This window comes from Mus caroli, chromosome 10 (assembly GCF_900094665.2).
Source record: "Mus caroli chromosome 10, CAROLI_EIJ_v1.1, whole genome shotgun sequence".
NCBI classification, from domain to species: domain Eukaryota; kingdom Metazoa; phylum Chordata; class Mammalia; order Rodentia; family Muridae; genus Mus; species Mus caroli.
The window spans coordinates 65,578,645-65,630,932 of NC_034579.1; the positions used below are offsets into that span (position 1 = coordinate 65,578,645).

At 43.8% G+C, this 52,288-nt stretch overlaps 1 pseudogene; it reads left to right on the forward strand.

Annotated features, from left to right (window-relative positions):
* Positions 1-10,935: 10,935 nt before the first annotated feature.
* LOC110302701 lies at positions 10,936-29,829 on the forward strand (annotated as a pseudogene).
* Positions 29,830-52,288: the final 22,459 nt, after the last annotated feature.

Here is a 52,288-nt window from a genome sequence, read left to right on the forward strand (position 1 = left end):
CACCTATAGGGTTGCAGATCCCTTTAGCTCCTTGGGTATTTTCTCTAGCTCCTCCATTGGGGGCCCTGTGATCCATCCAATAGCTGACTGTGACTGATGCCCTCTTCTTGTGTGTCTGAAGACAGCTATAGTGTGCTCGTATAAATAAATTAGAAAAAAAAAAGTGGGCCTGGGTTATACATCCCCAAGTCCCATAACCTCTCAAAGCAACACCACCCACTGAAGAGCAAAGGATCAAACTGGAACCTGAGGGGACTATTAACATACAAACCCCACTAGCTATAATCCTCAGTTCCTAGGCAGCATCAGGACCAACTGCCCTCCAGGACTCTCTGCTATCTTATCCCGGTATCCATGTGTTCTCCTGTTCTCTCCCACTCTCTAACACCCGTTCTGATTGCTGTTGGCGACATTCTCAAATGAATCCGGCATAGGAGTTCTCGTCTCTGAGACCCGATTTAAGACCTCATCATTATTGATCAGGGAGAGAAAAAAAAAGTCCTTAGCCACACAGGAAGATGAAAGCTGCACTTGTCCCACGGAGGGTCTACACTGGCCGTCTCAAACTCTGGACAAATGCCTTTAACCATCTGCATAGAATAGCAAAACAAATACGATGGATCAAACTCTTGCCCTGTGGGTTCATGCTCACTGGACTGATGCTCAGGCAGAACAGAAACCTTCTGTGCGCACGGTGTGTGTTGTTAACTCTCACTGGGTGCTGGGCTCGCTCCCCACAGACTTACACCTACATTTGTGACATTTGCTTTGCCTCTGGAGTCTGCTTACACTGTTGAATAAATACAATGTGGTGAGTTAGGTAGCTCTCAGACAAGACAGAACAGTTCAGTTGCGCTTTCTAGCCTTATTTCATCAAGAGCAACAGACCCAGCATCTATACGAGTTTCATGAAGCTCCTGAAATACTGCCCTGCTCCAACCCCATCCGGAGCTGTCTGTGTCCAGGCATCCACATAATGGAATGTTTTCACAGCAGAGTCCTGTACGGTTTGAGCGATGTCGCCGTTGGCTGGCGTTCTCGGTGTACGGCTCTTCCACCCGGTTGCACCCAATTTCACTGATCAGCAGCTCTGGCTCAGCTACACCCCCACATATTCAATAATGCACTTGGCAGGTACGGAGAGGAGATGCGCATTCACAAAGGACCGCAGCCTCCTGGAGCATCAGGCAAGTAGGTGCTCACTGTTTGCTCTCTTGGACCCAGCACTGAACTTGGGTGTGAGGAAGCTCGCCAGCCTGGAGTATTTTGGCAGCAGAGATATTTATTAATTGCTTGAAAGGATGAGTTAGATTTTTCCCCTCTTTTTCTCCCCCAAATGTGGTTTCCATCAGCCGTTTTTTTCTGATATATCGGTAGGTTGTTCATATGTGACCAGACACTAGGATGGGGAGTTGGGCTTGGTCAAGCAGAGGCAGAGATTAAATTTAAAACCCAGCAAACTTTCCCCATAGAAGTGTCTGCCTCACATTGTAATCGTTTTTATGGCTGTGACTGTGCAGAATCTTACAGTAATTCAAGTGATTTAAATGTATAGAAAAGTTCTAAAGATAGGATAGAGGTTCCCCTCTGGCCCCAGCCTATGTTTCCTAGGTGGGGAGCCTATACAACTATGGGAGCCATATGGATACAGTACTCATCAATTTCACAAAAGCAGACTTTAGTCGGATCTTGTTTCCCGTGACTTCTTCCGTTCCAATTCAAGATCCCATCATGCACTTGGGAACCCCCGTTCATCAGTTCATGTGAGTTTGTCCCAACTCCCTGGGCTGGGGAGGTGGCTCAGTCAGGAAATCACCTGCCATGGAGGCATTAAGGACTTTTCTTTGGATCTCTAGAACCTACAGAAAAAGCCAGGCATGGTGGTGTGTTTTGTAACCCCAGAGCTTGGGAAAGGAGGATCCCGGAGGCTCATTAGTCAGTCAGTCAGACAGAGTAGTTGATGGAGTTTCAGGTTCAGTAAGAGTCCCTGTCTCAAAAAATACAGGTACCTGACATCAACTTCTGGTTTCCACACAGGTGCACACACATGTGCACACACATGTGTACAACAGGTGCATACATACCCAAATGCACATATGCATGCACCCCTGCAACCAAGTATATTTACACACACACACACACACACACACACACACACACACACACACACACACACCATGTACTATATTCATAGATCTGTATACTTGCAGAGTGAGAGAGCCCGAGTCCCAGTCAGGGTTCTGTTGAGGATGTGCTAGGTAAATGAACACCTTATTAACCCTTGTCCTTCCCTCTTTATAACCTGGGCGTACAAATTCAACCTTATCTGTGTCAAGCAAGCTACCATACTATCCTCACAGGGTATGGTGAGGAGTTCACATGGTAAAGCTTAAAGCATGTGATCTTAGCCCCATGCAGTTAGCCCTGAGCTGTCTTGCCGCCCCATGAAAGTACCTAGCTAGCCAATATTGGTTTCTTTGCTGCATGGCTATGGGTCACTCCTTTTAAAGTAAATTATTTTCTAGAATAGATCATAGGCACTCAGTGAAGGGTACCAAAGAAGGCTTAGTGCTGTTCTCATCCCTGCTTACCTGTCTTTGGGTCCCACCACCCTGCCAAAGGCTACTGTCTTTGTTTTTTATCTTAGACACTTTCATGTAAAATTCAGTTGTTTAAATATGCTGTCCTTCTGGAACTTTTGGCAATGTAGCCACTGCTAAGGAAGAATATTACTGGGCTGGTACAGGTAGTCTTGCTCGGTTTGTGTTGTGAATAATGAGATTACCTGTGCATCACAGAGCATTTGTTATACACGGTGATCAGAATATCCATTCTGCTGATTTCTTTTTGGTGGTGCTGGGGTTAGACCCCAGGGCCTTGAGCATACTAGGCAAGTACTCTGCCTTAGAGCTATATCCCCAGCCTACTTTTTCTCTGCCCCCTCTTGTTTTGGCAATAGTTTTTCATGTGGCACAGCCTGTCTCGACAAACCACCAGTTAAATCTAGCTTAGATCTCCTGATCATCCTATCCCAGCCCTCTGAGAGTCAGGAAGTCAGGGGTGAGCCACCATACTTGCTCCATTATGCTTTAAATCTCTTCCAGTCTAACCTCATCTAATATGACGGCTTGTGGGTTAGGGACTATTAGCATTCCCACTTTACAGATAAAAACACTGAGGGCCAGAGAAGTCCCAAGGTCACCTAGGAGCATAGAAGTAAAACAGAGATCAAAACTCCTAGACTTGGGCACCCAGATGTGGTTGTTTCCAGTTCAGCGAGTGCCAACCCTGTTGTCTGTGGTTCCAGTGAGGACCCCCCACACAGGTTCCACCTCAGTTTACTCCTCATGTCTGTACAATTTGCCAGGATCACACCTCCCATGATCTTCTCTGTTGCTGAGGCCGATCCATTAGGTCTTCATCGGCAAGTGAGACTCAAGTGCAAACAGCGCTCCCATGATTCCTTGCGCCGGCCAGTCTCATTGGAACGAGCAGTTGTCTTTTCTTGCTAGGAGCCTAACAGATTGACTCACAGACAGCCAGTTGTTGCAGAGTCCATTTATTGATAGACTTGACTGATGATAGCCAAGGGCTTATTTCCTTCATAATAAAGAAACGAGGAAGCCAAGGATCTCTAAAGCATTTTCCTGCATAGACAAGGGGGCTTTTAAGAGTTGCAGTGCTGGTTAGTATAGGACCCCTTTTCTGTGACTTACAGTAGTTCACAAGTAGTGGCCTACAAATTAAGCATTGATACAGAATTAGAGAGGACGAACAGGGTGTTGGACATCTTTACTCCATCTCCTGGGGACCCAGAGTTTGAATGACCGTGGCATTCCATGGCAGATGCTGCCAAACCCCAGAGCTTTTGCTCAGCCTGGAGCAGATCCACTGTGTAGGCTGGTCTGGCCTTTCATGAAAGGGCCTGGCTCAAAGAAACAAAGTATTTTAGAGTTTGCAGAAGGGAAGCTTGCCATCACAGAGCTATCTGCAGGACTCATAATGAGCTTCCTCCCTGCAGAGAGTCATTCAAATATTGCCGGGATTCCGAGGAGCCTCAGCATGGCCTGGCAATGGTCTTCCCCACTGAGATTTTGGCGATGGATATTAACACCATTTGGCACAGTTCAGAGAGCGGTTGGAAGAGCAGATTGCCTTGGTCTAGTGAAGGATTTTCTTTCCAACCAGTCTAGAGTGCTCTGCTCCATAGCGCTGGGTCCCATCCGTCCCTTTTCCATGACAACCTTTGAAACCCTAGAAAGCAGGCCCTGTGTCTTGTTTATCTCTTTGTTCTCAGTGCCAACCAGATTTGCTGGCACAAAGTCGGCACTGAGGTAATGTTTGTTTGGAAAAAAAAAGTGCAAACATAGTTTTACCACGGAGGAGGCTCGAGACATCAGATTTTCTTAATCTCAATGGATTTGGCCAAGGGACTGGGCACATTTCCTGGGTTTAGACTAAATATAAAATGTAAAAATAGGAGTTTTTCTGGCTCAAAAAGCTCCTTAAAAACATCCAGGGGCCTACTTGATTTGAGATAATAATATGGTATCCTGCTGATGGCAGTTGGAGGTGTCTTGGAGCATCTGCTACTCTGGCAGATCCTGGGTCGGTCCTCAGAACTGGGATTCAGGGCAGATAGATAAGCTGATCGCAGGCTACTTTCATCTCACAGCGGGCGTTTTCTTTGATCTCCCCAGCTGGTTGGAGAAACTGAGACAGTGTGGCAACTTCTGAGAAACATCTTGTTTACTCACGGAGAGATTTTGATATTCACAGTAGAGGAATAGAGGTGGGCTCTGCCACAGGCTAGGTGGGGTATTGAGGTCCAATTGTAGATACAATGTCTGTTCTCAAGTCTCCCAGCCTCAGTGGTACTGCAGCGGCACACTGTCATTCCTTCCCAGAGGAGACTCCCAGTGATGGTGGGGACAGAAGCCAGGTCCCTGTCCCCACTGAGACAGTTCTGAAGGCCTGTCTACTCTGGAGCTTCCTAAAGAAACTTGTTTCTCTGTCACAAGTGTACTTCAGGCCAGAGTTAGTCTGCCCTGTCTTGCTCCCCTTCCTCTTCCTCTTTAAAGCAATGCTTGCCATCCTGGAGGAGTCAGGACCGCAGGGGCTACTTCAGCAGGGGTGAGCAGGGATGACAGCCTCCTTCCCATTTCGTGATTGATTATTCATAGACATGGTTTTGGGAGGCTCGACTGTAGACAGTCAACAGCTGCTATGAGCACACGGCTGTGCCATGCCCGGAAGCCAGCGTTTCCAAGCCTCTCTCCCGATCTTTCCGTTCCCACATCGGCTCTTCTCTTTATCTATGTGGTGGTATAAAGCGGTGGGGCTCAGCCCTCGCTTGTTTGTGGCACCTGAGTAGCTGCGTGGCTTCTGCACCCAGCGTCGCGCATTGCAAAGAAAAGCTTTTCTGATTAAGGTTGTGAGAACCACTCATCTGTGGGGATGGACATTAACTATTCAGACAACATCTCGGCACCACAAGTCAGCTAAATGACAGCGTTAAGTTCACTCCTGGGGCCTCCTGGGCTATAGGCTTTTGATAAGGTTGGTTTCACAGATTTCTATCACATCATAAAATCTGTCTTCCTTGTCTTCCATTTCTCTGGCTACCAAGCTGGTTTGGTTTCCGTCCCTCCCCCCACCTCCCATCCCCCACCTTGTGAGCTCTGTGATGACTTTACTTTGAAATATGGCGTCTATTGCCTTCAAGTAGCAACCAAAAACTGGATGGTTATTCAGTGTGGTAAAGGTGGACCTCGGATTGGCATGCGTTAACCTTTCTAAATATAGAACATTTACAGATCAAGAAACAAAGCCTAAGGAAGTTAGGCTTGCCAGATGCACTCAGGCAGCGAGTGGCAGAGCTACACCAGGCAATTTAGACGTGCAGCCCCGTGCTGTTAAGTACTGACTGCTCTGTCACCCTTTGCAAATGAGCAGGCACCCTTGAGCAATGTGGAGTCTGGGGGTGGGGAGCGGGGAGGAGAAGCTAATTAAGTAACTGAAAGGTGAGATAAGAAGACCTGCATATCAAGAGAAGTCTACATTGAATAAAAAGAGAAAAATACTACATGAGCTCTGGGGAATAAAAGACACTGTCATGGAAGAAACACATTTTGGAGATTGGATAGAAAGCTGGGTGACTCTGGCTTGTCTGTAACATCAGCATGCTGGAGGCCGAGACAGGAGGATTTAGAATTTGGTTCTAGCTACATAATGAGACTCTGGGCTACATAGTGAGACTCTGTCTCAGAAATGAAACTAAACCAAACAGGGAGAGAATGGCAGGAGAGGATCCCTGGCCATGGCATGCAGATGACATTGGGAGCTTGGGTGTCTCTGTGGACTCAGTGGGAGAGATGGGGGGTTGGGGTTGGGGTGGCAGGGAGCAGGGGCGGTGGGCCATGGGAACGGGAAGGTGTCAGCTTTACTGTGATCTTGGGTGTCAGGACGACCATTCTCTCTCACTTGAAGGGTCACGGGAGGGGGGGCGTTAATGATGGGGGCAGGGTTCAGAAGAGACACAGTTGATACTGTCGAGACAGTGATAGCATTAGGCTGCCAGAAAGAAGCAGGAGCTACAGGAGAAGAAGATTGGACCCTGTGGATGACCAGGAGACAGAGTCATTGGGATGGGACAGATGTGATCCTCTTTCTTCTTCCCTTTTAACATGATGGTAAGATATGTGCAACTGGGACTCCCTTTTGGATGAAGCTGATATTTACTGAGCACTTATGGTCTAAGTAGAACATAAACGATATGCTATTCTATATAACTTAGTTGTATAATTATATAACATTAATAATATGATATATTATATAAATTATATAATATATAAAATTATATTATTATATTATGGATGAAGCTGATATTAATTGAGCACTTATGCTCTAAGTAGAGCATAAAGCATGTACTTACGCTCTAACTAAAACATAAAGCATATACTATATAATTTAATTATATTATATGACATTATATAGTTATATTATCTCTGTATATAAATTATATTGTTATATTATGGATGACCCTGATACTTATTGAGCCCTTATGCTCTAACTAGAACGTAAAGCATATGCTTTAATTATATAATTACATAAATTTAACAGTTGTTTTGCAGTGTGCTCTCTCCTGTTACCTAGCCTGGTCTTGAGCTCCTAGGCTTCAGCCATCTTCCCGTCTCATCTCCTGGAGTCCCTGGAGAGTTGGCTTTCCTCCAGCAGGTTCTTTGGCATTGTCTGAGTCAAGATTTAACCTGAAAAATCTAATTTTCAGAATGAGTAGTATAAGCCTGGGGAGCTGCAGCTGGCCTGGATTATGTTCTAGGTCAGTGGTTCTCAACCTTCCTAACGCTGCGACCCTTTGATACAGTTCCTCATGTTGTGGTGACCCCCAACCAAAAAAAATTATATCATTGTTAGTTCATAACTGTAATTTTCATGAACTGTAATGTAAATATTTGATATGCAGTATATCTGACATGGGATTCTTGCAAAAGGGTCGGTCATTCAACTCACCAAGGGTCTCGACCTACAGATTGAGAACCACTGGTCCCGCTAAATTTTTTATTTTTATTTTTTGGCGCAGGGTGAGCCTTCACAGGATTCGTGTATTTTTATGAGTGCTGTGCTAAGGTTGCGGAGAAAATCTTTGCATATTATGATCTTGCTCCACGAGCTTCTTTTGACCCAATTGCACAGTTGCAGATTTTCTCTGCAACTGTCAGGGAGAACTACCTGGAAACTGACCAAGCTGTCCAAATCATGAAAACAGGACTTTATTCAGCCAGTCTCCTAGTTTGCTCTCTGTTGCTGTGCTAAAACACTTACCAAAACCAATTTGAGGAAGGAGCGGCTTAGTTCATCCTATACTTCCAGGTAACAGTCCATCACTGAGGGAAGTCAGGGCGGGGACTCCGACAGGAACTGAAGGGACGATTGGAGGAATGCTGCTTATGAGCTTGCTCCCCAGGGATCGCTCAGCTACCACCCAGGACCACCGACCCAGGGGTGTGCTCACCGCCCACCCTGGGCTGGGCCCTCCCTCATCAATCATTAATTGTGAAAATGTTCAACAGACTTGTCCACAGGCCTATTGCTACTCTCTTTTCCCGGGTGCCTCTTGTTTTTGTCAGTCGACAAGAACTAACCATCACAGCCAGTGTCGGATTTCTAAGACTCACTAGTTTGGCCGGACACATTTACATGGCAACACAATCCTTAGCTAAAATCGGACTACAGACTTGGAGGTTGTTCTCGATTCCTTGTCCACTTCCGCCTTACCCAAAGCCCTGAGTCCCATCGGCTCTCTATGCAAACAAAAACATCTCACGTCTGGTACCCTAAGCAGGGGACTTTCAGCTTCCTTCTGCTGTATGGACAGCTTCTCACACACCGAGAGGGATTTCAAGCTATTCTATTTTTCCATCCTAAATTCCCAAGAAATCCCCAACTGTTTAAGTTCACCATGCCTGCAGATGCTTTAACCGCCTAATTGCCCGCTTTGCTCAAGGGAAAGAACACCTGGCTGGTTTTTCAGCTAAACTAAGCCCAGCGGACTGGAGACTGTCATTTCCACTTCCAGACACTAGGTGGCACTCTGGATGCATGCAACGTTTTTCCCGTCTCGCCCGTCTCTCAGGCTGAAACTTTGGGAGAAAGCTGGATACTAAAATGGGTTGAGATGACCAGATTCTGCTTAAAACACTTCAAATGTGTATTTTTTTGGGGGGGTGGTGGTGGTGGTGGTGGTGGGGTGGGGTTGGAAACAAATTATAGCTCGGAAAAATAAATTGGAAAGATTTCTGGATTTTTCTAATAAAAACTGCTCCAGCGTTTCTGATGTTCGAGAATGGAGAACCAGTCGGCTGGCACAAGCTTGCCATCCCAGCTACAGGAGGCAAGAGGACAGAAATCTCAAGGCCCACCTGGTCTGCAGAGCCAGTTGAAGGGCACCTTGAGCAGCTAGCTCAATGAGACTCTTGTCTCAAAACGTGAAGTGAAAAAGGGGCTCAGCGTTGGGGACCTTGCCTAGCACACGGGCGGTCCTAGGGGCATCCCTAGAAACAAAATGAGTGCAGTAAACAAAATCAATGATAGGTGAAAAAATTGCCGAGGTGTAGATGAGGTGGTGGCCTTTGGGTGAAGGTTTTTGACGTTTGGGAATAGAGTTCTGAATTAGAAGGGTTCATTTAAAACTAGCTCAGATTCGCGCTGTTGGCCCTTTCTGCTGCAGGAGAGAGGCAGGCTCATCTCCAGGCTCAGGAGAGCAAACTGTGAGGTTTTCCCCAGGGTAGAGTGAGAAGACACTCCTGTGGGTGACAAAGACCCTACCCAGTGCATGGACTCGCCACCTACTGCGTGTCTGTACTCTCCTTAAATTCTTTGTATCCCAAGACTCCCGGAGACAGCGATTTGAGATGTAGGCTTGCCTCTCTTTTCTTTAAGACCTGACTTGGAGATAAACTTATTTCATTTTCTTGGGCTTCTGATTGAATGGTGAGCAAGAGAGTTCTTAGACTCTGGCAACATTAATAATTTCATTCAAATTCATGTGAACTTTCTAGAAAAGCAATACCTTGTTAAAGATTCAGTAAAGCAGATTTACTGATTAGAAAGAACCTCATGATTCTAGAAAGGTAGAATATTGTAGATCTAGAGCCAAATTATCTTGGGCTGGTACTAGACCACGGTCTAAGAACAGAGTAACTTGAAGGGAATTCTGAGCATCTGCATGGACATTCCAAGAAAATAAGACAAGAATCCTGTGTGCCCAGTTTCTTTAAAACACAGAAATGTTCTTGGAATGTGCTCTAGTGCCCCTCCCTGGTGTGGCAGATAGGAGTGAGATTGCTTTAAGATTGTTCATTACAGCTGGATATTATTTGTTTGTATCCCTCTGTGGAAAAACTCCCCCCTCCCTACCATGTACAGCTTGTCCTTGTGACTGTATACAGCTGGTACCCATGAGAACCTCACTGGGGCAATTCTTTTCTTCTTCTTCTTCTTCTTCTTCTTCTTCTTCTTCTTCTTCTTCTTCTTCTTCTTCTTCTTCTTCTTCTTCCTCTTCCTCTTCTTCCTCTTCTTCTTCCTCCTCCTCCTCTTGATTTATTTATTTATTTTATGTATACAAGTACACTGTAGTTGTCTTCAGACACACCAGAAGAGGGCATCGGATCCCATTACAGATGGTTGTGAGCCACCATGTGGTTGCTGGGAATTGAACTCAGGACCTCTGGAAGAGCAGTCAGTGCTCTTAACTGCTGAGCCATCTCTCCAGCACCCCCCTCCCCAGTGATTCTTAACCCTTGGAATATAAATTATCTGATGATCTGAATAAAGTTGGCTATTGCCTTGTTTATTGGCTCCATTTTCCCAGGTTCCCCAACTCAAGAACAGTAAACCTGCTAGCATTTGTTTCCTCCTTAGCCACTCAATGCCCACCTTTACGTCTAACCTAACACCCCTTCAACTATGAGTAGATCAATGCCTTTGGAAGGTCTGAATGGACCTCTGTTTTCCACCAGTTCACCTTTTGCCAACCCCACATGTCAGCGGACAGCATGTCAAGCTGTCCAGACAGCATGAGAAGGCAGCACCTTCTCCAGTATGCTATTCTCTGCCTGCCATTTCTTCTGGTCTACATGAAAAAAAAAATGCCTTGACTTAGGGATTCGGCTTTTGTTCAGTAAGTGGAAAAGCTTCGTGGAACTGCTTCCATGCCAGAACACGGAATTCAGCGCAACCCAATCAATGTTCCTGGGCTACCATGGCTCCTACTTGGCTCAACAATAAACAATCTTTCAGTTCCATTAAGACGTGAGCCTTGGTCAGATGGCAGGACAGACAGCTGGGTGTGCAGCAGCCTTCAACCTGTGAGCCAGAAAGCAGAACTTCTGCATCTCAGGGACTCCAGGACACACTATGGCAGACTCTGAGTGCCTCTCAATCCCTGGCTGCAGGTTAGCCTGCAGCAACTTCTTGAACACCAACAAGGGACTTCTGTTTGCCGCAATTATACTGTGGCTTGGTGATTTTGATTTGCTTCAGTGTGCTTACATTAGCCTACTCCTCGCTGTTGGTGATTGAGATGGTCTTTTCTGCTGTCTTATTCATCTTCTATGTGTGACCTGCACCCCAAGATACCAACCATCACCTGGTCTTGGACTGGCTTCTTCCGATCCCTCTTAGCAGTCGTTGTCTACGGATTACCTCCGTTGTCCTTACAGAAGAAGAGGCAGCTCCAAAGTTCTGGCTGGGATATTGGGCCTCCTCGTACACTGCTCTTTGGCTATGATGTGTACCTCATCTTCCCTCTAGAGCAGCAAAGGCATACGGCAGCCCGCTCCAACACCACAGATGGCTGGAGATCCTCATTCACTCGACTCTGCTACCTGTCAATAGCTCCTTCATCAAACATGTCCTCTTCTTGCTGGGTGTGGTGGTACAAGCCTTTGATCCAAGCACTTGAGAGGCAGAAGCAGGTGGATCTCTGTGAGTTTGAGGCCATGGCTACACAGTGAGATTCTGCCTCAAACAACAACAAAACAAAATAAAACAAACAAACAAACAATAAAAAAAACTCCTCCTGTTTCCAAAGTACTCATAGCCAATTCTCTTACCTCACTGAAAGTGCTTATGGTATAAGAGATTGAACCTAGAGTCTCGTGCAAACTAGGCAAGCACATCCTTATAAATGCCTTTATTGGGCGTTTGTCTTCCAGCCTGCCAATCAACCCTCCTGGGCGTGGTCACTTTTATAAGTGTGCTTAGGTCTCCCTTTGCTCCTCAGTACCAGCAGCTGACGCCAGCTCTGCTTCACTCATATACCCACACAGGCTACAGAAGTACAAATAACCATTTTCTCTGTGTGGGCTGAGCTGCGAAGGGCTAAATAAATAATAAAAATATTGTTAAAGTCTAAAAGGAAAAAAAAGACGGGAGCTTTGTTTTATGCTAAGACTGGTCATATCTACAGGATGACTCATTCTTCCTCGGGGGCAGGTGTGTGTCAGGGAGCTGAGGATTAGAATTCATTACTAAAGACTCAAGTCCTGGCGACTCCAGGTGTGTGGGTGGTCACAGCTCTGGAAGAAATTGTCTCTTTCCTTCAAAGTGGTTGTGAGAATTAAAGGCCTGAAAGGATGTGAATGGGGGAGGGGGAAGGCAAGGTCTTGGAGAGGAAATGAAGAGAGAGGAGAGAGAGAGAGGAGGGGGCAGACAGAGAGACAGAGACAGAGCTACAGAGGAGAGAGAAGAGAGGGGTGTCATGGTGTTGAGGGAAGGGTGGCCCCTCCCACGTGGTCACCTCTGAGGGTCAGCTATCTTGCAGAAGATTCCTCTGGTCTTTTCTGCTGACCATTTATCTATGGACTAGATCTGAGGCCCCGGCAGTCACCTTAAATCTCTAAGTCCTCCCCAGAAGGAAGATCAGGATCCTGTGTCCTGCTCAGTTACCACCTCTGAGCCCCTGCCGCCACCATTAAGTCTACCTGTATCCTCTTGTCACATGGGAGCATCCGAGGGCACATGACTTCTTTCTGGCATTCACCTGCAGTTGAGGGTGGAGAGGCCATTCTATCTCCAGGGCAGTCTGGACAGAGGCAGCTATCCCTTGCCACATCTCCCTGGTTTTCTTTCTCCTATAGAGGGTGGAGGACTCGTGCTGAGCACCAGCTGCCTGGCACCTTGGACGTTAGTATCTAGATCTCAGCGAAGCCTATGATGATATTGTCACCGTGGGACACACGGCTCCCTCTTTCTGATTCTTGTTCGTGGAGATAAGATAATCTATCTCTGACAAAAATTTAAAAATGAACGTAGAGAGTGTTGTAGTGGAACTTTCCCTCCAGGCCTGACATGACCACTAGCTAGCTGAAGTAGAGACGACTTTGGTTTGGTAGTCATGGCAACAAATCAGCACACCAATACAAAGAGCTAAGTTCCAAGTTCCATAAAGGCTGATGGCGGCAGCTCTGAGAGTGCTTCCCACCAGAAGGAGGTGAACGGACCTTCACCAGAGCGTGCGGCCATTAACTTATCCTTCCTGCTGCTGCACATTGTCTCTTTTGTAATTAAAGATATTTTTATATAATATATTCTGATCGCAGTTTCCCACCCAGACTGCTTTCAGGTCCTCCTCACCCCCACAGGCTTCCAAGTCCATGCCTGCTTTCTCTCTTTAGAAAACAAACCAGAGTTGAAAAAACAAAAAGAACAAAAAAAGCACAGGAATCACAGACAGACAGACTGACAAACACACACACTGACACATATATACACACAGACACACTGACAGACATACATACAGACAGACACACACTGACAAACACAGACACATGCACACACACACACACACACAGACACACACAGACAGACACTGACAGACACACACAGAGGCGCACACACTCATGGATAGACACACAGACACACACACACCGACACACTCACAGATAGACACTCAGACATGCACACATGGACATACACACACAGACAAAAACACACAGAGGCACACACACACACACACACACACCTAGAGGCACATACACATACAGAGACACACAAAACTCATAAGAACACAAAATTGGAAGTCACTATATACAAGTAAAATTAAAAAGAAAAGGTCAAACACGGTAATTTGAGAAAAAAATATCTACATGAAATACCATTGAGTTGGTTTGGTGTCAGCCATCTGGTTAGCAGGGCGGTGTGGAAAGCACTGGATACTCTTGGCTCCTTAGAGGACCACGTGCAATTTATAGGATAAAACACAAACTGCTCACTTGTTTTAAAATTACTATTATACATCTAAATAAAACATTGCACATACATACTGGGGATAAAGAACTAGAGGCTATCTCTGGATGTAACCAACCATACAACACACATTTTCTGAGGTGTTTAAAATAATTTCTGCTTTTCTGTGTTCAGACTTTCATAGTAGTAACACTGGTTGCCTTTTATTTATGTCTGATTGGTTAAGTTTGGTCAAGACACAGGAAATAATGAAGTTGGTATCACAACTCTGGGCTTTGCATGACTCAAGGCTGTAAGTATTGAGTGTATCCATACAGTCCCGTTCCTTCTAAAACTATAAAGTATTTTAGTATTTTGGTTTATTTTTTGAGAATTTCATACATGTATATATATGTATATATATAAATATAGAAAAGATTTATTTAATTTATGTATATGAGTACACTGTCGCGGTCTTCAGACACACCAGAAGAGGGCATCAGACCCCATTACAGGGCTGTGAGCCACCATGTGGTTGCTGGGAATTGAACTCAGGACCTCTGTAAGGAGCAGTCAGTGCTCTTAACAACTGAGCCGTCTCTCCAGCCCTGTATACAATATATTTTGATCATTTCTGTCCCCTTTCTCTTCCAACTCCTCTTAGACCCTACTTCTCTCTTTCGACTTCATGTCTTTTAGTTTTTGCTAACTCATATAGTTGGTAAATTCTTTATTTAGTGATGCTGGTGGACTCACAGACATGGGTCCATGCACTGATTAATTTATTTAGTGATGTCAGTGGACTCACAGACATGGGTCCGTGCACTGATTAGTTTATTGAGTGATGCTGGAGGACTCACTGGAGCTTGCTCAGCCTATCAGGAGACAGATGCCTGAAGAAAATGGATCAACTCTCCTCTAGCAACCGTGTGCCAATAGCTCCTCAGCCAGGACTGGGGGCTTGTGTGTCCCCTCCTCCCCGAATGCTGCAGTCTTGACCAGCTTGATCTTGTGCAGGTATTCTGCGAGCAACCATACCTGCCATGAGTTCATGAGTGTGACTGTCTTGTCACATGAGACACTGCTTCCGTCTGGTCGTCCACAGCCTATAAGAACTTTCTCATCTCATTTCTACCTTAAGACAGCCACTCTTTCCTTTGGCAAAAGCTGTTGAATAAAAATAGTGTTCCCACCTCCTTCCTGCCACTGAAAGAGACCCCGGGGGAATTCATGTGTGCCTTGCTATCTTTCAAAGTGGCTTTCTTGGGATCAGGTGTTCCAGGAGCTGGGGTACAACTTTGTGGGTTGTCCTAAAACACATTCTAAGGCAGGAAACTGTTAGGTGCAGGCGTGGCTGAGAGATCCCGGGTGAACTCCGTGCAGGAAAGGGCTCTGAAGTGTCCCCCAAATGACTTAGCTTTAGATGCCGCTTTGTGGACACTTACGGCGGAGAAAGCGCTAGGTTTAAAAATACTTATGTCTAAATTCTTCTGATTTATCATCTCCTTCCTTTGAACTAAATCTATCTTACTTAAAAAAAAACACTCTATTGTAATGAGTTCATATGTAAAAATGTCACACAGTTGGTTTAAAGAAGCCACTCAAACGCTTGCCCGTCAGCATCTCAGCTAGCTTCTATACATTTAGGACGGCTATTCTGAAGGTATGGAGATCTGCTTAGGGTTTTACAATTTCCCTATCAATTACAGTTTATTTACTTATCTACCAGCAAAAAAAAAAAAAAAGAAAAAAAATATGATGCGGTTGAAACTAGTAGAAACTTAACTTTGTCTCTTTTGTGGCTCTCCCCAGGAGCTGTCTCGCTGTCTATCACAAATCCAAATAACCGATACAATGTGCTTATCCTGCTTTAATTCAGGAGGACCAAACAAATGTGACTGCCTTAGCATTCCCCAGGGCTCGCACTATTTCCCCAGAAAGACACCCCAGCAGTCCCTTTCAGAGTGCTGCAGAGGCTGCTCCTTTGTTCGTGATTGGATTTCAGGCCCAGTAGGTCTCCCCGCTTACATCTCCATGCTTGCTATGGTACTTAAAATGTCTGGTGGATGGCACAGACGTTCAACCATTAATTCTCCAATTAGTAGCTGGAGGTGATCTCATAGCTAACATAAATAGGACCTTTTTTGGCACTACCTTCCTCTTGAAAATTAGTGGGAGGGGGAAAGTACTTTAATTTCATATGTAGAGTACATCTTTACCAATAAATAAAACAATAGTTTTATTTTTATCAGCAGTTGAAAGCACTGGCTGCTCTTCCAGAGGACCTGAGTTCAATTCCCAAGCACCCACATGGCAGCTTACTGCTGTCCGTAATTTCAGTTCCAGAGGATCTGGCATTCAGACACAGATGCACATGCAGGCAAAACAGCAACACATAAAGTAAAAATAAAGAAATAATTAAAGAAAAAAGAATTCAAGATGATAAACATTGTTCCTGGTCAGCCATTACTGGAGACCAACAAATAGGTCAGGGAAAGCAAGACTCTAGAGGAATGAACTGCAGTCGTTCAGGAGACCAAATTACTTCAGTTTCTGAATTGTCACAGTCCCATCAAAATGGTGGATCTTCACAAAACGCCATGGCCCCCGTTAACAGATATTTAGTGTTTAGACATTGGTACAACTGTCTTGGCCGCATGAAGCTGACCTCTGTGGGCTGGTATCTCTTACTGTTACAGTTCATAGGTCTGGTTCCTTTGGATGGGATAACTCATAGGTTGCCCAAGATAGACTGGCATAGAGAGAAGCTCCATCGGCCTCTGCTAACATTTTTTTCATATATATGTGCCAATACTCAAAGCTCTATTCTAGGTGCTTGGGTTTCACTGGTGAAGAAGATAGCAAAATCTTGACCTGCAAGGAGGTTATATTTTACCAAGAAAAGCATGAGGCTGAGTAGCTACACTAGACCAAAGAACACTGGACAGCAGAGTCAAATGAAGGTGGGGTGAGGGGAAGAGGGTGAGGAGCAGCCTCTGTCTTAAGCCATAGCATCTCTCTCACACAGTGACACCCAGGCAGAAACCTGATTGAAGTGGGAACACTGTTTTACTTGGGTTCCCTCCACCCAACACTTCATTTTTCTAGAAAGCCAGTCAGAGCATTCAATCTGGACAAGGGGTCATTCTAAATCCAAGTTCGTCTTTGCCTACTGTTACGTCCACCTAGCTTTGCTTATTGTGGAAATTCTGCCCTTTTGAAGGGATGTTCCACCCAAAGCCAAAACCTTTCTCTTTCTACTTTCTTGATCTGGGAGTTGATGCTGGCCAGTAAACCACTCATCCAAGCGCTGTCTTATTGTACCATTGACGATGTCTATCCAGAGTGTTGAGAACGAACTCAAGTTCCATTGTGAGCAACAAGAGATCAGCACAACATCCCCACGGCTCCCTCTTCTCTTTGAAGCATCTATGTACTGGCCAGTCAAGACTGTTGAGAAACATCATCATGAAGGAAGGGTGACCCATTGGCATACCTGCTGGGTACCTGGCACTCATCCCAGGGAGAGAGTGGCAGTGCCATCCTAACTTTTTCTGAATGTCTCCAGAGCAGAACAGTTCAGGGCTGTTGGTCCTGGTGCTGATGATCCCTGTGTCTGAACATCTTTACAGGCTCCCTGCTGCCTCCTGGCAAGCAAACTGACAGAGACCAGCTGCTGCTTCTCCACTCTTTTGATTCTCCCTTCTAATGTGTGCACTGGTCCTTCTTGATGTGAATGCCTCACTCTAATTTTTGGGTTATTTTCTATTGCGACAGTCTTGCGAAATCTTTATAAGAGGTGTGCGCTTGTATGGACATGTGTGTGCATGTGCACAAGGGGGTGTACGGGTGCTCCTGTGTTTGTCCACGTGTTCTTGGTAAATATGTGTATGTGTGTATCTTCATTTAGAGACTGGAGGATGTCTTTAAGAGTCACACTTCACTAATGCCTACCTACCTTTTATGAGACAATGTCATTCATTGGCCAAGAGTTCACTACTCAGGCTGCCCTGGGTGGACAGTGAGTCCCAGGGACCCTCCTTGTCTCTACCTTCTCAGGTGCTAGGGTTACAAATGTGTGCTACTATGCCTGGCACTTTTATGTGCATTTCTGGGATTAAACTTGGGTACTTTTGCTTGCAAGTCAAGCACTTACGTACTGAAGAGTTCTGCTCCCTAGCCTGGAACTGTGAAAATTATGGCCTTTAATATAGAATTTCTTAGAGAGGCAAGTAAGTACAGCCTAGGTGGACAGCTTAAATCTCTTTGAAGAGAGCACAAACGTGAGACAGAGAGTGTAGCTGCTGATTCAGGTGTAGCTTTGAACTTGGTTTCATAAGGTCTCTTTGTGTTTGGTACAGCTGAGGCTGCAGCAGGCCAGCGACATGACATGGTCCATTGAATCCAACTGTTGACCCCAGCACTATAGACACGCTTATGAGAACTCTATCTCTGTAGGTGTACTTAAGGACAAGAATAGATCACCACTAAGCAATTGTGACTCAAGCCTATGGGTCTAAAGTCTAAAGTATTAATCGGGAGCAGGAAGACAAGAACCAAGAGAAGCAGAGACAAAGCAAGGGCACACGCGGGGGTGGTTTTCTGGAGTCTGCGCGGTGAAGCATGTGGGGAGATCACGAAAGCAAGGACGAAATGGAGCTATTGGGGATCAGCTGTAGCCCCTCCTCTGTCCGCGGGGATTATGATTCGGTGGACAGTCTGCCTTGTGTGTGTGTGTGTGTGTGTGTGATACTGTTCTTTAAGCTTGGCTTTCCTCTTCTCTCCTTAGATATCTTTAATGCAGCCTATACTTTTGCTCTTTACCAACAGCACCTAGTTTCTGTGCATTGCTCCTTGGTTCCATTCTTTTCTTTTTTTAATACAAAAATCTCCTAGGAACTGCCAAGTGCAGTACTTAACCACTATGATAAGGTTAAAAAATACTCAGTTACTCTTTAATTTTTAGAATGTATCACACCCTGGCCCCCATAGTTTGGGCACGATTTGTTCTTTATAATATCAATCCCCGGAAGTCTGGATATGTTCTTTTTAAAGACATTTGTTCTCAAGACCCCTCTAAACGTTCTATAGTCAAGGCTTTTGGGTGTGTGTGTTTTCTTATGTATTGTACAGTTTGACTGTCTTCTGTGTGGTAGGCTTCCTATTTTTTTTTTTGTTAATTTTGTGTGTGAGCTCATCTTCCAGGGGAATTTTTTGTTGTTGTTGTTTGGTAGTTTGGTAGGAAACCTGTCTATGTTAACCTCTCCACTTGGATTTTCCTGCTTTCAAGAGAAAATATGGTGATAATTTGGAGCAAAATGTGTGTCTTCTCAGGATTGGCTTCTCACCGAAACCTTAGGAAGTGGCACTGTAGAGTTAAAACTTTGAGCCAGGAGCTGGTTGTCTTAGAGGCTGGTTTGTGAAATAATGATTTCTTTCTGGCTTCGGGGTTTATCCAGGAAGCAGAGTCCAGCTCTCCACCAATGACATTTCAAAACCAATCCCTAGGTAAAAATCAAAACAAAACAAACAAGAAAATGGTCCTTCATTTGGACGTAGAGTTCTGGTCCTTTGAGCAGGTTACTGTCTGATATGGCACTCAAGACTGACTGTTAATTTGTGTTTTTATTTCATTTTTACTTCAATCATTTCGATGGCTTCCCTGTTTACTTTAGAGTTTGCATGGGTAGCTGTTTATTTAAATAAGTCATTAAAGGTTCAGTGTGTTATGGATTTCTGTCCTTTCAATCCTCACTCTCCACTTTGACCCCTCCTTCTGATGCAACCTTTCCTCCTAACACACACCCCTCACAATTTATGTCTTTGTGTGTGTGACTCCCATACTTTAGTTAGGGCTGTTTGCATGAGACTGGGTGAGAGGCTATATCCTGGAGCATGGGCAATTTAGTGGCTTAATTATTTCCCCAGCAACTATTGGCAGTCAGTTGTTCAGGGTGCCTGCGTTTGTGCTTGTGCTTGTGTGTGTGTGTGTAGCTCAGGTGCCCATTTTCCTTCCATGAAGGAATGGTATGTAGGTAACCACAACCATACTACGTTTATGACTGAATGGATATTTATTTATTTTATCCCAAATTAGTGGCATATTTTATTTCATCATGTCTTGTTTTAAGCAAGGGAGTAGATGTAGTGGGTGGAATATACTATCCAGACCAGAAGATTTGTATTGTTTCTAGACATGTAGGAAAATAATCCAATACTGCATGATTTACCAACACAAACCTGCAGCTTCAAAATAAGTGGGCTGACTGGCAACATACTCCTTTGGCTTCAGATGTCCCTGAGATAATTAATTATACATATACATATATATATACTTATTTATTTTAATGTATAATGTACATATATGTATTAGTTAGGGTTTTATTACTTTGACAGACACCATGACCAAGGCAGCTCTTATAAGGACAACATTTAATTAGGGCGGGCTTACAGGTTCAGAGGTTCAGTCCATTATTATCAAGGCAGGAACATGGCTGCATCCAGGCAGGCATGGTGCAGGAGATGCTGAGAGTTCCACCTTTTGTTCCAAAGGCAGCTAGGAGAAGACTGACTTCCAGGCAGCTAGGACTAGGGTCTTAAAGTCCATACCCACAGGTGTAGTGACACACCTAGGTGTAGTGACACACCTACTCCAAAAAAGGCCACACCTACTCCAACAGGGCCACAGCTTCTAATAGTGCCACTCCTTGGCTAGAGCACATGCAAACCATTACAACATTTATGGATGACACATACATGTACACATATATGTATACATAACTATATATATAATTATATAAACTATATAAGTATATAACTATATATAGTTATTTAGTTAGATGTGGTGGGTGGAATATACTCTCCAGACTAATATAACTAAATATAACTATACATATAGTTATATAATTAGAAATTAGTGGCCGTCACATTGTACATGCTTCAGTTGCATCTGTTGACTTTACATGTATAGTTAATTTTACTATAATATAAAGGGTTGGAGTGTCATTTTTATCAATATGATTAATTAATTTTGGGTCATTTAGAACCCATAATAGATCAGATATCAAATTATTATTTTTATCTCATTGCTTTCTAAATATTAGTGAGATAACATTTACTGCTGTTTTATCACTGAGGTAAAATTCATTAACATAAAATTAAACATTTTTCTCATAATAAATCTTTTATAATTGTATGTATATATGTGTGTGTATGTTTATATGTGTGTCTCTATGGGTATATGTGTGTGTATGTGTGTTTGTGTGTGTGTGAGTATACATGAGCAATTGTGTGTATGTGTGTGTATATATGTGTTTGTATGTGTGTGTCTGTGTATGTGTGAGTGCACATAAGCACATGTGTATATGTGTGTGTGTGTGTGCACATGAGCACTTGTGTGTATGTGTGTGAGTGCACATAAGCACGTTGTGTGTATGTATGTATGTATGTGTGTGTATACACATTAACATGTGTGTATGTGTGCGTGTATGTAGGCCAGAGGTCTACATGGCCGTCCTCCTCTATCAATGTCTACCTTACATTTGAGACAGGATCACTCACTGAACCTGGAGCTCACCAATTCAACTAGACTATCTAGAAAGCCCTTACTAACTTATTTTTATGAGGCACAGGGACACTGTCTGTGGTGGTTTGAAGAGAAATGGCCTCATAGATTCATGTGTTTGATTGCTTGGCTATAGTGAGTGGCACTGTTAGGAGGGGTGGCCTTGTTGGTGTAGTTGTGTCTTTGTTGGAGGAAGTGTGTCATTAGGGAGTGGGCTTTGATGTCTTAGAAGCTCAAGCCAAGCCCAGTGTGGCATTCTCTTCCTGCAGATCCAGATGTAGAGCTCTCAGCTCCTTCTTCAGCACCATGACTGCCTGCATGCCACCATGCTTTCCTGCCATGATGATAATGGGCTGAACCTCTGAAACTGTGAGGAAGCCCCAATGACATATTTTCCTTTAGAAGAGTTGCCATGGTCATGGTGTCTTTTCACAGCAATAGAAACCTTGGCTAAGGCATCGTCAGAGATCTGCTATCTGTCTGTGTCAAGAGGGAAGTTCAGAAATCAAGCTCCATTCAGGACATGACAACACATTAATGTCTGATTTCTCTGTTACTAGAGGCCAACAATAACCATGGCTCCAAAGCCAACAAGCACACACAAGTGAGGTTAAAACCCCAAGTGAGATTTTTACTATTAGCAGAACTGAATGGGATGGTACCTGATTGTGGTTGGTCTGTAGAAAGAGCAAGCTGAAGGCAGCCTAGTTTACCCAGTGTCACCAGGTAGAAGGTTTTCAGTCCATAGCCTTGGCTGCTAGATTTGGATGGCAGAATCCTTGCAGGATTAATTTTATCACTATTGGGAAGCCTTGGCAGAAAGTAAGATAATGACAGAATACCTTTTCCCCCTTCTGCTCTCAATTCACTCCAAGAAAAGAAGAATGTGCCTGTTTGAGGAGAAAATATTCCTGCATGAAGTCTTTCTTCTTGTAAAAAAAACCTCCTGAGAGTGATAGATCACAGAAATTCACAGTTCTCTTAATCAAGAATTATTAATTAGCCCAGTTACTCCTTTGCCACGCGTCTTTTCTGGATTAAAACCATACCTTCCCTGATAAGAGTGATGCCTCCAATATTTAATTTATTGATAAAAATCAACAAAATGAATGATTATAATTTAATCCCAGATAATAAATTAATCTAATTTGGATGAGATACTGATGGGCTTTTAATGACCGTAAACAACGGATTGTGGTTTGGAGGCTGAAAATTGATGAAGTAGACACTTTTTAAGTTATTCTTGAATATTAAAATCACATTATAGAATTAATGCTACTGTTTACTCCTCTCCTTCTTGGTGTAAATGTAAAGCTAATTTTGTTAAGCGTCTCCCGAGGAGCTCTACTTGGATACATAGAGGTTCTTAATAGTTCACTTGCCATAATTGCTAAATAAAAGTTTGTAATATGTCTCATTTCTGTGCATTTGTGAATGTGCAGGTACACACAGAAGCCAGAGGAAGCCTCCTGTCTCTCACCGCCGTCAGGACCACAGCTCATCCCAGGACCTGGGCTCACGAATAAGCCCAGATGGCTAGGAAGTGAGAGCTAGGGATTTATTCATCTTTTACCCTGAGGCCCCACAAACATAGGAATGACAGGTGAATCTTGTCATGCCTGGTGGTTTCCTTGGGTGCTGAGGCTGGATCTCTGGTCCTCATGGTTTCAAAACAAGTACTTTACTTATTAAGACATCTCTTAGCCCTTCTTCCATTTTTATAGGTAATAGAAGGAGGTAATACCAATTTGTCTTAGTCAGGGTTTCTATTCCTGCACAAAACATCATGACTAAGAAGCAAGTTGCGGAGGAAAGGGTTTATTCAGCTTACACTTCCATACTGCTGTTCATCACCTAAGGAAGTCAGGACTGGAACTCAAGCAGGTCAGGAAGCAGGAGCTGATGCAGAGGCCATGGAGGGATGTTACTTACTGGCTTGCTCTCATTGCCAAGGGGAAAAATATACAACACAACAACAATAGCTGAAGACCTTAGTAGTTTTGGATTTATTAATAATAATCACTGAAATTATTCTCTACATGATAGACCAGTTCCTGACTGTTACTGAAGTATAATACAGTTGCTAGACCAAGGGCAAATTCTTAAGAGTCAGATTAAATTTAAGTAAGTAGGAAAACAGATTTCTTTTTTTTTAAATTTTATTTTATTAGATATTTTCTTTATTTACATTCCAAATGTTATCCCAAAAGTTCCCTATACCCTCCCCCCGCCCTGCTCCCCTCCCCACCCACTCCCACTTCTTGGCCCTGGCATTCCCCTGTACTGGGGCATATAAAGTTTGCAAGACTTAGGGGCCTCTCTTCCCAATGATGCCGACTAGGCCATCTTCTGCTACATATGCAACACTCACTTGTATGGCATGTTCTCACTGGAGGAGACCACTTACATATGTCTTTTTACCTCCTTTTGTGAGAAAACCCAAACTTTCTGTCCTAAGCACTTTAGTTGTAAACTCTTTATTAACAATTTTGTATGCTTCCTGCTTCTCCTGTGTAATTTTATTTGCTAGCACAAACTATTAAAACAAAGATTATACTATTTAATTTGGAAAACAGGTTTCTTAAACCCTGTTTAAAAAACAGTGTCTTCTCCTTGGATGGTGGTGATGCACACTTTTAATCCCAGCACTCAGGAGGCTGGGGTAGACAAATCTCTGAGTTCGAGGCCAGCCTGGTCTATAGAATAAGTTCCAGGACTGCTAAGGCTACAGAGAAACCCTGTTTTGAAAAACCAAAACCAAAATCAAAACCAACACCAACAGGAACACCAACACTCAAACCCAAACCCAAACTCAAACCCCAGACCTCCAAACAAACCAGGATCCCTGTTCCTTTATGATGGTAGTCGCCAAACTCCCGGTGCACCTGCTTTCAGAATGTATTGCAATGAACATCTAAAGTGGCGCCCAGAGACCCCTATGAAGAAAATAAGAACCCGTAATAGCTGAGATGTAAGCAGTCTTCAGGTTTTCTTTCTTTTTAAAGAATCTACTTTTATATTATGCATCTAAGCACTTTGCCTGCAACGCTCAGGTTCGCATGGGAGCAAACCCGGGTGCTACAGCTGTCTCAGTGCCTGTCCCTGCAACACCAAGAGAGCGGATGGAGGCACCACTCTGGCACCCAGCGGCCACCTGGGCAATTTCCCATCTCCTTTCTCTCCAACTTCCTTACTTCCAACTGGGTGTGCCTCACAAGACCTGGCTAAGAGGTTTTTGCATTTGAATATAGCTCTCTGGATGTGTTTGCTTTAACGCATTCACAGAGTCTACCTGTCTGTCTCAAAAAAAAAAAAAAAAAAAAAAAAAAAAGACCTGGTAGCACCCAGTTCACGAAGATCTGTCAATCCCAGAATAACCAGTTCATAGAGGTTAAATAAGGGTTTTGTCTGGCAATTTCAGAGACTGTATAGCCTGGAAAACAGTATCCCAATGACCACTGTTAATATTAGCTGAGAAACTTTAAATGCTGTCCAGAGTATTCAGAGAGACAGGAGTCTCCTCCTGTAAGGTGGCCGATGCCCTAGGTAAACTGTTCTTCAAGTACTGCATGATTAAGACGAATCACATCAGAGGACTCGATTTTGATTTACATAGTAGTGTCGCTTCCAGCCAGACCCCACTCAGTACTAACAGGGTCGCACAACACCTTGTGGCATGCGAACTTTACACTTTTAATAGTGAATTTTAACTACAAATTTTTATAATTTTGAAAATAATTAATATTACTTATTATAGCTGTATTAGCAAGTAGACATATCTACGGACAGCTAAAAGCGACTCTGTGACAAGCAGGCATCTTTTTTTGTGTTTTTTGGAGACAGGGTTTCTCTTTGTAGCCCTTGCTGTCCTGAAATTCAGGCTGTAGACCAGGCTGGCCTCGAACTCAGAAATCCTCCTGCCTCTGCCTCCCAAGTGCTGGGATTAAAGGCGTGAGCCACCAGTGCTCCTTACCAGTGCTCAGGCATCTTTACAGCCAGATTTCCAGGGACCTCAGGACAAGACACATTATCTCTAGCTACCCAAGAAGTGACACCGTGCCTCGTCAAGTCCCTTTGCGCATGCGCCATGGCCCCAATAAAAGTAACAGTCTCCCTGCCCCCATTCTCTTTCTTCTCTTTCCCAGAGGTTGTTTCTGTGCCCCCTCCCTTTTAAAAATAAACCACCCACATGAGAACTGTCCCATGCGTGATCTTGTCCAAACCAGGCGCCCAGTCCTATCAAGTTGGTCACACGTTCCTCATCTTAGCAGAGTCTTAGCAGTTAGAAAATCAGATGTTTGATCACGTAGCTTCCATCCATACGTTCTGGTCTGGTCATACTTGTATAATTAAATTATAATTGTATAATTTAAAACCTCGACCAAACCAAACCAAACCAAACCAAACAAAACGGAAAAGACTCTTATGAGATATATTTATTCAACTTTCTTTCAAAAATTAGGAAGCGGTATTGAAGAAAATGAAAGTTTTAGTGAAGTTTAGTTTTGAGAAGAGGCAGGTGAGGGAAGTAACCTCATCTTTTTAACTATGCACTCAGGGAGACCCACCCATCCGCAGGGCCCACTGAGCATCAAAGTTCTTGACCGGAAAGGCTCCTAATTTGCATCTATGAAAGATTTTTTTTATCCAGTTTGATCACAGTCAGAGGCAGAAACCACAGGAGTTGAAAAAGCAAGTCATCATGGAAGGTCAGGCCCCTCACAGAGTCTTAATTAGCATGTTGGGAATCTTAAATTTGAAAAAGCTACGCTAAGGGAATGTGTTTTCTTTTCGAAGTTTTTTTTTTTTTTTTTTTTTTTTTTTTTTTGGGCCAGTTTGCTTAAGTGCGTAAAAGAGATCATTAAATNAATTTGAAAAAGCTACGCTAAGGGAATGTGTTTTTTTTTCGAAGTTTTTTTTTTTTTTTTTTTTTTTTTCTTTTGGGGCCAGTTTGCTTAAGTGCGTAAAAGAGATCATTAAATATCTCTCGCGTGAAGTATAATTAAAATAAAACAAAGCAAAATCCCAAACGCCACTATTTTTCTCCATTAATATGTCTGATTTTGTGTGCATGTGTGTGCATGTGTCCGTGTGCACGTGTATTTCGTCCACACCAATGAGTTCTGTGATTCTTTCAGGACTGAGTATCCTCTAATTTAATTTTGACATTTATTATCAGAACCCTATTGGTTAAAGGGACTCATTCTCACAGTGGCCTGCCTCCCTTCCCCCACTTCAGAAGCCAAAGTGCCCTAATCTTTCAGAAGTGTATCTCATTATGTTAATTGCGTTATGTATGTGTGTCTATATGTTGGTGTTGTATGTGTGTCGGATTCCCTGAAGCTGAGTTACAGGCACTTGTGAGCAGACGTGGGTGTTGTAAAACAAACTCAGAAATTTCTGCAAGAGTCAGACACACCTTTAATTACCGAGCCATCTCCCCAACCCCAAGGGTCACTCATGTTCTTACCTCTATCCTTTATTTATGGAACCACAGGTTTTGTGTGTGTGTGTGAAATATGGCCACATGGTTTGGCAGCCCTGTTAGTCTAGGCTTCGTCACTCATTGCAATACACTAGTTAACATGTGGGAGGTGGTGCTGTGTGGCCTGGGCAGGGGGCGGTGCATAATGGTGAAAGACAGAGGGGGGTGGATTTCATCAGTGTGATTTAGGAAGAGAGAGAAAGTGAGCACAAAGAAGATTAAGTACAGTGACATTCTTTCTCAGCCGCATCTACTTGAGACCTGATTTGAGCTTAGGGTTTAAATAGAGGAGAGGTTGGGGCAAGTGGCAAATAAGGAGCATAGTTCAGCCATGGTGACCAGGGTGTGGCCTCTCTGATCTTTCCCCCGGCTTCACAAGGTGGTCCCCAAAGAAACTGCTGTTTCTGTCATGGGATGTGGAGATCAACCAGGTTCCTATAAATGGATGTAGTCTGTTCTAGCACGTGGCATCTCTTCTCCCTCCTTTGGGTGAGTTGGGTTGGAGGTGGGTGTGTATCCTAGGCTGTTATGTTCCTGGATTTCCAAAGGACTACAGGTTTAGGGCAATGCCTCTTTGTGCCTTTAGCCTTGAATGAAGAAGGGGTAGGTCAGTCATACTCCTGGAGCGACTAACAGATCTCTTCAGCGTCAAGCAGGAGTCTGAGCCTCAGTCAAGGAGGACTGACACAACATGAAAGCGAAGGAGTGTTGGCATCGGAACACAGCTCTCACTTCAAAGATTCCCTCTGAGAGACAGTTTGATCTGGAGCCAAATACTCATGACTGTGGCCCAGGGACTCAGACTTAGGGATCTTCAAATTCCACATTCCAACCAGGAAGCGACTGCATGTATTTTATAATATCGGAACGAGGAAAGACACAAATCAAGACACATCAGGCAGGTAGGTCACAACAAAGCACTGGAAATTCTGTTATTGGCCTCAGATGCTGCCTGGTGACATTCGTAGCTTTTTGGTTGGCTGGAAATGCGTCCTCTGTTCAGATATTCCAGAGGGTTTATTTAATTAATGGTCAGCAAGACAGTGGGTCAGGGACAGAGGATTAATAAATGGCTACTAAGGGCTAATGATACCCCGAGATAGTTTGTTTCTGTGACTAAGCCCGCTCAGTCAGTCAACAGGTTCTCCAGCACAGGAGTGAGGATTGAAAAGAAAGAGACAATTAGACAATCCCATTCCAGTTTTATACCATTTTAATTACATGCAAGTATTAAGGGCAGACAGTACAATAAGGAACAAGCAAGGCAGTAAGCAAAGTCCTGTGATTACTCCTGCGACAGTTGTTTCCAAGGACTTGTCAGAATGACCAAAGTACCCAAACCCACTTCCTTGTCCGAGCCCAAAATCTGATTCTTGCCTGAAGCCTACTTCTTTTGTTCCACCCTAAGATTAAGCTTCCTGCTTGAACCTACTTCCCTATTCTAGCCTAAAGTTAGATTCTTGCCTGAACATACTTCCTTGTCATGGCCTAATGTTAGATTCCTGCTTGAAGCCCATTTCCTTGCCCTTGGCCAAAGTCAGATTCCTGCCAAGCGACCCCAAAAGGCTCTCCACACTTCTGGACTTGCAAGGTTTCAAACTCTTCACAGTCATTAACATTCTAATTAGCTGATTGCCTCTGTCCAGGGAAAGTGCCTGGTTCTTTCTGGAAACTTCTGTCCACAGGTGCTTGCCAGGCTTTCCAATGGAGTCACGGCAGAAACAGCTTCTATGGGCCAGTTTTACTTCAGACAGACGTAGTATAAAACAAGGTCTCCAGGGCTTCCATGACACCCTCAGCAATTTTCTCTGAGAAGACATAAACCTCAGAGGAACAGTTACTATATTTCTGCTGAGGATGTTACTAAGGATGCAGATAGACAGCCTAGGAAGATGTGTCACAGCGTGGACATCTTCAAGGCAGGGAATTCTGCCCCTGTGGAGAGGGACTGCACCAGTTTCCTGGTATGTGGATTTTTTTTTTTTTTGTTGTTGTTGTTGTTTTAAACCAACCCAAGAATCCATCAAATCCTTTTTTGAATTCCCACTCCTTCCTCTTTTCTCCTGTTGTTTTTTAGCATTCTCTAAGGCAGCGTTCTCCATGTGTGGGTTGTGACCTCTTTGCACGTGGGAGGTGATCAAATAACCCTTTCACTGATGTTGCCTAAGACCATCAGAAAACAGATATTTACTGTTGGTATTCTGTCTGGACTCCACCCCCACAGTTACTTGGCAGCAGCTAGGTAGGCCCGGTCCACTATAGAAAGGGGCTGCTTGCCCCCTCCTCATTGTATTACTCTTTTGTCTCTCTTACTCTTGCTTCCTGCTTGCCTCCTCTCTCCCCATTCCCTTCCTCCCTCTCTCCACATGGTCATGGCCAGCCTCTACTTCTCTACTCTCTCCTTCTCTCTACCTTTCTCTGTCTCAATCCCCTTCCCATGCCCTGAATAAACTCTATTCTATACTATACGATCGTGTGGCTGGTCCCTCAAGGGGAAGGGATGCCTTGGCCTGGGCCCGCCGAGGCACCTTCCTCCCCCTACACCTCACCATACCCAGATAGAACATATTCTTATTTCTTTATCTTTTTATGATCACAACATTTACATCATGATTCATAACAGTAGCAAACTTACAGCTGTGAAGTAGCAACCAAAATAAGTTTATGGTTGTGGGTCACCACAACATGAAGAACTATATTAAAGGGTCTCAGCCTTAGGGAGGCTGAGAACCATGGCTCTGAAGGGACAGAACTGGGAGAATGAATGTATATTATAAGGGGGGACTTGCTAGCTTCCAATTGAGAAGCTCAGTGATGACTAGCAGTGTGCTGGAGAGGCCGACAACCCGATATCTGCTTAGTTCGCAAGGCTGGATCCCCCAATCTGGTGCTGAAGTATTCTTTAGGGACTTTTGCTCTTCGGTCCATGTTGGAAGGCCAAAGAAGCTGGATCCTGATGTCAATCAAGGATTTCATCGTCATCATCATCATCATCATCATCATCAGCGTAGACCTATTCATCAACAAGGAGTGAAGGTGGCCAGGCAGAAGCAGAACTGCCCTCCCTTGGACCTCTGTTACCTGGGAAACCACACAAAGGAATTGACCCTCTTGGGAGTCAATCTCCCTCTGGTAATTCCTCCTAGAAACAGTCATCCAGGGGTCTCATCCTTGCTTGACTCCAGATCCAACTGCACAGACAACCAAACTTTATTGTCACACCCTTCCTCTTCATGGCTAGTGGCTGGGGCTGGTGTCCCAACCCTGTGTGCTGGCTCTTCCTTATAACCACATTTACCTGCAGCTTCTCAGGGACTCTGTTTTAAGTCACTTCATGGACACAAACTTATGAATAATCAAATGTCCCTGTCACTTGGGAAACTGCAAGAACTCCTTGTATAGAGACAAGGGCAAAATACAAGTATTTTTTGTTATACTGTGGTAACATACATTCACATTCCATAATGTTTAGACAATTTTTTTGTGCTTATTATTTTTTTCCTGCTGTCTGAATTATGTCATGAGAGGAAGGATGACAAGAGAAACCAGGCCACAGCAGGATGGTGAAGTCTTGTCTCAGAAGCAGCTGGCATTTCTTCAAGCAACTATATTCAGTCATTGTATTCAGGAAACATAAGGAAACAGACACCTTTTTTAAAAATGTAGTTTTTTTTAAAAAAATGATAAATTATGTTCAAATATATCAGGGACCACAGGGAAGTATTTTTGAGTGTTTTGAATGTTTGAAAGCTCTCACCAAAACATTTAATTAATTTATTTTTTGGGGGGACTGTTGTGTTTATAAAAAGATAAAGAGAGAAGGAGTATGTTTGGTGGATGTGTGGTCAGGTGTAGGGGAAGGGGGTGCCCCTTAGGGACCAGTCACAGAGGGTATAGTATAGAATAGAGTTTATTTAGGGCATGGGGAAGGGAGTTGAGAGGGTAGTAGAGGTAGAGAAAGGGAGGGGAGAGAGAGAGGGAGAGGGAGAGGGAGAGGGAGAGGGAGAGAGGAGTAAAGGCCAGCCATGAGCACGAGGAGAGAGGGGGGAGGGGAGTGGGGGGAGGGGTAAGAGGACAGAGTGGGAGCAAGAAAAGCAAGAGCAAGAGAGCAGAGGGGGCTGGCCAGCAGTCCCTTTTACAGTGAGTCAGGCACACCTGGCTGTTGCCAGGTAACCATGGGGCAGAGCTTAGACAAAATGCTAACAGGGACTCTGTATTCCCAAGGTTGGCTTTCGATGTGGCTGTTATTTGAATGGAGAAAACAATTTATACTGGAAACCCAGGTCAGTACACATTTGATGTAGTCCAGCTGGGATGGAGACAAATGAGTGGCCTTATGCTTCAACTCTCAGAAGTCTGCAATTATCCAATTGGCGACCTTGCGTTTCTTCACAGATGTTTGCAGAGAGAAGGCCCCTCGTGGTCCTGCTAATAGCTACCTGTTTGATATCAGATCAACCACTTAACCTCTCTGGCTTCTATCCTTTCCACAAATAAAATAAATAGGTTAAGCTTAACTTCCCCTCAGATCCTTTCAACTCTCAAAAAAAAAATTCTATTGATCTTGGAGTTTTTAAGTTTTTCATCGAGCGTGTCTTATTGAACTTTAAAATTTTTTTTCTTACATTGATTCTAGATAAAACTACTTACTAGTTGCAGTTTAATTCAGAGCAGGAGAAGTTATTGGTGAATGTGTAATGCATGAGAAACAGTAAATAAATATCCTCATAGCTTATCAGCATGCTATTTACCAGTTATGATTCTTCAAAGATTTTTCAGAGAAACGATTCTGATTCCCACAGCATTCTGTCCTCGTTCACAAAGACTGGGGCTCACAGACCAAGGGGTTGGTTGCTCAGGGAGCTGTTTCATGTGTTCTGTTTGTTCCATGATTCGCTTTGTTTTATTTATTGAAAAGATTTATTTTTAATTGTATGTGTGTGTGTATATATATATATATATATACATATATATGTATGTATATATACGTATACACACACACAAACATACACATGTACATGCACATATACATATGCATGCATGCACGTGCCCCCCCCCCCCCCCCCCCCCCCAGGAAAAGAGAGAAAGAGGCCACCACGGAAGAGGAAGAATGTACAGGAGGGAGAAGGAGAGTCACCATGGGCTTCATGATAGAAGTGCCGAGATAACTAAGAATTAGAAGGGACAATACCCAGGATGCCACATGCCATTTATGAAGCCAGCTGCTGACATTGTCCTGAACGGGGGAAAGTGGAATATTCCCTGAGATTTGAAACAAGACAAGGATGCTCCCATCGCACCACGTCATTTAATAGAGTGCCAGAAAATCTAGTCCTCTGGGAAAAGATTTCAAATTACCACTGATGGTAGGAGAGAGAGAGAGAGAGAGAGAGAGAGAGAGAGAGAGAGAGAGATCCCAAATGCCATGAAAAACACAACTATACCTTTTCCAATTCTTCAATTTCTTTATAAGATCACATTGTACCCCACCTATCTCTCTAGACTAGAATCTTGGTTAAGCAGACAGTTACATCAGCTTTGGGAGACAAGAAGATGATTCAGCCTCTCTGGCGATGGTACCCACTTCAGAGTCTTTGCAGTGTCTGGTGGAGTGTTTTTATATGCACAACATTTGGAATCATATTGGGAGCTCAGTAAAGGTCGTTGCTGCCATGTTCCATTGCTAATTTTCCATTTTGTTGTTTTTGTATACAGCAAGAGAGACAGAGAGGAATAAAGAGAAGGAGAGGGAGAGGGAGAGGGAGAGGGAGAGGGAGAGAGAGTTAAAATCATGGATTTCAAAGCCCTACCCCAGCCTCTTGCCTTGATCTAATCCTTTGTAACTTAGTAGTTGTCAAAGCAGGAGTCCGGGGTGAGGTGAACATGAAGTCTTCTAAAACACACTTGCCAGCCAGTCATCTTGTGTCACTTCAGACAACATGAATCAACATCTCAAGACAGAAACAAAGCTCCACTAGCAATCACGCAGGTATGCATGTGTTTGAAAGGAGCCCCTCTGGCTAAGAACAAATTCAGCTTGTGTTCAAGCCATGATCGGCTTTGAGTAAATAATCCTTTCATAGAGAGTAGCTTCTCTTCTAGCTAAGAAATCAGTGCAAGTCTGCCGCTCAGCATAGCATCCTTCTTTTCTGAAACACCCCAAAGGTTACATTTTAAGCAAGTGTTTGTTTATCCTATGAGCCCCTTCCAGAACTGCCTGTTGTATTAAAGCCCACTGTGTATAAGCTATCAAGCTTCATATCTGATCAAAATGGGGGCTGACAGACTCAAATAGTAGCAGGGATGGGGAAGGTTTTATAAACAGTGGAAGGGCACAGAACAGCCACAGATGCACACAGCCTTCAGTTCCAGGGCCAGAGACATATGACAGATTCCAGGGACTATAGCACACTTCAGGGTACTTGAAACACTCACTGGCTTGGGATAGCTGACTTTGGTTGTCAGCTTGATGGGATCTACAGTCGCATGAGAGACATGCTTCTGTGTGGGTCTATGGGGACTTCTCCAGGAAGGAGTAACTGAGTTGAGATCTCAGAATGGGCAGGACCTTCCTGTAGTGGTGTAGAAAAAAAAAAAAAGGAAGTTCCTGGAAAAAAAGCTGTGCCTTCCTGCCTTCACTTCTTGCCTGTGAGTGCATCTCCCTGGATCCTGCTGCTGCTGTCTTTCCCTGACATCCAGCCCAGTTTATTCAGCCTTTCCATGTGGGATGAGGACCAGTGATTCCTTTGGAGTTTTTTGGAACTTCAGCAACAGATGAGAACAGCTAATCCACATAACCCTGTGGGCTGAGCAGCTACAGGGTTCTAAGCCTCTCCAGCAGGCGGGTAGTCACCACTGGACTCTCCAGCCCCATCCTGTAAACCAGTGGTTCTCACCCTGTGGGGCATGACCACTTTGGACAAATGGCCGTTCCATTTCAGATATTTACATTATGATTCATAACAGTAGCATAATTACAGTTATGAAGTAGCTATCAAAATAACTTTATGGTTGGGGGGGGTCACCACAACACGAGGAACTGTATTCAAGGGTCACAGTGTTAGGAAAGTTGAGAACCACTGCTGTAAACCAATCTAACAATCTCCCCTTTACTATACATCAATTCTATTGGTTCTGTTCCTCTAGAGAACCCTACTACAGAGCTCTACTCTTAAACTCTAGTTATTTGGTGTGTAGAAAACATGCCCAATGATGCCAAAAAAAAATCTGGATTTTTTAAAAATGGAATAATACTTCTTGAAAATTAGTGTTAAGTGATTTGTTGATTGGTGTGACTTTGAGTCTTAATAAATGAATCCAATGTAAAACTTCTTTCTCTCTTTTTTTTGTAGGAAAACCATGTAGATATAATAGTGTGCACCTACTGGCAAATTTAGCATTGGCACTAGCAATCACAGGTCCTGATGCTGCGTGCTTGCAGGCTGTAGGGTGTAATATGCTTACGGAAACCCCCCGCCATTTACTTGGTGTTTGACAGGACAAATCTGTAACTTGCATATGGCAAGGTGTGATTTTTGAGTGGGGTTTGGCACAGATAGGACAGGATTCTTTCTCTTCCAGAGCATCTTTTTACAGTTATTAATATTAACATAGTATGTGATGGATTCAAAGCTGCTCTAGATACTACATAAGAGAGGTCTTAGTAATAACTGGAGGTTTCACACAAATCACAGGGTGGGTTCTCCCATTGCCCTTGAACATGGTCTCCTCCTGTTCCCATGACGACTAATTTTTCTGTTTGAGGGATCTGATGAGCAGAGAATGGCAAGATACCTCAGCTGTAGAAAATTAACACACAAGAACCCTTGTTAAGCAATGTTAAGTGGGTTTATATGTGGAAGAATTTTCTGAACCTGTGGATGCTACTGCAGCTTACCCCCCCCCCCCGTTGTCCCTGATAAAATGACATCCATGGCAACAGCACATCTGTCACTTGCCAGGTGCCAGATGTTGGTCTACATTCTTTTTACATGTGCCCGAGAAAGTAGGTCACTTGCCTGGGGTAGTCTAGCTCATGTCAGAGGGAAGGAAGGCTCAGTCTAGGTTATTTCTTAAGTTTCCTTCTTCCAGGCAGTTCCATCCATGACAGGTCATGGGGTTAATTTTCCATGAGGCATAGTTTTGGAAATGCTAGCATACAGAGTGTGTGAGAGAGGAAGAGAATGGAGAAGGGCATCTGCAGAATGAATTGCAGAGGAACATCGTCACAGTAGTCTCGGGTATGGGAGAATCTGCCCTCATCTGGGCGATGAAATGGTTCATGTGTGTGGTTAGGATTCAGGATTTAAAACATGTAAAAATCTTTCTCCCATATCTGGTAAGGTGTGTGTGTGTGTGTGTGTGTGTGTGTGTGTGTATACAAGACATTTAAAACTTTCAATTATAATTCTGGCACACTGCACACATGCGACAATTCCTACATCAGAGGCATTGTTTTTTAAATTGAATATTTTCTTTGTTTACATTTCAAATGTTTTCCCCTTTCCAGGTATCTCCTTTGGAAACCTCTATCCCATCCACCCTCCCCCTGCCTCTATGAGGATGCTCCCCCACCCACCCACTCCTGTCCTCCCGCTCTGGCATTTTCCTACACTGGGGCATCGAAGACCCTCTGCCCAAGGGCCTCTCCTCCCACTGATGTCCAACATGTCCATCCTCTGTCACATATGTGACTGGAGCCATGGGTTCTCCATGTGTACTCTTTGGTTGATGGTCCAGTCCTCCAGAGCTCCAGGAGGTCTGGCCTGTTGACACTGTTGCTCCCTCCATGGGACTGCAAACCCCCTCAGCTCCTTCAGTCCTTCCAACTTCTCCATCTGGGATCCCCACTCTCAGTCCAATGGTTGGCTGGGAACTTCTGCCTCCATCAGAGGCGTCTTATCTCACAGTGTACTACCCTAATGTAGTAGGGGCATTGGCTCCACTAGCCAGTTCCTACATCCAGCCCTGAGCAGCTCAGAATTAATTTGAACAGGATACATAAATTCTCTTTGTATACCAGTCTTTTTTTTTTTTTAACAAACCATATAAATAGGTGAAATAGATAGCTATAAGACATAGGAAAAAATGCTCACCCTTAATTAAAGAAATGGAAATGAGAACATAAATCAATAGTCTTTTTTTTTTTCTCCCTACATCACAAATTGGCACACTGGGCAGGTCATCATCTATATGGGGGATGGAAAGATCTTTTCACGCACTGTTGGAGGGAATGAGAGCTATTATATTGCTGGAGAGCTTCTTAGAAGCCTCCAACAAAATCAATATGAAAAGTGATGTATAGTAGCACACTCCCAGAACACAGTTGCCACCTCCATGAGCTCAGCTGGGTCTCCTTGCAAGAGTCCCTCACAATCTGGCCTGTGGTTTGTTGACTTTCCTCTGAGAAGGACACATTGGAGAAGGTCATAAGCCCTTTCTAGGTTAGTAGCCAATTGTGGGCAGATTGCATGTGGCCTGGAAACCAGGGGACAGGCTGGAGTATATGGGCTGGGGAATACTATGTGAATGAGATTCTGTTTATAAGGTGATGGGGATGCCTTCATCTGTACTGGGAAAAGACTTCCCAGTGTGTATGCTTTGTGGGGGGGTGTCACCCAAAATCCTGTCAGTAACCTTTCATCCAGGATCTGAGTATGCCCAACAAACGTATTGATTTTCCAGGTTAATTGTGGTGAAATTGTACTTTGTTTGTCTTTAGGACCTTAGGAGATGTCTTAGGGTTTTACTGCTGTTAACAGACACCATGACCAAGGCAAGTCTTAAAACGACAACATTTCATTGGGGCTGGCTTACAGGTACAGAGGTTTAGTCCATTATCAAGGCGGGAACATGGCAGTATCCAGGCAGGCATGGTGCAGGAGGAGCTGAGAGTTTTATATCTTCATCTGAAGGCTGCTAGTGGAAGACTGGCTTCCAGGCAGCTAGGATGAGGGTCTTAAAGCTCACACCTACAGTGACACACCTACTCCAACAGGGCCACACCCTGTAATAGTGCCACTCTCTGGGCCGAACATACACAAACCATCACAGGAGGTGAGGGATAGACATTCATTTTCCTCAGGAAAAGGATTTTAGGGACACAATATTCTTAAGTCATATAATTTCACTGTTACTATCTCTAGAGCCATCCTGTTGATTTTTGCTTTCTTCCAAGTCCTAGCCCATATAACTGTGCGTGTGTGGTGTGCATACATCTGTGTAGTTTGGGTGTGTGAACACAGGCTATAGGGTGTCTTATGTCTTCTTTTATCATTCTCTATTTTTCCGAGGCAAGATCTGTCCCAGAACCCAGAGTTTGCATTTTCTGGAAAGGTTAGGATGGAAGACAGCAAACCCCAGCTGCATTCGGTCTCCACTCCACATCCATGCACTGGGATACGTGCCTGTGTGGGATGCCTGGCTTATGACGTGTGTCTTCAGGTCCTAACGCTCATGTACACAGCTGAGCCACTTCTCTAGCCCTCATACATACTTAATGATGGTGGTGTCGGTGGTATGTATGCATGTGTGTATGTGTGTTTGTGGTCACGCCAGTATACATGTGGAGGTCAGTGGACAATTTTATAGGGTTTGTTTTCTCCTTCCACATTTATGTATGTTTGGGGATTAAACTCAGTCCACTGACTGAGTTTTTACTGCCTTGCCTTCTTGCCTGGGTTGATGAGCAACATCATCCACTTCCTTAGAAAGAGGTGCTTGGGTTCAGAAGGATTCATTGGCTAGGAGATTATTTCCCAGAGGATGTTGCCATGACTGCTTTCTACGTGGCTCAAGTTTTCATCCACAAAACGTTCAGAGAAACTTCTAGAAGAGCAAATACCTCTCAGCAGTAACACTGCTCCTAAGGAGGGAGCAGGGATGGCTCTCAGCCCTCACCAGTGGCAAGCATCTTGGTTCTCAGGCCAAAGCCAAAGCCAAGTACTCTGTGTGTTCATTTTTCTCTTGAAGAGCTTACTATTTAGGGGCTGCTTGAGTCAAGTGAAGAGGACAGGGGAAGGAAGGTAGTAAAAACTAGGGTCAGCTGCTGTGTGCCTTGGAGCATTCATCAATGGCAGTCCTGGCAGCTCAGAAACAAGCTTTGTGTGACTGTTGTGCATGGAGTTCATTGTTAAAAACATTTAAGCCACCTACTTGCTTCAGCTCCAGAGTGTGTGCTGTGTTGTTCTGTGGCAAGTCAATTGATGCTCCTCTTTTACCTGAAAGGGAGCTCTTGAAACCAATAGCTCCTGGTGAACTCCCCCAGAAGCCCTGCCTGTGATGTGATTGGGGTGAGCCTTAGTGAGGGAGGAGAGACCCGTGGCAGTAAGATTGAAAGATGTTAATCTGAGAACCTCGGGTCTCTGGAATAAATACTTCACACATGGTAAGCAGGGCGACAGAGCTGTGCGTTTTCTATTTCTGCTGACTAGTTCTAAGAACCATGATGTCTGCATTCTTTTCGGAGCTGTGATCTCATAATATTTGGATCCTTAGATAAACATCATTGAATCATCACACAGTTAAACTTGTGAGGGTTTCTGAGGCTAACAGGTCAAGATGGTGTGGACTGATGGGTGGCAGCACCCAAGTTTGCACAGTTATTATCATTCAGTGGCTCATGGAGTATTTTAATACCTGGTAAGAGGAGGGAGTTCTGCCTTCCTAGAGGGAAGGGGAAGAGGTGACTTATTTCCCTGATTCTAAAGGGCACTGGGAACAGCAGTGGGAAGACATCATCACCCTCTCTCCATGCGTCAGAATCTATGCTCTCATCTGAGCTCTCACAGTCTAACAAGTAGGACTTTTTTTTTTTAAACCTGGAATTTCTCACTCTTTAGTTGATGATCTCAAGCAGACTCTGAGTATTTTATAGTTCTCAATTTGCAAGGGGGCTCTGAACTTTATTTGTCATTACTATGAGTCATTAAGTGGATTAAATTTACAGAAGATATAAAAACTGTGTCTAGAATATTTAAGCATACTTTAAGTGAAGGAACTTTGAGAAAAAAATAAACAAAACAAAGAAAAAAAAATCAAGCACCCACTCTGCATTGAGGTGATCATTGGGATTCTCAGGGATGGCCTCAGACACTGGCTCATGTCCGCGGAGACTCTAACAGAAGGGCAGGGCAGTATTCTGTGTTAGCGGATTACACATGCTCATAGATACTGCCACACCTGATAGAGATGCAGAACGGGGAGATGATGAGTCCTCCAAGTTTCCACCCTGTGTGTTTTCATCCTCTGTACTGAACTGTCTTCTTCGTCGTCCGTGTAGCTGATTTTGACGACTCAGAGTAGGAGCGGAAAGGATCTGCATAATGACAGAATTAAGGTTGCAAATCATTTATCCATGGAGCTCGGAGGATCACTCAATTGGTAGAGTGATAGCCTTGCATGCAGGAGAATCTGAGTTTGCTACGTAGACCCCATGTGAAAAATTCAGGTGTGGTGTTCAGTAATCCCGGCCCTAGGGAAATGGAGACAGGCAGACATCTGGGACTCCCTGATGAACCAATCTAGTCTATTTGTTGAGTATCAGGCCAGTGAGAGACCTGTCTGTAAAGGAAGATGGGTGGCACCTGAGGAACACCTTAGATTGACCTCTAGACTCCACATGCAGACATACGCACTCCAGCATACACACGCATGTACCTGTGCACATGGGAACACTCCCCATATTTGTACACATTCATCACTTACACAGATGTAAACATTGAGTCTGAAGTGTTAAGGTATCATCGAATAGGTAGCTAAGAAATATCTAAAAGAATCCCAGAGTTTGCCTCAGCTCAGGATTGTTAATACATGGCTTGGCAGAGGTTGAAGGGGCACACACTTGAGGGATGTATTCACCCATGAAGTCAGTGTGGTCCAGTATACTGATAAAGAAGTATGAATCCATGGCTGGGCCAATGTTCTAATTTGCTCTCTGCTAGTGTGATAAAGACCATAACCAAAAGCAGCTTGGAGAGGAGAGGGTTCATTTCAACTTACTGCTTGTAGTCCAATCATTGTGGGAATTCAGGACAGTAACTCAAGACAGGAGCCTGGAAGCAGGAACTGAACCAGAGACCATGAGAGAATGCGGCTAATTTGTTCTCCATGGCTTGCTTGGCTTGTTTTCTTATAGCTCCCAGTACTATTGTACCACCCACAGAGACTGGGGCCCTCTCACATTAATAATTGGTTAAGAAATGCCCCACAGACTTCCCCACAGGCAAACTGATGGAGGCAATTCCTCCCTCTTGGAGTTCCCTCTTCCCAGATGACTCTAGCTTGTGCCAAGTTGACAAAAGCCAACCAGCACAACTTTTTAATCATCAAAATGTTGTGTCTTCTCATGTTTCTATGAAACTCTAACATTGCTGGGAGTGATCCTCAGATGAAAAGATGATGAATTAAAGCGCCGATTTTTACATTTTCTAAGTCCAGTGCCTCTGGAGGATATATCCCTTGTCCACATCACAAAATTCATATATGATTTTGAGGGTATAGAGGTTTGAATATATATGACTCCCATAGGCTCATGTGTTTGAATATGCTTGACCCATGCTGAGTGGCACTATTAGGAGGTGTGGCCTTGTTGGAGTGGATGTGGTCTTGTTGGAGGAAGTGTACCATTGTGGAGGCGGGCTTAGAGGGCTCGTAAGCTCAAACTCTGCCCAGTGTTGTAGTCAACTCTTCTCTTGACTGCCTGCAGGAGTCAGTCTCCTCTTGCTGCTTGAGGGTCAAGATGTAGAATTCTCAGCTCCTCCAGCACCATGTCTGCCTGGATGCTGCTGCCATACTTCTCAATATGATAATGGACTGAACCTCTGAACTGTAAGCCAACCCCAGTTAAATTTTTTTTTTTTTTTAATAAGAGTTACCTTGGTCCTGGCGTCTCTTCACAGCAACTAACTAACCCTTCCAGCTAAGACAGAAGGGTTTATAGATACAGGCCAAAGGCACATAAAATAGAGGTGACCAATGGAAGGGCAAGCAAAAAACTTACTGGCTGTGGAGATGGTATATAAAATCATTTGAAGATATGGCGTGAGACAATCATCAGTCCAGCCCAGTGGTATCCAGTTCTCATTTTCTGGAACTTGGAATTTAGAAGGTTGCTTGTTACAACCTCCTTGAAATAGAGGAGTCCAGGCATATAGTTTTGACCACTGCACCAGAAGAGGGAGGTGTGTGTCATTGGCAAGAACTGTTGTAAAAAAAAAAAAAAAAACTATGGTGGGACCAACTTTTATTTATCTATATATTTAAATTGTCATTGTGTATAATGATTGTACATGGTATTGTGTTACATAGGATATTTTCATATAGCTGTGTGATAATGTTGAATATGTCCTTCCACGTCTACCTCACATAATTGAGTTTATATATCCGTGTAAAATCCAGGGATCACAAATGAGAGAAAATGAGTGGTATTTGTCTCCTTTAATTCTGTTAGTAGGGTCATGTTTTGCCTGGGATACAGTGTTCTATTCCTGGTTTATGGTTCTCCAGTACCACCATCCCTTGAATAAAGATTGGGTTATCATTTTCAATTGAAAATATTTTTTTTTCTTCATATAACACATTGTGACCTTGGCTTCCCCTTCTCAAGGTAGGAGCTCATAACACCACCAGACACGGCCCTATTTGGGAAACTGAAACCCAAATATATTAGTTTCTGTTCTCTTCTGCCCTGACCAAATGCTTGACAGACAGCTCAAAGAAGGAACATTCTCCTTTTGCCTCGTCGTTCTAAAGCTCCATCATGGTGGGGAAAGCATGATGGCTGTGGCTCTGTCCTTGGAGGCAAGACCTTGTGGTAGGGGACATCCTGGAGGGAGAGCTGAGGCACGAACTTGGGCTTGTGTATATATATCCTTTAGGTCCTATCCTAGAATCTACTTTTTCCAGTGAGGTTTCCCCTCAAAGAGATCCATAGCCCCCACTCGATAGCAGCACCATGTAGGGACCTAGTTCAAACTCAGGAGCCCAAAGAGGATCTTTCACATTTGAGCTACAACAGTGAGTCTTAGCATTCTGTCTAAGCCCCGCCCCAGAGTTACCTGGCAACAGCCAGGTATGCTCCTCCCCACAGTTACCTGGCAACAGTGAGGTAGGCCTGGCCCACTATAAAAGGGGCTGCTTGCCTCCTCCTCTCTCTCTTACTCCTGCTTCCCACTTGCTTCTCTCTTGCCCTCTTGGGCTTTTCCATTCCCCCTCCCCTACCCCCTTCTCTCCATGTGGTCATGGCCAGCCTCTACTTCTCTGTTCTTTCCCTCTCTCTGCCTTTCTCTGCCTCTACTACCCTCTTAACTCCCCTCCCCATACCCTGAATAAACTCTTTTCTATACTATATAGTTGTGTGACTGGTCTCTCAGGGGGAAGGGATGCCTCAGCATGGGCCTGCTGAGACACCCCCTTCCCCAACCTCACTACATCCCCACAGAACATATTCTATGCCTCTTTATCTTTTTCTAATCACAACAGTGAGTTTCTATTTTTCTGCAGGAGAAAAATTACACAGTGCTAGAGGGGGCTTTGTGCAAGCATTCTGCACATCCAGTGATTTTCTCTCTGTTTATGCAGATATGTCATGGATGCTCTATGAAGGAACGCATGGGATTTTTAGGTCTTAACAAAGATCATGACCATTGGATGCTTCCCACTTACATAGTACAGGTGATCACAGCCCTCAAAGGAGATTTCTCAAACAGTAAGATTTTTCTAATCATCAGGATGAGTGAGAGTCAAATGAGATCCAACCCTCCTGGGAGTCAGAAGGGGTTAAATATTTATCACTTAGAAGAGCTTTGACTACCAGTTAGGCCTTGAAAGATACAGTTGCATGCTGGAAATCTTCAATTCTAAATCCGCATAACTCCTTTTTATGATTTTATGATTAAAAACATCATAATGAAAACCATCTTAGAATTTTTAATGTAATTGTTTTTGGAGAACTCGAGAACATAGTATGATGTTAATATGTTGCACATTTCTCTTTTTTTGTGCCAAAGTCCACATTTCAAAGGCTGAAAAATAAGCCCCTGACTTGATATGTGTGGATTTTTATAGATGTCAGGATTATTCATGAAAGATCCGGGGAGTATGACAAAGACTTTTATTAGGATGTGGGATTTATACCAAATCTGCCACCAGATGCCATTTTTCTATGTCTCAGCTACCAGACTGTTTCTTAATATTTCCTGGAGCAAATCCTTGTGAATCATTTGATTTAGGAGTACATCCTCCTCCGCCCTTCCGTGTACTCCAGAGTTATCTGGTCCTCCCTCTGCATGGCCCTCCTGAGGCCTGTTTTATGCGAGTCTTAAATACAAAGTAGAATTCCTATGAAGACAGATTTGATGTTGCCAGATGTTGACTGCTCCATTTGTATGACACGCAAAGAAAATAATAATCATGGCTTCTGCTTACAGCTGATGTGATGAGCCATTGCTTCAAGTGAGGCTTCTGTGACCCTTTGCCTAGAAATACAGAATAACAGATCCACGAGACAGGCAGCTCTCCTTAGGGTAATTTACTTCAGTATCGATTCCCTGGTGCTTGTATCCATCAGGAATCACAAAGGAAGTAGGCTGTGAGGGAATGTTACATTGGAAAAACTATGTATATCCTTAGAATAAGTTATAATAGATCTTAACAGCAAGTATGCTGGACAGTGTAGCTCAAGGGAAGTAGAGAGTGAACAAGAATCTCAGAAAATGTGCAGGATCAATGGCATGGAGCCGATGCCTCTCTTGCAGCAGGGAATGCTACTCTTTAACACGTGAAGTAAATAACACATTATTTCCTTCATGCTTCAGTTTTTGGAGAGTGAACAATAGTCTGATTAGCACTGCATTTCCATTGTCAAGATTAAATGAGGAAAGATACAAAGAGTGAGTGAGTTAGCGAGACAGAGCCATCACTTGGTCCTTGTCAGCCCTGCTTCTGTTATAGGGGGTCCACTTTTGGCCAACATGGTGGGAATTGGCATTATTGTTAGACTTCACCTGACCTAGTTAGCAGGCCTGGCTTTTCTGGCTCTGTGCTGAAGCACTGGTTGGCTATCAGCTAATCTGATGTCTTCTCTGGATCCAGGTTAAGTTTTGTCCTGTTTGTTTTCTGTAGGTAGAACGAAACACACCAAAAGTTAGAATTCTTTAACTCTTTTCCAATCCCCAAACCTGACTGTATGTAACCCAGCATCATGCTGTAAAAGACAAATAGGTGCACAGTCTGTCTGTTAAATATCAAAACCTGAACAGTTTAACATAAGCAATGTATTTATTAATCAATGCATCGAGAATAGGATTCCTTGCACTTAACACATGTTTGACTCTGCTGGGAAATTCTGGGGGAATTGTTACTTTGTGGATCCTGATTGCATAAGCTCTAGGTGCTGGGGGCCTGATATTCTACCCAGCTCCCTGATTCTGTGCAAAAGAAGATAGAATCCGTGTCTTCCCAGTTTGACCACTTTGCTTGGTGGTGAAGACCCAGGAGTCCCTTTTCTCTTTATAAACACAAAGGAAATGAAGTCGCCACCTTGTAAAGATACCTTTTTTCCACATTGATTGTAGTGTTATGTATCAGAGCCAAGTTGTGTGTGAAAGAACTTATAAAACTACCAGTGAGTATGTCTTAGTCACTGTCCTTTTGGTGTGAAAAGACACCATGACCAAGGCAACTCTTAAGAAAGAAAACATTTAATTGGGGCTTGCTTACAGTTTCAGTTTAGTTCATTGTTATGGTGAGGAGTATGGTGGTACACAGGCAGGCACTGGATCAGTAGCTACATCCTGATCTGTAGGTAGAAAGAGACAGAGTGGCCCTGGCATGAGCTTTTGAAACCTCAAAGCCCACTCCCAGTGACATACTTCCTCAAACAAGGCCACACCTCATAATCCTCCTCCTCCTCGTCGTCCTTCTCCTCCTCCTCCTCCTCCTTCTTTTTGCTTTTTTTGAGACAGGGTTTCTCTGTGTAGCCCTGGCTGTCCTGGAACTCACTCTGTAGACCAGGCTGGCCTCGAACTCAGAAATCCACCTGCCTCTGCCTCCCAAGTGCTGGGATTAAAGGTGTGTGCTGCCACCACCGCCCAGCTTCTCATAATCCTTCTAATTCTTTAAAAGAGTTCCACTCCTTGGTGACTAAGCACACAAATATAGCAACCTACTGGGGGTCGTTCTTATTCAAAATCACTGCAGGGCAAATGGACAAAAAGAAAGGTTATGAATATACACAATGGATGTCATTTAACCTTTGGTAAAGGAGACTCTGCTGTTTGTGAAAACATGGATAAACATTACAGTAAATGAAACTGTCAGACACTGAACAACAAATGCTGTGTGACCTAGTCATCAGGACAAGATGTGTGTCTTCAGAAACAGAGTGTGGCCGTAGCCATGTAAGGAGCCCGAAGGAGAGGAACAGGGGCCGGTGAAGCAGGAGTAGAAGAAATCCAGAGAAGGGGTTAAGGGCACAGAGTTACATCAAGAAACATCTGGAGAATAATGCACAACACAAGGGATTAATGCATATTTGGGACCGTGACGATGGCTCTGTCCGTAAAGTATTAGGTATATTTGCATGAAGACCTGAGTCTTCAGTCAGTCACCATTACCCCTGTAAAAAGCCAGGTGCAGTAGTACATGCTGGGAAGATGGAAAACCAAGATGGTTCCTGGAATTTGCTGGCCAGCCAGCACAATCTACTTAGTGACTAGGAAAAGAAAAATGGTGGATGGCACATGAGGAACAATAGTCAAGATTGTTCTTTGGTTTCCATGTGCATTTACACCACACACACACACACACACACACACACACACACACACACTTCTGTCTCTCTGTCTCTCCCTGAGAGTAATCTTTGTTTCTTGTAACACACACATACACATACACACATGCACACACACACATGTACACCTAAGTGAGGTAAGTATATTGCTAACTTGCTTGAAGTAGCAATCTTCTCATGATGTATTTGGTCATTGAAATACTTTGCCATATCTTCCAAATAACATAATTTTAAAAAGGTCTTCAGGATGTGAATTTCAGTGTGAACTTTCCTCTATTCACATCCATTTGGTCAAGACAGCCTACCAGAAAAATAAAAGGAAAATAAATTAAATAATGCAAAAGGGCAGAAATATAGTACAGATTCGTCATAGTTGCTCAAGAGCAAGACAGCAGCTCACTCTGAGACTTTCAAGACTGAAGCCTGTTAGAGTCTGATAGGCACATACCAGAGCCAAAATCTCTGTTGTCTCCTCTAAGGGGCTTGACCAAAATATCAGTGTGCTGGCATGTATAGTCACTCCAATCATAAGTGATATTAGAGTCATGTGACTGGGACAGTTGACATCAGATGCATGTCTCACTGAAAATATATCCAGCTGCCAGTTTGAACCCGAGCAAATTGCATGATCGGACTTTGTCATAAAATTCACTTTTTAGCTAAGAACCATGGATAATTTTGCCCTAGAAAGAATTTTGCATAGAACGTGTTCTCTTTAAACTGTCAGTGTGAATCATGGAGAAGAAAAGGGCCCAGGGATAAAACGAAATGAAACATTAACTCCACCTGTCAACTTTCAAGGGACCATGGTCATCCAGTGTGAGAAGGACAGAAAGAATGTGACTTCTCGGGAGGCCTTAGCAGGAGACAGATGTCCATCTCTTTCAGGCCAGGGAGTTCTCTTTGATGTCTCTGCGGTCCAGCATACTTGATGACGGGCATGGAGAATGCATGTTGATCAGCAGAAGCAGGAGTTGCTTCTGCTCTTGATTGGTCTTCGTTCTCCACTTTGAAGTCTCAGAGGGGGAGAAAGAATGGAAAAGACAGCGTGGAGAAAGATGCTCATGTTTGCTGTCAGGGATGGCCATGGATTGAGAACTGGCTTGAGCTCTTTTTCACCCCTCAGACATATGAAATTTTCAAATGAAGACTTAAGCAAGAAAAACAAGAAGTGGGAAATTTTGTTCTTTTTATAACTCTAAAGGTCCTTAGCAATGCAATGTTTGTGGGGAAATATCAGGAGGAAAGTCCTGAGGTACATTATAGGAAGTAGCTATATAAATGTGCTTGTAGAATGCATGTGTAAATTTACACACATACTTTATGCCTTATATCATATGTTTATATAAAAATATCCCTTCAATGTAAGCAGCTGGGTTTTGTTTTGCATGCAGAATTTTATTTTATAAATCAATCTCTTTTTGCATCTTAGGTGGCTATGAATTCTTTCATGACCCAAATATTTGGCTGGTGAGGTTGAATATTTTGATATTTACTTTCCTTAATTGTTTTCTTTGGGGGGGATTGTTACTTACTGCTGCTTGGACAGCAATCTGAGTTAGTTCTCTGTTTTGGAGGTCTAATGTCATGCTTTGCAAAGGTTATTACTTGGCCTTGGCCTTAGTATTAAAAATCCCTAGATTACAGAGCCTAGATGTAGTCAGCTAACACACTGCTTTTGACAGTTATATTTCAGTGTCACTTAGTGGCCCATAACTTTTCAATGTAATGAATTTTTTATGTAACTGTTCCTTTTCCTGCATGTGTGTCCCTGTGCCACATGTGTGCCTGGTACCTGTGGAGGCCAGAGGATATGTCTGATCACACAGAACAGGAGTGCCATATGGTAGTCATGAGCCTCTGTACTGGCTTGTTTTGTGTGTCAACTTGACACAAACTGGAGTTATCACAGAGAAAGGAGCTTCCACTGAGGAAAGGCCTCCATGAGATCCAGCTGGAAGGCATTTGCTCAATTACTAATGGGGCAGGGGTGAAGGTCCAGCCTACTGTGGGTGGTGCCATCCCTGGGCCAATAGTCCTAGGTTCTATAAGAAAGCAAGCCGAGCAAGCCAGGGGAAGCCATCCAGTAGTAGCACCCCTCCAGGGCCTCTGCATCAGCTCCTGCTTCCAAGTTTCTGCCCTGTGTAAGTTCGTGACTTCCTTTGGTGATGAATAGCAATGTGGGAGTGTAAGCTGAATAAACTCTTTCCTTCCCAACTTGCTTCTTGGTCATGTTTGTGCAGGAATAGAAACTCTGACTAAGACAGCCTCCATGTGGATACTAGGAATCTAACCTGGGTTTTCTGGAAGAATGGCCTGAGTTTTTAAATCACGGAACCATCTCTCAGCCCTAGTGGCTAATATTTTAATGAGGAAGACTAGATTTTTTTCTGCTTCTTCCCTCCCTCCTCCCTTCCCTCCCTTCTTTCCTTTCTTCCTTCCTCTCTCCCTTCCTTCTTTCCTTCCTTCATAGCTTGTTGGGGGCACTGTTGAATGGGCAATTGCAAGCTGTAGGAAAATTTTCATCTGTTTCAGGTTTGCTGAAGAATTCAATGTTTTGGAAGTATTTATTGTGTCTTATAGATTTTGCATAACTTCTCAGCTGGTTTCAGAACCTTCTGTTCTGTTGGAAGGTAGCAGGAATTACTAGTGAAAATAGAAACCCTACCTTTCTCATACCAGTTCTGCAGACAGTCTAACACCTAATTATGGCTTCTCCACTTAGGCATCGTTAATGTTGAGATGGACCAGACTTGTTTCTTTTCCATCAGTAAAAGACGTCTCTCTCTCTCTCTCTCTCTCTCTCTCTCTCTCTCTCTCTCTCTCTCTCTCTCTCTCTCTCCCTGCCCTCTCTCTTAATTTGACCATTTTAACATTGTCCTTAAATTGTCCTTAAAGTTAGTAGATTCTCATGTTCCTTCTTCGCAAAAAAGATAAACTTGGCTTAAGCTGTGCGATTAATCAATTTGTGACTGGAGTATTACTCAACTCTTTTCCTTGTGTTACAATTCAATCCTACCAGTTAAGATATCAAAAGGACAATATGTAATGATTCCTTCCTTTTTTTCTTAAAGATTTATTTATTTTTTATGTATATGAGTATGCCGTAGTACTCTACTCATATGTATACACTGTAGTTGTGAGCCTTTATGAATGTGGTTGTTGGGAATTGATTTTAGGACCTCTGCTCGCTCTGGTCAACTCTACTTGCTCTGGTTGGCCCAGTTCACTCCATCCTTGCTCACTCTGACCCAAAGATTTATTTATTATTATAAATAAGTACACTGTAGTTGTCTTCAGATGAACCAGAAGAAGGCATCAGACCTCATTATGGGTGGTTGTGAGCCAACATGTGGTTGCTGGAATTTGAACTCAGGACCTTCAGAAGAGCAGTCAGTGCTCTTAACCACTGAGCCATTTTTCCAGATCTTAGATTCCTTCCTTTTTAAAAATGCCATAGTCCAACTGACATTTGCTGAATATAGAGAGCAGACAAATTTTTTGGATACATTTTACTTCACATACACTGGAATTCATATGTAATCATTCCAATAAAATTCAACCAAAGGTCAAAGAAGCCTAATTTGGTAGTGTGAATGGCTAGCTGTGGGGCTCAGAACTGTGTGTGTCACATGACACCGTGACAGTCTACTCCCCTTGTCCTTCAAACCCCAAGCCATGTGGGAATCCACGGCTTCTCACATGTAAGCCATTACTGGAGCAGTTGAGTGGCTACAGCTGCTGCAGGTTAGCCCAAATTCCTTACCTCAGCAGGCCATATTACCAGTCCAGCAAACCTGTGGGTTCTGAGATTCTCTTAGTGATCAAGAGTTCTTAGTTGAGAGCACTTTTGTCATAATGGTACCAGTTACTTTTCTGTTGTTCTGATGAAGCACTGTGGACTGAAGCAACTTCTAGAAGAAGAATTTATTTGGGTTTACAGTTCCAGAGGGAGAGTCCAATGGCTGCCGGAAGCCTAGAGCTTGTAACACCATTCACATGCAGGAAGTGAAGGGTGCAAACTCAAAGTGAGGGTATGCTATGGAAGCCTACTCCCCAGTGACATAACTTCCTCCAGCAAGGCTGTACCTCCTCCCTAAACATTGCCACCAACTGGGGATAAAGTATTCAAATACCAGAGCCTGTGGGGGACATTTCTCACCCAAGCCACCACAATGATCTTCTCAGGCCGGGGAGCAGGGACACTGGAATGGTAGAGAGTGCAGTGCATTATGGGATCTCTGTGGCCCTTGCAGGGTTTCACCTGTAGGGGCGTGTCATATAAACACATAGCAAGGGAGACTCAGACACTTTCTCCTTGGTCTGTTGCTTGATCTTTCGCTATTGGAGTCTGACCCGTCTGGCCGAGTGCTGTTGCCTAGGCTACTGGCTTCCTTTTGGAATAGGATTGCACATCTGATCACCTGCCAGAAGGAGGGTCACTTCACTACCTCACAGGCAGATGAAACCCTTCAGGTTGTTATTTGCCAAACTGGTCCCCTTAGAACTTTAGAGTCTCAAGAGAAGAGCTTTTTGTGGTTAAATATTTTAGTCCCCTTTCCATTAGTGACCCTCAGAAGGCCAAGCATGAAGGAGTTTATTTAGGTCTGTTTTCCTCAAATAACATTGGTTTGGAAAGTTCACCCTGTAATCTCAGCCTCTGCACATCTAGTGAATGATTGGAAAATCATGAAATGTGCCCAGGATGCTAATTGTCTGGTATTCTGGCTATCTACTGATGTGTAGTAGAAGACAGTTGGGACTAATGGATGACATACTTAAGGGAGAGTTTAAAAGCTGAAGTTACAAGGAGAAAAGTCTTGTTTGAGGTGGGCTCTTAATTCCCTAGGGTTGGATGTGAAGTCCAAGCATATGTGTAAGCTAGCAGGGACTGGGTCATTTCTCAAGTGCCCACTTCAGTGGTGAAAGGCTTTCTTCAGTTCTTTAAGACAGAGGACCTGTCTTCTCAGTCTTCAGTGCTTCTGTGAGTGACCTAGTTTTCTCTACAGATCCATTCAAGGAAAGAATTTCTTTGTGAATTAGTTTGTTTCAGTAGAGGAATGAGACAGAACCCCCCCTCCCAACACACACACACACACACACACACACACACACACACACACACACACACACAGAGAGAGAGAGAGAGAGAGCGAAAATTTCATGAGAGAAGAGTGATTCTTAGAGTCATGTGTGCTGTTGCCCATACATGTGCATTATGAGAATTAGCTGGCTTACAACAGAAATGATTATTTTTCTTTGTGGAACCCCCCACCCCCCAAAACTCTCAAGAAATAATAGAAACTTGGCTTGATGTTATCACTTAGTCTCACTGATAACATTTCCTTCTCAGTATGTAAAGTGAGTTCCGGCCCAGCTCTCTCTGTTTAATGTTACCCCATTAGTGCATCTCTACCAATGCAAACCCACCACAGAAGGGCTGGGAAGATGCTCAGTGGGTAAGAAGACCTGAGTTCAAATCCCCAACACACACACAAAAGGCTGGGTATGGCTGTGCACCTGTAACCCCAGAGCTATCCGAGATGGAGACTGAAGAATGGCTATCAGGGCTTGTTGGCTGCTAGTCTAGCTCCAAGTTCACTGAGAGACCTTTCCTCAAGGGAACAAGTGGGGAGAGGGATGGAGCAGGACACTTAAAACCATCTTCTGGACTCTACTTGGATGCAGGTTTGTGTGTCTGCAAACATACACACTGGCACACCTTTTCATAAACACTTTTAGAGGCTATGTCATATCCCATACTTTAGATCTACTATAAAATTTTAAGCTGTCACTTGGTGTTATTAAGTTAAACACGCATGTATTTTAGACAAGAATTCATTCCTTTTTCTCTGTCCCAAGTCCTAAGCAATGCCCTGCATAGGTTTCCAACCTACCAGGAACGGAGTCTGATGTCTGGGCAATGGGTCAGTGCTAACCATCTCTAGTCTCTGTTGCTCAAATTCTGTCATACATCTCCAAGGAGGGTTTCTGAAGAGACTGTCACTTGGGGGTTATTGATCTCATGGCTAATTTAGCCTGCAGCCAAGGCAGTCTCAGTGAGAAAATTGCTGTCAAAATGGAGCGTGTCCCTGGTGTGCTGTCTCCTCAGGGACTCACAGAGGGCACAGGCAGTGAGGTCACATTGCTGTCCTCTCAGTAAAGAAACAGAAAGGGGAACAAATGGCCCTGGAGAAATTACCACTCTTAATTGCTGAAAAATGGACAAAGTGCTTCCCCCCGCCCCAGGGTGATCAACAACTGAAAACCATCCATTTAGTTCATAAACGAAGCAAAGGAAGATGGACATTCCATTTCTCAGACAATAAGCTCAGAGCTCAGATTACTTTCTGAGAGCTGAGGATGGGAGGAAGGGGCATCTGCCTGTGCTGGCCTTGATGGTGACCCTTTTCTCCTTTCAGCTTTACCTGTCCCTCCACCCAAATGGATCACAGCCCTGAAAGACATAGATTCGGAAGCCTAAAGAATACAAGCCAAAGTAAAGGATCATTATTTTTAGCACATTCCTAAATATTTGTTTTTGTCTCCTTTTAGCAGAAAACTAAAGATTCCCACATCACACCTGAGCCTTTTAGTTAGGATCAAATGTGAAGATTTTCACAGAATTATCTGAACTCTTCTATAGTGGCAGCTTTCTCTCTCTCTCTCTCTCTCTCTCTCTCTCTCTCTCTCTCTCTCTCTC